General features: G+C 42.3%; 3 protein-coding genes across 7 annotated transcripts; all 3 read left to right on the top strand.

The window, feature by feature from the left end:
- Nucleotides 1-31,640: 31,640 nt before the first annotated feature.
- On the top strand, nt 31,641-40,755 carry LOC106585573 (neuropeptide Y receptor type 1-like). Of its 4 annotated transcripts, none has more exons than XM_014171946.3 (3): nt 31,641-32,141; nt 33,694-33,802; nt 35,457-40,755. In XM_014171946.3, the coding sequence occupies exon 3, from the start codon at nt 35,639-35,641 to the stop codon at nt 36,749-36,751; it is 1,113 nt and encodes a 370-aa protein (XP_014027421.1). In that variant the 5' UTR covers nt 31,641-32,141; nt 33,694-33,802; nt 35,457-35,638; the 3' UTR covers nt 36,752-40,755. The 4 variants fall into 4 exon arrangements, with proteins under 4 accessions (XP_014027421.1, XP_014027423.1, XP_014027422.1 ...); XM_014171947.3 differs by lacking the exon at nt 31,641-32,141 and adding an exon at nt 32,165-32,823; XM_014171948.3 differs by lacking the exon at nt 33,694-33,802.
- A 2,248-nt stretch (nt 40,756-43,003) lies between these two features.
- LOC106585571 (beta-centractin) lies at nt 43,004-62,801 on the top strand. The gene is made up of 11 exons (XM_014171943.3): nt 43,004-43,173; nt 45,817-45,881; nt 47,123-47,198; nt 47,382-47,507; nt 47,753-47,877; nt 48,088-48,304; nt 61,351-61,443; nt 61,572-61,746; nt 61,867-61,928; nt 62,086-62,126; nt 62,212-62,801. The coding sequence occupies exons 1-11, from the start codon at nt 43,015-43,017 to the stop codon at nt 62,312-62,314; spliced, it is 1,242 nt and encodes a 413-aa protein (XP_014027418.2). The 5' UTR covers nt 43,004-43,014; the 3' UTR covers nt 62,315-62,801.
- A 1,994-nt stretch (nt 62,802-64,795) lies between these two features.
- kctd9a (potassium channel tetramerization domain containing 9a) lies at nt 64,796-68,523 on the top strand. 2 transcript variants are annotated; one of them, XM_014171945.3, is made up of 12 exons: nt 64,796-64,957; nt 65,595-65,716; nt 65,819-65,862; nt 65,953-66,049; nt 66,185-66,240; nt 66,342-66,470; nt 66,622-66,689; nt 66,797-66,892; nt 66,993-67,142; nt 67,253-67,358; nt 67,460-67,593; nt 67,824-68,523. In XM_014171945.3, exons 1-12 carry the CDS (start codon nt 64,910-64,912, stop codon nt 67,938-67,940), a joined length of 1,167 nt encoding a protein of 388 aa, XP_014027420.1. In that variant the 5' UTR covers nt 64,796-64,909; the 3' UTR covers nt 67,941-68,523. The 2 variants fall into 2 exon arrangements, with proteins under 2 accessions (XP_014027420.1, XP_014027419.1); XM_014171944.3 differs by having other exon boundaries at nt 66,182-66,240.
- Nucleotides 68,524-72,089: the final 3,566 nt, after the last annotated feature.

Genomic DNA, 72,089 nt, shown 5'->3' with positions numbered 1-72,089 from the left:
GCTCCACCCGCCCCTCTGCACACACTGGCCACTGATTGCGCTAAGGGTCATAACAGTATGTCTCCCTCAGGTACGCCATTCCCCTGCCACCCACAAGTGACCTACATCTTGTAATCCAAGACTGCTCTGATGTGTGCATACACCTAGAGGAAAAACTACACTTGTATTCAAGGATAGGTTCGGCACAACATAAAAAATCTGGACAAATTATTAGATTATTCTAACAAATGGTGATCTGGTCCTACTTGTTGTTTATGTTGTTGTTTTATCTCAAAGGAAGGTTTCTCAGAAATCCACTCTTCTGCCATACCTCGATGGAGACTGACAAACAAATATCAGTGAATATCTAGCACCCTCTTGTGGACAATGAGAGTACATACTTAGAGAGGTTTTGATCTTTGACATTGTCTTTATGACATGATGATCTTGTGATCCTACCTCTTTCCTAAGGGGCCATAGCTGCTGGAAGTAGTTTGGGGGTGGGGGTGCTGCAGACTGCTTTATTGTTCTGCTAATACAGGAATATTAAAGGCTCAGTGCACTACCTTTGTGAATAATTTTTTTTTTACAAAAAATATATCATTAATACAAAAAACATACAGTACCAGTCAAGGGTTTGGACACAGCTACTCATTCAAATCAAATAAAAATAAATTGTCACAATCACCGAGTACAACACCTTAAAGTGAAATGCTTACTTACAAGCCCTTAACCAACAGTGCAGTATTAAGAAAATACAACAAAAAAAGTAAGAGATAAGAATAACAAAAAATTAAAGAGCAGCAGTAAATAACAATAGCGGGGCTATATACAGGGGATATCGGTAAAGAGTCAATGTGTGGGGCACCGGTGTCGAGGTAATTGAGGTAATATGTACATGTAGGTAGAGTTATTAAAGTGACTACGAAATAGATAATAACAGAGAGTAGCAGCAGCATTTCTTTCTTTATTTTGATTATTTTCTACATTGTAGAATAGTAGTGAAGACATCAAAGCTATGAAATAACATATATGGAATCATGTAATAAACAAAAAAGTCAAATAAATCAAAATCTATTTTATATTTTACAATCTTCAAAGTAGCCACCCTTTGCCTTGAAGACAGCTTTGCACACTCTTGGCATTCTCTCAACCACCTTCTCCTGGAATGCTTTTCCAACAGTCTTGAAGGAGTTCCCACATATGCTGAGCACTTGTTGGTTGCTTTTCCTTCACTCTGCGGTCCAACTCATCCCAAACCATCTCAATTGGGTTGAGGTCAGGTGATTGTTGAAGCCAGGTCATCTGATGCAGCACTCCATCACTCTCCGTCTTGGTCAAATAGCCCTTACACAGCTTGGAGGTTTGTTGGGTCATTGTCCTGTTGAAAAACAAACGATAGTCCCACCAAGCGCAAACCAGATGGGTTGGCGTATCGCTGCAGAATGCTGTGGTAGCCATGCTGGTTAAGTGTGCCTTGAATAAAAAAAAAATCACAGACTGTGTCACCAGCAAAGCACCATCACACCTCCTCCATGCTTCACGGTGGGAACTACACATGCGGACATCATCTGTTCAACTACAGTTGAAGTCGGAAGTTTACATACACTTAGGTTGGAGTCATTAAAACTCGTTTTTCAACCACTCCACAAATTTCACTCCACAAACTATAGTGTTGGCAAGTCGGTTAGGACATCTACTTTGTGCATAACACAAGTAATTTTTCCAACAACTGTTTACAGACTATTTACAGATTATTTCACTTATAATTCACTGTATCACAATTCCAGTGGGTCAGAAGTTTACATACACTAAGTTGACTGTGCCTTTAAACAGCTTGGAAAAATCCAGAAAATGATGGCATAGCTTTAGAAGCTTCTGATAGGTTAATTGACATCATTTGAGTCAATTGGAGGTGTACCTGTGGACATATTTCAAGGCCTACTTTCAAACTCAGTGCCTCTTTGCTTGACATCATGGGAAAATCAAAAGAAATCAGCCAAGACCTCAGAAAAAATATTGTAGACCTCCACAGGTCTGCTTCATCCTTGGGAGCAATTTCCAAACGCCTGAAGGTACCACATTTATCTGTACAAACAATAGTACGCAAGTATAAACACCATGGGACCACGCAGCCGTCATACCACTCAGGAAGGAGAGGCATTCTGTCTCCTAGAGATGAACGTACTTTGGTGCGAAAAGTGCAAATCAATGCCAGAACAACAGCAAAGGACTTTGTAAAGATGCTGGAGGAAACAAGTACAAAAGTATCTATGTCCACAGTAAAACAAGTCCTATATCGATATAACCTGAAAGGCCGCTCAGCAAGGAAGAAGCCACTGCTCCAAAACTGCCATAAAAAAGACACTGCACATGGGGACAAAAATCTTACTTTTTGGAGAAATGTCCTCTGGTCTGATGAAACAAAAGTAGAACTGTTTGGCCATAATGACCATCGTTATGTTTGGAGGAAAAAGGGGGATGCTTGCAAGCCGAAGAACACTATCCCAACCGTGAAGCACGGGGGTGGCAGCATCATGTTGTGGGGGTGTTTTGCTGCAGGAAGGACTGGTGCACTTCACAAAATAGATGGCATCGTGAGGAAGGGAAATTATGTCGATATGTTGAAGCAGCATCTCAAGACATCAGTCAGTAAGTTAAAGCTTGGTCGCAAATGGGTCTTCCAAATGGACAATGACCCCAAGCATACTTTCAAAGTTGTGGCAAAATGGCTTAAGGACAACAAAGTCAAGGTATTGGAGTGGCCATCACAATGCCCTGACCTCAATCCTATACAAAATTTGCGGGCAGAACTGAAAAAGCATGTGCGAGCAAGGAGGCCTACAAACCTGACTCAGTTATACCAGCTCTGTCAGCAGGAATGGGCCACAATTCACCCAACTTATTGTGGGAAGCTTGTGGTAGGCTACCCAAAACGTTTGACCCAAGCTAAACAATTAAAGGCAATGCTACCAAATACTAATTGAGTGTATGTAAACTTCTGACCCACTGGGAATGTGATGATAGAAATAAAATCTTAAATAAATCATCCTCTCTACTATTATTCTGACATTTTGTCACGAATCCCACCGAAGGTGCCTCCCTTGCCTCCTCAGGCGGCGCTCTGCGGTCGTCGTCGCCGGCGTACTAGCCGCCGCTGATCCCTTTTTCCTTTTCGTTTGGTATGTCTTATTGTTTGCACCTGTTCCTCATTTGGTTCTCTTGATTTATGGTTATTTAAGCCTGTGTAGCCCGCCCAGGTTTGTGCGGGATTATTTGCGTCAGAGTGTGTTTTTGTTATTGGATGTGCTGGCGATCGACTAGTGTTATTTTATGTGAGTGCTGTGTACCTGTTGTTCTGGGCACTTCGCATTTCACGCCGGTTGTGTTGGCGTCGACCGTTTTTGTGTTTTACGGAATAAACACATTATTTCCTTACCTCTGCTCTCTGCGCCTGACTCCTACCACCACTCCTAGCATTTACTGACAGAATCCCGCACCAGCTATGGAGTCAGCAGGAGCAGCATCCCCTCCTCTCCCATCGATGGAGGAAAGGGTCCTCCATCATACCACCATTCTCCACCGAATCGGCTCAGCGATGGATCAGATGATGGAGAGGATGGACCGATGGGAGAGGAGTGGCCTTCCTACCGCATCCCCAGCACCAACTCCCCCTCCACCAGCTACCCCTCCGCCAGCGTCCGGACCCGGAGCCCTACGCCTGGCTCTCCCCAGGGAGTACGATGGAGCGGCGGCTGGGTGCCAGAGGTTCCTGCTGCAGTTGGAGTTGTACCTGGCTACCGTTCGTCCGACTCCCTCGGGAGAGGAGAGTGTAAGCGTCCTCGTCTCCTGCTTAACGGGACGTGCCCTGGAGTGGGCCAACGCAGTGTGGTATGGCCCAGACTCGGCAAGGGATCACTACCCCGAGTTCACCCGCCGTTTCCGGGCCGTGTTCTACCACCCACCAGAGGGCCGGGCGGCGGGTGAACGGCTGTTCCACCTGCGGCAGGAGACGAGGAGCGCACAGGACTTTGCTCTGGAGTTCCGGACCTTGGCTGCTGGAGCGGGGTGGAACGACAGGGCCCTGATGGACCACTATCGGTGTAGCCTCCGGGAGGACGTCCGCCGGGAGCTAGCCTGTCGGGACACTACCCTCTCACTGGACGAACTAATAGACATGTCCATTCGTCTAGACAACCTGCTGGCTGCCCGCGGGCGTCCAGACCGGGCCCTGTTGGTTCCACCTCCAGGCCCTCCAGCTCCCATCCCTATGGAGCTAGGGGGGGCCGCGTCGAGGGGAACCGGAGGAGGAGGCTCCTCCTGTACCCAGTGTGGTCGGAGAGGACACACTGCCGACCGGTGCTGAGGGAGCTCCTCTGGGAATCGGGATGGCAGGCGGAGCACTCCTCGTCCACCTCAGGTGAGTAAGCACCAACCTCACCCAGAGCTCCCTGTTGGTCATATGTTCGTACTAGTAACCTTCCCCTTGTTTTCTCCCTCTTTCCAGCATAAGGCGCTAGTCGATTCAGGCGCAGCTGGAAACTTTATGGATCGTGGGCTCGCGTTAAGGCTAGGGATTCCCCTGGTGTCGTTGGACCAACCTTTCCCCGTGCACTCCTTAGATAGCCGACCATTAGGGTCAGGGCTGGTCAGGGAGGCCACGGTGCCACTGGACATGGTAACGCAGGGGGATCATGGGGAACGGATTAGTCTCTTCCTCATTGATTCACCTGCGTTTCCGGTGGTGCTGGGGATTCCCTGGCTGGCCAATCACAATCCTAATATTTCGTGGAGACAGGGGGCTCTCAGAGGGTGGTCAGAGGAGTGCTCAGGCAGGTGTAAGGGAGTTTCCATCGGTGCGACGACGGTGGAGAGTCCAGACCAGGTTTCCACTGTGCGCATTCCCTCAGAATATGCCGATTTGGCTATCGCTTTCTGTAAAAAGAGGGTGACCCGATTACCACCTCATCGACGAGGGGATTGCGTGATAAACCTCCAAGTAAACGCTACACTTCCCAGGAGTCACGTGTACCCATTGTCACAGGAGGAAACATTGGCTATGGAGACATATGTCACGGAATCTCTGAGACAGGGGTACATTCAGCCCTCCATGTCACCCGTCTCCTTCGAGTTTCTTTTTCGTGAAGAAAAAGGATGGAGGGCTGCGTCCGTGCATTGATTATCGAGGTCTAAATTCCATCACAGTAGGGTTTAGTTACCCGCTACCTCTCATCGCTACGGCGGTGGAATCATTTCACGGAGCGCGTTTTTTCACGAAACTGGACCTCAGGAGCGCATACAATCTGGTGCGTATCCGGGGAGGAGACGAGTGGAAAACCGCATTCAGTACCACATCGGGCCACTATGAGTACCTCGTCATGCCGTATGGGTTAAAGAATGCTCCAGCCGTCTTTCAATCCTTTGTTGACGAGTTTCTCAGGGACCTGCACTGGCAGGGGGTGGTGGTGTATATTGATGACATCCTGATCTATTCCGCCACCCGCGCCAAGCATGTCTCCCTGGTGCGCAAGGTGCTTGGGCGACTGCTGGAGAATGACCTGTACGTTAAGGCTGAGAAATGTGAGTTATTCAAACGAGCCGTTTCCTTCCCGGGGTATCGCATTTCCACCTCGGGGGTGGTGATGGAGGATGACCGTGTTAAAGCCGTGCGAAATTGGCCGACTCCGACCACGGTAAACGAGGTGCAGCGGTTTTTAGGGTTTGCCAATTACTACCGGAGGTTTATCCGGGGCTTTGGTCAAGTTGCTGCTCCCATTACCTCACTGCTGAAGGGGGTCCGGCGCGCTTGCGCTGGTCAGCAGAGGCGAACAGAGCGTTCAGTCGCCTGAAGGAACTGTTTACCGACACTCCCGTGCTGGCTCATCCGGACCCCTCTTTGGCATTCATAGTGGAGGTGGACGCGTCCGAGACTGGGGTGGGCGCCGTGCTATCACAGCGCTTGGGCACACCACTCAAATTCCGCCCGTGCGCTTTCTTTTCTAGGAAGCTCGGGACGGCGGAGCAGAACTATGATGTGGGGGACCGGGAGTTGTTAGCTGTGGTCAAGGCTCTGAAGGTGTGGAGACATTGGCTTGAGGGGGCTAAGCACCCTTTACTCATCTGGACTGACCACCGTAATCTCGAGTACATCCGGGCAGCTAGGAGACTGAATCCGCGTCAGGCCAGGTGGGCCATGTTCTTTACCCGTTTCCGTTTCACTATCTCTTATCGGCCAGGTTCACAGAACACGAAGGCCAACGCACTGTCCCGCCTATATGACACCGAGGAGAGGGCCATCGATCCAACTCCCATCCTCCCAGTGTCGTGCTTGGTAGCTCCGGTGGTATGGGAGTTGGACGCGGAGATCGAGCGGGCATTACGTTTGGAAACTGCACCATCGCAGTGTCCGGCAGGTGTTCAGTACGTGCCGCTTGGTATCCGTGATCGATTGATTCGATGGGCCCATAATCTCCCCTCTTCGGGTCACCCTGGGATCGAGAGGACAGTGCGGAACCTGAGGGGAAAGTACTGGTGGCCCACCTTGGGTAAGGACGTGCGGTTTTATGTTTCCTCCTACTCGGTGTGCGCTCAGAGCAAGGCTCCTCGACACCTGCCTAGAGGGAAATTACACCCCCTCCCCGTTCCACAGCGGCCGTGGTCGCACTTATCAGTGGACTTCCTCACTGACCTTCCCGTATCACAGGGGAACACCACAATCCTGGTCGTTGTGGATCGGTTCTCGAAGTCCTGCCGTCTCATCCCGTTGCCCGGTCTCCCTACGGCTCTACAGACTGCGGAGGCCCTGTTCACCCATGTCTTCCGGCACTACGGGGTGCCCGAGGACATCGTTTCTGATCAGGGTCCCCAGTTCACGTCCAGAGTTTGGAGGGCGTTCATGGAACGGTTGGGGGTCTCGGTCAGCCTGACCTCGGGTTTCCACCCCGAAAGTAATGGGCAGGTGGAGAGAGTGAACCAAGAGGTGGGTAGGTTTCTAAGGACGTATTGCCGGGACCGGCCCAGGGAATGGGCGAGATACGTCCCATGGGCAGAAATAGCCCAAAATTCCCTACGTCACTCATCGACCAATATGTCACCGTTTCAGTGCGTGTTGGGCTACCAGCCGGTCCTGGCTCCATGGCATCAGAGCCAGACCGAGGCTCCTGCGGTGGAGGATTGGGTGCAGCGCTCGAAGGACACTTGGAGAGCCGTCCAAGACGCACTCACTAAGGCGAGTGGACGGCAGAAGAAGAGCGCTGACCAGCACCGCAGTGAGACCCCTGTGTTTGCACCAGGGGATCGAGTCTGGCTCTCGGCGCGAAACCTGCCCCTCCGCTTGCCCTGCCGGAAACTGGGCCCGCAGTGTGTAGGGCCGTTTAAAGTCCTGAGGAGGATAAACGAGGTGTGTTACCGGTTACAACTTCCATCTTACTACCGTATTAACCCCTCGTTTCATGTGTCTCTCCTCAGGCCGGTGGTGGCTGGTCCCATGCAGGAAGGTGAGGTGCCGGAGGTTCCTCCACCCCCGCTGGACATTGGGGGGTCCCCGGCGTATAAGATAGGCGCCATTCTGGACTCCAGACTTCGGGGGGGGGGCCTGCAGTACCTCGTCGACTGGGAGGGGTACGGCGCGGAGGAGAGGTGCTGGGTACCTAGGAGGGACATTTTGGACCCCCCACTACTGAGGGAATTCCACCGCCTTCATGGGGATCGCCCTGCGCCTCGTCCTCCGGGTCGCCCTCGAGGCCGGTGGCGGCGCGCTGCGGGAGCCGCGCGTCAGGAGGGGGGTACTGTCACGAATCCCACCGAAGGTGGCTCCCCTGCCTGCTCGGGCGGCGCTCGGCGGTCGTCGTCGCCGGCCTACTAGCCACCTCTTTCCTTTTCGTTTGGTATGTCTTATTGTTTGCACCTGTTCCTCATTTGGTTCTCTTGATTTATGGTTATTTAAGCCTGTGTAGCCCGCCCAGGTTTGTGCAGGATTATTTGTGTCAGAGTGTGTTTTTGTTATTGGATGTGATGGCGATCGACTAGTGTTATTTTATGTGCGTGCTGTGTACCTGTTGTTCTGGGCACTTCGCATTTCACGCCGGTTGTGTTGGCGTCGACCGTTTTTTTGTGTTTTACGGAAATAACACATTATTTCCTTACCTCTGCTCTCTGCGCCTGACTCCTACCACCACTCCTAGCATTTACTGACACATTTCACATTCTTAAAATAAAGTGGTGATCCTAACTGACCTAAGACAGGGAATTTTTACTAGGTTTAAATGTCAGGAATTGTGCAAAACTGAGTTTAAATGTATTTGGCTAAGGTGTATGTAAACTTCCGACTTCAACTGTACTCAGCGGTTGGAACTAAAAATCTAAGATTTGGACTCGTCAGACCAAAGGACACATTTCCACCGGTCTAATGTCCATTGCTCGTGCTTCTTGGCCCAAGCAAGTCTCTTCTTCTTATTGGTGTCCTTTAGTAGTGGTTTCTTTGCAGCAATTAGATCATGAAGGCCTGATTCACACAGTCTCGTCTGAAGAGTTGATGTTGAGATGTGTCTGTTACTTGAACTCGGTGAAGCATTTATTTGGCCTGCGATTTCTGAGGCTGGAAACTCTAATGAACTTATCCTCTGCAGCAGAGGTAACTCTGGGTCTTACTTTCCTGTGGCGTTCCTCATGATAGCTTGTTTCATCATAGCGCTTGATGGTTTTTGCAACTGCACTTGAAGAAACTTTCAAAGTTCTCGAAATTTTTCAGATTGACTGACCTTCATGTCTTAAAGTAATGATGGACTGTTGCTTCTCTGTTCTTATTTGAGCCGTTCTTGCCATAATATGGACTTGGTCTTTACCAAAAAGGGATATCCTCTGTATACCACCCCTACCTTGTCACAACACAACAGATTGGCTCAAACGCATTAAGAAGAAAAGAAATTCCTCAAATTAACTTTTAACAAGGCACACCTGTTAATTGAAATGCATTCCAGGTGACTACCTCATGAAGCTGGTTGAGATAATGCCAAGAGTGTGTAAAGCTGTCATCAAGGCAAAGGGTGGCTACTTTGAAGAATCTCAAATATAAAATATATTTTGATTTGTTTAACACTTGGTTACTGTTATTTCATAGTTTTGATTTCTTCACTACTATTCTACAATGTAGATGTCACATCTGCTCCTGCAATGCCCTCTACTGCTCATCCTGTGTCTCCTTAACCTGCCGCCACTCCCCCAGTACTCTCTCCCTCTCTCTCTCTCTCTCTCTCTCTGTGTGCGATTGTGTGAGCGGAGACAGGTGTGCTGGAGTCAGAGCAGATCCCCACCAGCTGCAACCTGTTCCATAAACAAGACCTCTACAAATACTCAGCCCTGCCACTTCCACGCTACCAGATCGTAATCTCTGCCCAGTCAGTCTACGCTTCTAGCTATTTGTTACAATTCAGATCCTGTTACCCTGCTGTGCCTGTTTCCCTTCCTGACGCTGGTTCCCTCTCCGCTACAGTTCTTCCCGCTCTGACTCGTCCCTGTCTCCTGTCCCACGTCTCGTCATCCTGCTTCTCTGTCGTGGATTCCCCACACTAGTACTCCCTTGGATTCCCCCCCGACCTGCTTACCCTGTCTCAACCCCTCTCGCTCCAGTCTCAGCCTCTGCACCTGGTCTCCAGCAACCCGCCTGAGCTTCCCCTGACCTGCACTCCATCTTCCCCCTGTGTTCCAATAAATACCTTGTTTTCTTCATCCCCGTCTCCTCGTCTGAGTCTGCTCTTGGGTTCCCCTGTTCCACTCCGCATAACAGTAGAAAATAGTCAAAATAAAGAAAAACCCTGGAATGAGTAGGTGTGTCCAACCTTTGGACTGATACTGTACAGTGTAAAAAATTTACTGTAGAAATTACAGTAAATCAACGGCAAAAAAGTTGCCAGTAAAAGTACTGTAAAACATCAGTGATTTACTGTAAATTAGAATTACAACATGTTGCTGTAGATGTACTACAATAACTTACTGTTTATAAATAACAACAATTTGCTGTATTGTTATGTCACGACTTCTGCCGAAGTTGGTCCCTCTCCTTGTTTGGGTGGTGTTCGGCGGTCGACGTCACCGACCTTTTAGCCATCGCCGATCCACTTTTCATTTTCCATTGGTTTTGTCTTGTCTTCCATCACACCTGGTTCCAATTCCATCAATTACATGTTGTGTATTTAACCCTCTGTTTCCCCCCCATGTCCTTGTCCGTAATTGTTTGTTGTAGTGCTTGTGCATGGTATGCTGGTATTGACCGGGTTTTTGTTTGACCCATTTATTGTATTATTCTGTTGACGGTGGTTTATGGTTATTAAACACAACTGTTGTAAATCAGTTTTCCGCTCTCCTGCGCCTGACTTCTCTGCCGCCAGTAGCATCACATTACAGAATTACCGACCAATACTATGGAGTCAGCAGGAGCAGGTACCCCAGGTATAGGGGTGGAGGAGCGCGTCGGGGAGCACGCAGCATTGCTCCAATATCTTGGCATCGCCATGGACCGCGTTGTCCAGACAATGGACCGCTGCATTATGTGCAAGGACGTCTGTCAGGAGTTGGCCTGCAGAGACACCACCCTCACGTTTGACCAGCTGGTGGACCTGTCCATCCGGCTGGATAACCTGGATAACCTGGCTACCCACGGACGTTCAGATCGGGGTCTGGTGGTTCCACCCCCCCCCCCCCCCCCCCCCGCACTCCCTCTCCAATAATACCTATGGAGCTGGGGGGGGGCGGTGCGCAGGGAGACTGGAGGGGGTTCCAGCTCGTGCACCAACTGTGGCCGCAGAGGTCACACTGCCGGTCGGTGTCGGGTTGGTTCCTCTGGGGATCGAGGCAGCAGGCAGGGCACTCTGGCGTCAACCCAGGTGAGCCAGCACCATTCTCACCCAGAGCCCTTTGTTGCTCATATGTTTGTCTATGTCACTTTTTCTGAGTTTTCCCCGCATTCCCAGCATAAGGCGCTCGTCGATTCATGCGCGGCTGGGAACTTTATAGATAGATCGTTCGCCCATAGTTTAGGGATCCCCATTGTTCCCGTGGCTGTGCCCTTCCCCGTTCACGCCTTAGATAGTCGAATATTAGGATCAGGTTTGATCAGGGAGGCCACCGCTCCTCTGGGCATGGTGACGCAGGGGGGGCACAAGGAGAGAATTAGTCTCTTCCTTGTTGACTCTCCTGCGTTTCCCGTGGTGCTAGGCCTACCCTGGTTAGTTAGTCATGACCCCACTGTTTCTTGGCCACAGAAGGCTTTCATGGGGTTGTCGCGAGAGTGCTCGGGAGGTGTTTAGGGGTTTCTGTTGGTGCTACTCTGGTGGAAAGTCCAGACCAGGTCTCCACCGTGCGCATTCCCCCTGAATATGCCGTTTTGGCTCTCGCATTCTCTAAAAAGAAGGCGACTCAATTACCACCCCATCGACGGGGTGATTGTGCGATAAATCTCCTGGTAGATGCAGCACTTCCCAGGAGTCACGTGTATCCCCTCTCACAGGCGGAGACGGAGGCTATGGAAACATGTCTCCGAATCTCTGCATCAGGGGTACATTCGATCCTCCAATTCACCCGTCTCCTCCTTTTTTGTAAAGAAGAAGGAGGGAGGTCTGCGCCTGTGTACTGACTATCGGGGTCTGAACCAGATCACTGTGAGGTATAGTTACCCGCTACCACTCATAGCCACAGCGATTGAGTCAATGCACGGGGCGCGCTTCTTCACCAAACTTGATCTCAGGAGCGCTTACAACCTCGTGCGTATCCGAGAGGGAGACGAGTGGAAGACGGATTTCAGTACCACCCCAGGGCACTATGAGTACCTCGTCATGCCGTACGGGTTTATGACTGCGCCATCAGTCTTCCAAGCCTTTGTAGACAACATTTTCAGCGACCTGCACGGGCAGGGTGTAGTGGTGTATATTGATGACATTCTGATATACTCCGCTACACACACCGAGCATGTGTCCCTGGTGCGCAGGGTGCTTGGTCGCCTGTTGGAGCATGACCTGTACGTCAAGGCTGAGAAATGCTTGTTTTTCCAGCAATCTGTCTCCTTCCTAGGGTATCGCATTTCCACCTCAGGGGTGGAGATGGAGAGTGACCGCATTTCAGCCGTGCGTAATTGGCCGACTCCCACCACGGTAAAGGAGGTGCAGCGGTTCTTAGGGTTTGCCAACTACTACCAGAGGTTTATCCGAGGTTTTGGTCAGGTAGCGGCTCCCATTACCTCACTGCTGAAGGGGGGCCCGGTGAGTTTGCAGTGGTCGGCTGAGGCGGACAGGGCTTTTAGTCACCTGAGAGCTCTGTTTACCTCGGCTCCCGTGCTGGCCCATCCAGATCCCTCTTTGGCGTGCATAGTGGAGGTGGACGCGTCCAAGCCTGGGATAGGAGCGGTGCTCTCTCAGCGCTCGGGTACGCCACCGAAGCTCCGCCCCTGTGCCTTCTTCTCGAAGAAGCTCAGCCCGGCGGAGCGAAACTATGATGTGGGGGACCGGGAGCTGTTGGCTGTCATCAAGGCCTTGAAGACGTGGAGACATTGGCTTGAGGGGGCTAGACACCCTTTTCTCATCTGGACTGACCACCGCAATCTGGAGTACATCCGGGCAGAGAGGAGACTGAACCCTTGCCAGGCAAGGTGGGCCATGTTTTTCACCTGTTTTGTGTTTACCCTTTCCTACAGCCCAGGCTCCCAAAATGTGAAGGCAGACGCATTGTCTTGGCTGTATGACACAGAGGAGCGGCCCATGGATCCCACTCCCATACTCCCCGCCTCCTGCCTGGTGGCGCCGGTAGTGTGGGAGCTGGACACGGACATAGAGCAGGCGTTACGTGCAGAGCCCGCTCCCGTCCAGTGTCCCGCTGGACGTCTGTACGTCCCGTCTGCTGTTCGTGACCGGTTGATCTATTGGGCCCACACTTCACCCTCCTCTGGTCATCCTGGGATTGGTCGGATAGTGCGCTGTTTGAGTGGGAGGTACTGGTGGCCTACCTTGGCTAAGGACGTGAGGGTTTATGTTTCCCCCTGATCGGTGTGCGCCCAGTGTAAGGCTTCTAGGCACCTGCCCAGAGGTAAGCTACGCCCCTTACCCGTTCCACAGCGGCCTTGGTCGCACCTGTCGGTGGATTTTCTGACTGATCTTCCACTCTCACAGGGTAACACCGTGATCCTGGTCGTTGTGGATCGTTTCTGTAAGTCCTGTCGTCTCCTCCCTCTGCCCGGTCTCCCAACAGCCCTACAGACTGCGGAGGCCTTGTTTACTTACACACGTCTTCTTGTAGGCGTCCTTGTGCGCGTACATGTTCATGAGAGACTCACCTTTCCATAGAGGGGTCATATTAGTGATAGACAAAAGTTGGTAGATCGGCTGTACTGACTTCAGACAAGTCCCGTGACGCAACACAGACCACCACCGTGTTCGTGAGAGTCTCAACTTTCTATAAAGGGGTCATAATAGTTGGCCAAACTGTTCGTAAGCCACAGACCAGAATTTTCGGGATGTTTCATGGTCTGACAAACACCTCTGTAGATCTGCCACCTTTCACCCCAGATGCGGAAGGGCGATATCGGCGGATGTGGTGGATTGAGACGCAGCCCATTCAAAAAAAAAACTGAAATCTCTTAGCTTATCTATAGTTTTTGATTGGAATTGTTTTATTACGTCATGAGACTTCAGGAAACGCTAGCAAAGCAGACCAAGCAGGGGTTTGGTGTTAGAGAAGTCAATGAGTGAAGTGAAAAATGATTCCTTAGTTGTTCATTTTCTCGAAATCTAAAGGCACAAGCTAGATTCGAGCCAATGTCTTTAGTAGTTAAACATGTTATTACTCCAACCTCCTGAAAGTGACAAACTGACACATTTTCATTTTTGTCAAAAACGACTTTACGTTAAAGGCGTGCCTTTATTTGAACACATGCACATGCGCAGTTTTGCGCGTGACTACCATTAGACCCGATGATGTGATTCTGCGCATGAGCTTAGCTAGCCAAGGTCGCGGTGACATCGCCTGCAAGTGTGATCGGGGATTTCTATTGGGAGAAGCAGTTTCTGCCTATCTTCATACTGTACTGTCTTTAGTTAAATTATCATTCAAATGAAAGCCAACCCCTGTCTCTATTTAGAAACCGATGTGCGGTGGGGATATGTTGAAATTATCCAGTCAGAAAAGTGTTGCGTTTCGTTGTCAGTATTGACTATCTACCCAAGTCATTTTCTCACAGCCTAGAGACAGAATTTGATATATGGCTAAAACAGCTTGTCGTCTATCGACAAACACGTAGTTTACCGAAGTTATTTGATGTTTGTCTGTTAGAAGAGCGCAAACGGTACATGTCCCAGTACCATTGATTTCAATACAATATCGATGTGAGGGATTCATTTACGCAAATTATTGATTACAGTAGAACAAGCTAATCAATTCCAGTCTTGAGTGACCACTTGGTAAATATTGGTGCGTGTGCAAAATACAAGTAATCTGAATACAAGCGTGGCACGTGTATGTATTGATCTTCAAAATAGCACAACTTATTTCAGCATATTGATTATGAATTTGGACATCTAAAACCAGTGTTTTGACAGCCATAAATCAAAAAGCAATGACAACAGGAAGCAGGAACAGTATCATTTTCAACGTATGTGTAGTTTCTGCATTAAAATGACCAACATTGCCCTCTAGTGGCCTCATTGGTGGAACTTTATTAATATTGTTAATAATTCCATAATGAATATCTATTCTTGAAAAACAAAACAATCCAGTGTTTCTATGTCAAACGGTGTTGTTATATTTCAGTCTCCTGTGATGTATATAAAGTGTAATATTGGGATGCAAACTCAAAATGAAATACATTTCAACTCTATATCTGACATAGTACCTTCTTTTGTTTAAGCCCATAACCACGTGTGTGAGGTGTATACTTTTGTTTCAAAGTAGATTATTTTATCAAGAAAGACTACCAAGAAGCACTCTGTGTGACCCAGATTTAGCCCACTGTAGTAAAAGGTTAAAGACTACACTGTATTATGTACATATTTTTTCAACAGGATTCTACTTTAACATGCAAAAATGAGCTAATGAGCCCAAAAACGTGCTATGATTGATTGATTTAGATGATATTACAGAAATCGTGAAAATATGTTTGTCCTGGCTAATATCAGTCTGCATTTGCAAGTCGATTGAATAATAGCTAGATAGTTTTGCAACTGGCGTTTCACTTTCGATTTGCTGAAGCTGAAGTAATATTCCCACTTTAACAATGTTGTTAGATAAATAAGTAGCAACAAACAAATCAACAATATAGCTAGCTACCTAGCCAGCCATTTGCTTCAGTATTTATATAAGCCCATTTTGTGTGAGGTCATTAATGTGTACAATATTATTTCTGCGCGCGCTGTCAGTGCATGATAAAGCATGACCATCATAAATGTTTGTTTTATAGAACTTATGCATAGCCTGCCTATTGTGCTGGATTTCAGTGATTCGTGCTAATGCCGTGAAAGAAACTAAGGAGGGAAGACTGTCAGATGTGGACAGGGTATATTATGTTGTGGTGACTAGGCTTATCTAAAATGTAAATTAAGTGACACCATTTGTGGTAGTCTACAATTTTCTCTGGAATAAACTGTCAGGAAATGTACTTCTTGCAGGGAGTTGTATGCGCATGTGGCAGATGCGGAATAAATGTAACGTATCACCATTAGTTTACTGACCAGAAGAGGACGCTCTTTCCTCAAAAGTACTGACCATCAACCATTTTCATGGCAATGGCTCTCTATTTGAGAGAGATTCTCCCCATTTACAGGAAAATGTCAACAGAAAGACGAAAACAGAAAAATGTATATATATATAGTACCATTCAAAAGTTTGGACACACCTACTCTTTCAACATTTTTTTCTTAATTTTTTTCTATTTTCTACATTGTATAATAATAGTGAAGAAATCAAAACTATGAAATAGCACACATGTAGTAACCAAAAAAGTGTTAAACAAATCAAAATATATTTTAGATTGTTCAGTTGCCACCCTTTGCCTTGATGACAGCTTTGCACACTCTTGGCATTCTCTCAACCAGCTTTACCTGGAATGCTTTTCCAACAGTCTTGAAGGAATTCCCACAAATGCTGAGCACTTGTTGGCTGCTTTTCCTTCATTCTGCGGCCCAATTCATCTCAAAACATCTCAAGTGGGTTGAGGTCGGGTGATTGTAGAGACCAGGTCATCTGATGCAGCACTCCATCACTGTCCTTGGTCAAATAGCCCTTACACAGCATGGAGGTGTGTTGGGTCATTGTCCTGTTGAAAAACAAATAATAGTCCCACTAAGCGGAAACCAGATGGGATGGCTTATCGCTGCAGAATGCTGTGGTAGCCATGCTGGTTAAGTGTGCTTTGAATTCTAAATAAATCGCCAACAATGCACACCCACACCATCACACCTCCTCTTTCATGCTTCACGTGGGAACCACACATGCGGAGATCATCCGTTCACCTTCTCTGCGTCTCACAAAGACATGGCGGTTGGAACCAAAACTCTCAAATTGGGACTCATCAGACCAAAGGACAGATTCCCACCAGTCTGACTGTTCTTTGGACTGTAATCAACCTGGCAACTTTATATGTCAAATTATTTTCAGCTCCAGGTTTTATTGTGCTATAATACCAATGTTCCCAGCTATCCATTGGATTCAAGCCAGAAGTTACCTTTTCTATTTCACATCTTCATGGATCCAGGCTATATCCCTTGAGATCTCATCAAGTTCCCAAAGAGTTAAAGGTTCTGTCAATGTCAATACTGCATGTATTAATCATACTGTATGTTGGATCACAAATGGAAATAAATACCTTTAATTTCAGAAACATCTTCCCAAACTGTTTAGACATTATCAGTTGTTATGTCATAAAGAGTTTTTCTGAGGCTGCTTGTCCTGTTCTATCAAGGCCTCTATATTATTGCTTTGGTTTTACATTCTCATTCATCTTCTGGGGAAGCTTCCATTTGCATACATCATTTCTGACATGTGAGGCAGACATATTCCACTAAAACTGATATGCATTAAGCATTAACCATCATCACTTACTTCTAACCCTCAAACAAAGTCCTCATCTGGGATGTTTCTTTCTTCAGCACACATCCCTATGTTTACTTTATACTTAGTTTAAGCACATATCAATGTAATCACAGCTCCTATAAATTGGATTACTATTCTCTTCATGCTGTTTCCATGGTCTTGATTCTGACATTGCTTTACCAGACATTATTTATACTCCGTCCTAACCTTGTGTCAAGTACTTGGTGCTGTTAGAGAGAGTAAGTAGTACACTGGTAAAATTAAACAATTGTTTAATCAGGAACATAATCACCAATGACAGAAGGGTACAAAATATAACAAATGCTGTTTCACAAAGAGACATTATAATGTATTTTTCATACTGATGTATTTAATGTATTTTTATATAATGTATTTTTCATACTGATTGTGAAATGTTGGCTGATTATGTTCAGCCTCTGAATTCGCTCTATGGTTTACAAAGATAAGTGGCAATCCAAAGGTTTGCTTCATCAGAAAGCACAGATACTAATAAAGTGCATTCAGAAAGTATTCACACCCTTTGACTATTTTCACATTTTGTTGTGTTACAGCCTGAATTTAAAATGGATTACATTTAGACGATTTAATCACTGGCCTATACACAATATCCCATAATGTCAAAGTACAATTATGTTTTTAGACATTTTTATAAATTAATAAAAAACTTAAATGTCTTGAGTCAATAAGTATTCAAGCCCTTTGTTATGGCAAGCCTAAATAAGTCACATAAATTGCATGGACTCACTCTGTGTGCAAAAATAATGTTTAACATCATTTTTGAATGACTACCTCGTCTCTGTACTCCACACATACAATTATCTGAAGGTCCCTCAGCCAAGCAGTGAATTTCCAGCACAGATTAAACCACAAAGACAAGGAAGGTTTTCCAATGCCTCGCAAAGAAGGGTACCTATTGGTAGATGGGTAAAGATAAAAAAGCAGACATTGAATATTCCTTTGAGCATGGTGAAGTTATTAATTACACTTTGGATGGTGTATTAATACACCCAGTCACGACAAAAATACAGGCATCCTTCCTGATTCAGTTGCCTGAGAGGAAGGAAACCGCTCAGGGATTTCACCATGACGCCAATTGTGACTTTAAAACAGCTAAAGAGTTGAATGGCTGTGATAGGAGAAACTGAGGATGGATCAACAACATTGTAGTGACTCCACAATACTTACCTAAATGATAGAGTGAAAAGAAGGAAGAAAGACAATGAACACAATGGAGCTAAGCACAGGCAAAATCCTAGAGGAAAACCTGGTTCAGTCTGCTTTCCACCAGACACTGGGAGATTAATACACCTTTCAGCAGGACAATAACCTAAAACACAAGGCCAAATTTACACTGGAGTTGCTTACCAAGAAGACAGTGAATTTACCTGAGTGGGCGAGTTACAGTTTTTACTTAAATCTACTTGAAAATCTATGGCAAGACCTGAAAAGGGTTGTCTAACAATGATCAATTTGACAGAGCTTGAAGAATTTGAAAAGAATAATGGACAAAGTTGCACAATCCAGGTGTGAAAAGCTCTTAGAGACTTACCTAGAAAGACTCACAGCTGTAATTGCTGCAAAAGCTGCTTCTACAAAGTATTGACTCAGGGGTGTGAATACTTATGTATCCGATATATTTATGTATTTCATTTTCAATAAATGTGCAAAAATGTCTAAACATGTTTTCACTTTGTCATTATGGGTTATTGTGTGTAGATTGGTGAGGAAAAAAAACAAAGTAATCCATTCTAAATTCAGGCTGTAACACAACACATGTTGGAATAAGTCAAGGGTTATCAATACCTTCTGAAGGCACTGTATGTAAACAGTTATGATTATGATTAATAAGGACACCTGATTACATAAAAAAATCTAAGAAGGCTAGATATTATTTTTATTTGTATACTTTTGCAGTGCCTTACAACACCATACACATTGGTGAGCTTCAATTGTTGGTGGTCTTTAATCCTATCAGCACATTGGTTGGTTCTCTGTCTCATTTCATCTTTTTCCTTCTCACCTCTTGCCCTCTCACTGTAAAAGCTTGACACAGTGTTCTGCGTCACTGTCTATAGTTGCAGGAAGAGAGGCCAGAAGTAACAGAGGGCAAAGTATCCTGTCAACCCAAATTCCATCTAACAGACCCAAAGGCAATGTGGAAGATGTTGTTCCTATATTCTAGATGGCTTAAGCTGGCCCACAAAAACCCATGTCACATTAATAAATGATGTTACGCTGATTGCATTGAAACTGAAAGGTGAAGCTGATGCAGCTCCACTAGATATATCTGCCTTCCTCACAAGTGGTGATTGAATAATTCCTTTTGACATTGGTCCTGGCATGGTTGAATCAAACACTTGAGCAAAATAAAGTAATCAGACTACTAGACTGAGGAGGGCACTGTAATGTTATCACATCTTTTTTCTTCTCCCTCGTCTTGTTGTTTTATTTGACTTGTGAGAATGTGGATAGGTTGTTTGTTGTTGTTGGACCACATCATGCCTAGTAAAGTCATTCATGAGAGTAGTCCAAACACTAGTTTCCTGGACACAGATTAAGCCTAAACCAGGACTTAAAAGGATTTTCAATGGAGATTCTCTATTGAGCTTGCCTTTAACAGGACTAGGATTAATCTGTGTCTGAGAAACCGCACCGAAGAATTAATCTATTCATAATAAGCAACTACTGTCGGCATGCAAAGAACATTATCTATTAATTTGACACGATGATTGTCTGTCAAAATAGTAATGAATCGCTAAAATAAGGTCCTCAAGCCTTTATGAGTTCTGGAGAGAATAGTAGAGGAGTCTTCAGCATCAGCTGCCAGTTAGAACTACAATAGAAAGTAATGAGGTTTATCACTAAGGCTTGTTGAAAGGCGGGTGAACCAACCGTGCTCCCCTCTACAACATGGTGCTACTATACTTCAGTATATGACTGAGGTCTGCGGAACTTGCAACCCTGTGGACAATATAACTGATTAGCACAGGACAGGTGGGTACCAGCACTGCCATTCACACTCAAGTTACAGAAGATGGTTTCCATGTCAACTAGTCAGCCTTTTATACAGGAGCGCTAAGTGGCTCCCTGGGGCTAAGGACCCGGTATTACTGATTTTGGCAAATAGGCTTAGTCTAGTGATCATTTGTTTGGAATATTTTTTATTAGATCTGTTTCACAGAGTGGAATAATTGGAATGAATAAACAGATCCCAATATGCTTTACAATGAACCAACTTTGTTCTCTGTGGTGGGGTAAATCAGAGGAATGGTTGGGTAGAGACTGAAGTATGATCCTGGCAGCTGCCATTTTTCTGTGGCTGCTCAGTGATTGCGAATGTACAATCAATTCTCCTCCACAGCGAGATCCTATAATACAATAGCTCAAAGGGCCAGTGTTTGATGAAGCCTACTGTCAGTCTCAGCTGGCTTTCTTCGAGTGATATATAATTCTCTCTCTCCAAGTGATAAACAGTGGGTTTTTCCTCCACTTTTATTGGGTCGTATCAGTAATGATTTGAACAGATGCACTTGCTACATTTGTCATGGTCATAAATCATTCTGTGTAAAAACAACTTATGTTTATCACAGGGTATTCTTCTGGAAATAGCTAAGATATCTGTTTGAAAAATAACTTTGTCATATTACAGTTTTTTGTTACGTGTTTATAGTATTGGAATTACTTATCTCTTAAAACGAAATGTAAAAAAATACTAAGATCAGTCAGTTCAAGTAAATATTGCAAACATTACTATTCCAAATGTTTGACCTGAGAGTTTGTGACAAAAGCCAGCATACAGTATTATGGCAGCTCACAGGCTCCAAATGATAAAAATAACACAGCACTTTGGTTAACTTAGAGGTCAGTAGCAGATGCCAATGTAACCATGAACAATTATTCCCTGCTTTCAAGGCCAGGACATTTCAGAGCCATTGAATGCAAGAACGCACAAACATTTCCTCCAACAACATGGCACATGGTGAATATATTCACGATTGAGGAAGTTCGAGGGATAGGGTAGTAGTCAGTCCCCTCTTGAAATATTTTGAAAATCAGTTAGATTGTGAAGTGAAGAAGACAAGGTTTTGACATATTGTGCCATTAATGTGTCAGGGTATCTGATAACAGTGTAGCTGTTGTTTTTCTCTCGATGTTGTCCTTCTTTTCCCCTGTGCCGGGCTTCCATGGCTCCCTACCATTAACCTGCTCTGATTATAAATTGTTAGTTTATGTCTTCCCTTAGAGACAGGTGATGTAGTATGGGCTAGCTGATGAGTTCTCCTTTAGTGCATTTCTGCATGTAGGGCCCATGTGTGGTGGCAGAAAAATGACATTCCCCAGTGGAAGTGTTAAATGAATTACTGAGGGCTGCCTGCATGCAGCCAGCAACACTGCCCTGCTCTACAGTAACAGTCTGAAAGGGATTTGGACTCTGGCTCTGCATCTGTCTGCAGAGTAAAAGGTACAAAACGGGGTGGAGTCACTGTAAAGTCAATGTTTGCCGGTCCTGGTGGCCATTCTAAAGGCCTTCCATACTAAATGTACCTCCAAAACCCTTTCTGTCATGCTTTCTCGATTTGATTGTTTTATACAGCAATAATACCCCCAAACTCTATTTCAACTAATCTCTTCTTTTTCTGTTGCATGTTTCTGCTCATTGAGCATGTACAAAGCCATTCATTATTTTTGCACCAGTAATCTCATTGCCAACGTAACCATTAACAATTATTCCCTGCTTTCAAGCCCGCGCTCTGGTACAGACTAACAATGAGGCTTATGATGAAATTAGACAGATGACTTCTTTCAAATCATCAGGTGCTAAATTGAATAAGCTCTTAATTTGGCTATTACTGTGCCCAGGAACCTCAGCAACCTGCTGGTCTTATCTGCCATGTGTCAGTGGATATGGCCTGAAAATGAAACTAGGCTGCTGAGGATCACTATTAACTTGTCAATTTCTGCTCCATCATACTGGATGCTGCCATCTGCATCCTGCCAATCCTTTTCCCCAATAAGTGTTCTATTTTCAGACGTGAAAATCACCGCCTCAATTTGGTGTTGGTGGTGTTACTTTTTGCTGTAAACATCACCTATTAAAAGCATAAAATCTGTCTATTGAACATAAAGTAGACAATTATATTACAGATAGCCATTACATCCACTGAACTGCTAGGGGCTCCTGAGTGGCGCAGTGGTCTATGGCACTGCATCTCAGTGCTAGAGGTGTCACTACAGACCCTGATTCGATCCCATTGGGCGGTGCACAATTGGCCCAGCGTCGTCCGGGTGAAAGGAGGTTTTGGCCGGGGTAGGCCGTTATTGGAAAATAAGAATTTGTTCTTAACTGACTTGCTCAGTTAAATAAATAAAAATAACTGCAGATGAAGCCTATATGACCAACTACAAGGCCAGACGGTTTCCACTGATCCCCTTTCGAAGAAGAACAGGAAGGAGATTTGGAACATTAATATGAATTAGTTGTGTACAATCAGCAGATCTAATGCATGGTAGATGGATTATACCTTTAATTATGCTAACGTAATCGTTTTTTAATAAACCCTATTGCAGTTTGTGCTCTCTCTTTCTCTCCCTCTTTATCTCTCGCTCTATTTCCCTCTCTCTCTCCCCCTATCTCTCCCTCGCTCCCCTCAATACCATGGGCTCTGAACATTTGATTCAATTACAGCTAAACAAAATGTCAGCCTTAAAGGGCTCTATATTACACCAGTACAACTAAGCACTAAAAAACTGTTTACTATGCTAATATTTTGTGCTGCTTTTTCTTCTTTTCCCCTCACCTTTGTTTCTCATTGTGTTACTTTATATATACAGTAGGAGACACAATGATGCAAGGCTGCAAAACGACATTATTTGTGTATTTGTATTTGTGTTGTGATCAAAGGATTACTGCTCCATTACAATGAAAGCAACACTGTTAATTTGAATTTCATATCATACATTCGAATAATACTGTTGTTTACAGTAACTCCCCAGGCTATATATTGTAAAGATGCAGGGATCATGAGGAGTTCATGGAGGGTTGTCCAGATGCTTCAGGAAGATCATGACGGGTTGAGTTGTCCTGTTCTAAGCCACCTGGTCGTGGAAACACTGGGGTTTAGAGTGGGAAAGAAGGGTCTTAACTTGATATGAGACACTGGATGTCCAGCCCTGGCAGACTTGACTGTCTCCTGATTCTTCTAGCCAATACAGTTAGTTAGACCATCCAATGCTAAAATACATTTTATTCTTGTTTTTATTTCATGCTTATCATGAGGAGCAATTAGAAAAATACATCTCAGGTGTTCCATAAAGGCCGATTAGAACAAAGCAGCATCAGGGTGAGTTCAATGTCAGGCGTGATCTGTTGGATGGAAGGGGCTATTTGTCATCCCTGAGAGCCAGAGGTATTGTGGCCTCCATTCTAGGGCAGGGTAATTTACAGCCTCATGGGAGTTATAGGATTGTGTCCCAGTGTTGTTGTCAAGGATTATTTCAACTGTGGTTCATGTGTGGGACTGCTGTTTCAGGGGGATATTGAATACTGTGCTGATCATTCCTCAATATAAATAGTTTTGGGACATAATTGGCATGGGTGAGAGATGGAGTGAAGAATTAGACTAAGGACAGGGTTGTAGCAGTGGAGAATGCCTAGTACCTACCAATACCTCTAATATTCTTTCCACACTTGTCAACTTGCTATAGCTCAGAAAGCATTGATTTTAAGAGCATATTGATTCTGGGTGACACCCTGACTTTAAATGAGAGCAGTCTTTGGAGAACTGATGAATGAGAACTGAAGGGAATACAACATGTCTTTCGATCATGAATACCTAGGTGACAGACTGCTATTTGCTGTCTTGTAACAGATATGGGGAAATGTTCAAGCATAGTCAATTACTCCACATTCATATCTGTTACATGTATTGTAGCAAACAGCAGAGCAGCGAACCAGGGTCAATGGTGTGAAAGGCTAACACCCGATGCATCGGGCCAATACGATTAACCCACTTGTTGGGAATTGTAACATGGCTCAAATAGCAAGGATCGCTACACTGCCCCCTCCAAACAGGAAGCTTCCTAACACGTCCAGGCCTACTCAGCTTCCTCACACATCCAGGCAATGCATAGGGTGTTTGCCTTTCACGCCAGCATCCCAGGTTTTCTTCCCTGCCCTGCCGTTCGCTACACTGGTGTCAAAAGTGGGATGGCGGCTGTGAGGCGCAAACACAAACAAAGGCAAACACCCTATGCATTGCGCCAATAGGGTGAACCCACTTGGTGGAAATTATAACGTGGCTCACATAGCAAGGATCGCTACAGTATTTTTTAAGCAAACAATAAAGTGGTTCTTCCTTTAAAAGTTGCGGTGTACTGCAGCACAGCTTGCGGAGTGCCGCAAAATTCTATGGCACGTTATTTAAGTGTTAGCCATTGTTGCCAGAATGACGCAATTTACCACAATCTGCCACCATCTACCACAAACGGTCGCGGCATAAGCTCAAAACTTTTAAAGGAAGAACCACTGTACCAGTAATATCATCTAATGATAACCAAATAATTCAGCCCTTAAGGACAATGAGAGGTCTTGAAGATAAATAGCAGGGCAGATCTTCACAGTTTCAAGACAGATAAATCAAGGATAAACAAGCATACTGTGATATTACAGTACAGGGATCTGTCAGAAAGCAGCATGAATTATGGGTATCTTAGTGTTAAGCTAAGACGCAATTTACTGTCCATGGGGCAGAGATACTTATTGATTTACACTGCCAGTGACACATAATGAATCTCAACCATTTTCCCCACAAAAGACTATGTCCAACTACTTGTTTATGTAATAGGTGTCTCCCCCTAATATCACCTCATTCTTAGAGAGATTATTTGTTCTAGAACCGTTGGTTCTGTGTGCTAAGAAGATCTGAGCACATTTACGTAGTACCACTTTCAATACTTTATCAATGACAATCAGCATAAAGTTGATGATCAACTGGGCAGGTTGTTACATAGTGTCTACAGTGCCTTTCAGATAGTATTCAGACCCCTTGACTTTTTCCACATTTGTCACATTTGGTTACAGCCTTATTCTAAAATGGATTAAAGAAAAAAATGTCCTCATCAATCTACACACGACAAAGTGAAAACAGGTTTTTAGGATTTTTTGCAAATGTACATACTTTTTCAGGCGCTTTGCTGAGACTCGGAATTGAGCTCAGGTGCATCCTGTTTCCATTGATCATTCATGAGATGTTTCTACAACTTGATTGGAGTCCACCTGAGGCAAATTCAATTGATTGGACATGATTTGTAAAGGCACACACCTGTCTATATAAGGTCCCACAGTTGACAGTGCATGTCAGAGCAAAAACCAGGCCATGAGGTCGAAGGAATTGTCTGTCGAACAGATCTGGGGAAGGGTACTAAAACATTTCTGCAGCATTGAAGGTCCCCAAGAACACAGTGGCCTCCATCATTCTTAAATGGAAGAAGTTTGGAACCACCAAGACTCTTTCTAGAGCTGGCCGCCCGGCCAAACTGAGCAATCGGAGGAGAAGGGCCTTGGTCAGGGAGGTGACCAAAAACCCGATGGTCACTCTGACAGAGTTCCTCTGTGGAGATGGGAGAACCTTACAGAAGGACAACCATCTCTGCATTACTCCACCAATGTAAATATATTTCAGTTTTTATTTTAAATACATTTGCAAAAATTTCTATAAACCTGTTTTTGCTTTGTCATTATGGGATATCGTGTGTAGATTGATGAGGGAAAAAATTCATAATCAATTTTAGAATAAGGCTGTAACGTAACAAAATGTGGAAAAAGTCAAAGGGTCTGAACTGAATACTTTCCAAATGCACTGTATAACATAACCTTGTCTTTTTCATAGATATATGAATGTTTCTCTGTACAAAAACCTACTTGCAGTATTTGATCATTTCATGGTTTCAAATTACTCCCTTTTCTATGTTTCAGAATTTAAAAGAATATCCACCCTTCTCCTGTCCTTCCCTTTCTACCATTACAGAGGACGGAATACAATTGTCCTTATCTAATTGTCAGTATTATTAGCTATTCGGACATGCTGATACTGAGGCTGAGATTGTAATATGAAGGATACCATTCCCCCTTCCATTTCAGATCAGTTGATAACTGAGTTGAAAACAGACTGTATTTCCTTTGTCAACTTCTGCATGATAAATTCCAGATCTACCTTAGTCTTTTGTGGATTGTGTCCTAAAATCACCCTGAACATGAATCTTCAATGTGTCAATGTTCTCTTACCCTGTAAAGACGTGCTTCCGTTACCTTTTACAATCAAGCTCAGAGTAAATTTTAGAAAATGGTGCATATACAGTTGAAGTCAGAAGTTTACATACACTTAGGTTGGAGTCGTTAAAACTTGTTTTTCAACTACTCCACCAAATTTCTTGTTAACAAATTATAATTTTGGCAAATCGGTTAGGACATCTACTTTGTGCATGACAAGTTATTTTTCCAGCAATTGTTTACAGATTATTTCACCTATAATTCACTGTATCACAATTCCAATAGGTCAGAAGTGTACATACTCTAAGTTGACTGTGCCTTTTAAACAGCTTGGAAAATAATGCCATGGCTTTAGAAGCTTCTGATAGGCTAATTGACATCATTTGAGTCATTGAAGGTGTACCTGTGGATGTATTTCAAGGCCTACCTTCAAACTCAGTGCCTCTTTGCTTGACATCATGGGAAAATCAAAAGAAATCAGCCAAGACCTCAGAAAAAAAATTGTAGACCTCCACAAGTCTGGTTCATTCTTGGGCGCAATTTCCAAATGCCTGAAGGTACCACATTCATCTGTACAAACAATAGTACGCAAGTATAAACACCATGGGACCACGCAGCCGTCATAACACTCAGGAAGGAGACATGTTCTGTCTCCTAGAGATGAACGTACTTTGGTGCGAAAAGTGCAAATCAATCCCAGAACAAAAGCAATGGACCTTGTGAAGATGCTAGAGGAAACAGGTACAAAAGTATCTATATCCACAGTAAAAACGAGTCCTATACTCGACTATAACCTGAAAGGCCGCTCAGCAAGGAAGAAGCCACTGCTCCAAACCCGCCATAAAAAAGCCAGACTACGTTTTGCAACTGCACATGGGGACAAAGATCGTACATTTTGGAGAAATGTCCTCTAGTCTGATGAAGCAAAAATAGAACAGTTTGGCCATAATGACCATCATTATGTTTGGAGGAAAAAGGGGTAGGCTTGCAAGCCGAAGAATACCATCCCAACTGTGAAGCATGGGGGTGGCAGCATCATGTTGTGGGGGTGCTTTGCTGCAGGAGGGACTGGTGCACTTCACAATATAGATGGCATCATGAAGTAGGAAAATTATGTGGATATATTGAAGCAACATCTCAAGACATCAGTCAAGAAGTTAAAGCTTGGTCGCAAATGGGTCTTCCAAATGGACAATGACCCCAAGCATACTTCCAAAGTTATGGCAAAATGGCTTAAGGACAACAAAGTCAAGGTATTGGAGTGGCCATCAAAGTCCTGACCTCAATCCTGTAGAAAATCTGTGGTTAGAACTGAAAAAGCGTGTGCGAGCACGGAGGCCTACAAACCTGACTCAGTTACACCAGCTCTGTCAGGAGGAATGGGCCAAAATTCACCCAACTTATTGTGGGAAGCTTGTGGAAGGCTACCCGAAACGTTTGACTCAAGTTAAACAATTAAAGGCAATGCTACCAAATACTAATTGAGTGTATGTAAACTTCTGACCCACTGGGAATGTGATGAAAGAAATAAAAGCTAAAATAAATCATTCTCTCTACTATTATTCTGACATTTCACATTCTTAAAATAAAGTGGTGATCCTAACTGACCTAAAACAGGGACATTTTACTAGGATTAAATGTCAGGAATTGTGAACCTGAGTTTAAATGTATTTGTCTAAGGTGTATGTAAACTTCTGACTTCAACTGTAGTCACCATTTCAGACTATGACCTTAACCCAGAAAAACATACACTACCGTTCAAAAGTTTGGGGTCACTTAGAAATGTCTTTGTTTTTTAATGAACACCAGTCTCAACGTCAACAGTGAAGAGGCGACTCCAGGATGCTGGCCTTCTAGGCAGAGTTGCAAAGAAAAAGCCATATCTCAGACTGGCCAATAAAAATAAAAGATTAAGATGGTCAAGAGAACAGACACTGGACAGAGGAACTCTGTCTAGAAGGCCAGCATCCCAGAGTTGCCTTTTCACTGTTGACGATGAGACTGGTGTTTTGTGGGTACTATTTAATGAAGCTGCCGGTTGAGGACTTTGTTTCTCAAACTAGACACTCTAATGTACTTGTCCTCTTGCTCAGTTGTGCACTGGGGACTCCCACTCCTCTTTCTATTCCGGTTAGAGCCAGTTTGCGCTATTTTGTGAAGGGAGTAGTACACAGTGTTGTACGAGATCTTCAGTTTCTTGGCAATTTCTCGCGTGGAATAGCCTTCATTTCTCAGAACAAGAATAGACTGACGAGTTTCAGAAGAAAGTTTTTTTGTTTCTGGCCATTTTGAGTATGTAATCGAACCCACAAATGCTGATGCTCCAGATATTCAACTAGTCTAAAGAAGGCCAGTTTATTGTTTCTTTAATCAGGACAACATTTTTCAGCTGTGCTAACATAATTGCAAAAAGGTTTTCTAATGATCAATTAGCCATTTAAAATTATAAACTTGGATTAGCTAACACAACATGCCATTGGAACACAGGCGTGATGGTTGCTGATAATGGACCTCTGTACACCTATGTAGATATTCCATAAAAAATCTGCCGTTTCCAGCTACAATAGTCATTTACAACATTAACAATGTCTACACTGTACTTCAGATCAATTTGATGTTATTTTAATGGGAAAATGTTTTGCTTTTCTTTCAAAAACAAGGTCATTTCTAAGTGACCCCAAACTTTTCAACAGTAGTGTATATTTACATTTTAGTAATTTAGCAGATGCTCTTATCCAGAGCGACTTACAGTAGTGAATGCATACATTTCATGCATTTAAAAAAAAAATAAAATTTGGACTGGCCCCCTGTGGGAATCAAACCCACAACCCTGGCATTGCACACATCATGCTGGCGTTGCAAACACCATGCTCTACCAACTGAGCCATATTTGATTCATCCTGAAATAATGTTCCTTCATGTCTGTCTTTCCTCACAGCAAGGCCAGTTACAAATAGTGTGGATGTAGAGATGGTCATTTGAGTTACTGGTGTGAAGATTGTGCGGGGGAGAAGAGCTGTAGTCCTCTATACCACTGCAGTTCATTACTGGAGAGTATTGAATGCTTGTTCATTGGGACAAAATAGTCCCCAAGTGCCTCTGCTTTCTCTCAGCAAAGGAGCATGCATACTCACTCTCTTCCAAATGGTCAAAGAAAATAATCTGTTTATCCTGAGAACTCTGGTTTGGCCACTATATAATTTTGGTATCTTGTTTTGAATTTCTTGTACACTAAATATTTAAAATAATGTGCAGATTTTTTACTTTGTACCTGTGAAAACAGCAGTTCTAAAACAGGAACCTAAATGTGAGTGATGTGTGTATTACCTGATTGTTCAGGGAGATCAAACCTGCGTCCACGCTCCATACGAACACCATGCTGTGTGTTAATGTTAGATGTTCTGTCTGCGACTGACTGTGCTTGAAAACCAGACAAAAACCAGACAATCTGACTCATTCAGGTCTTCCTTCTCTTCACATCCCTCTCTAGAGGAAGTGTGTGGGGACAGTAAGAACCTGTCATCTTCTGGCTCACCAAGTGCAAAATCTCAATTAAATAGTTTTCTTTGTGAAAGCCTGTAGGATCTGTCATCATGTCTTGGGATGCTGTTTCAATTAGGAAGGATGTGAGACACACAGTTTGACACCGGTGGGCATGGTAGCTGTGATTCTCAAATTCTAACCTAGCCTCCAACATTTTTTGCATTGAGGAGGAATGCCAATCTGTTTAATTGACCTTTGGGAAAACACAGGGAAACTGGTCGTTTTGGGGGGATGGCAATAGTAAGCTATGCTATGGGAACAGAGAGGTCAGAATTCCTGCCTGCATGGGATGTGACTACTTTCACCAGTTGAGTGTGATGGCCTACACTTTTTTTCCCTAGCCTTTAACTTATTCACCATATATCCATGCTGTTGCTTAGCTTTGAATGAGAAGAGGAGACCAAAATGTTCATATGACACATCTCTACCCATCCATATTGATTGACATCAGGCAAATTACTTGATTAAAAAAAATATATTTCACCTTTATTTAACCAGGTAGGCTAGTTGAGAACAAGTTCTCATTTGCAACTGCGACCTGGCCAAGATAAAGCAAAGCAGTTCAACACATACAACAACACAGAGATACACATGGAATAAACAAATATACAATCAATAATACAGAATAAAAAAGTGTATATATACAGCATGTGCAAATGAGGTAGGATAAGAGAGGTAAGGCAATAAATAGGCCATGGTGGCGAAGTAATTACAATATAGTAATTAAATACTGGAATAGTAGAATGTGCAGAAGATGAAAGTGCAAGTAGAGACACTGGGGTGCAAAGGAGCAAGATAAATAAATAAATAAATGCAGTATGGGGATGAGGTAGCTTGGATGGGCTATTTACAGATGAGCTATGTGCAGTGATCTGTGAGCTGCTCTGACAGCTGGTGCTTAAAGCTAGTGAGGGAGGTAAGAGTCTCCAGCTTTAGTGATTTTTGCAGTTCGTTCCAGTCATTGGCAGCAGAGAACTGGAAGGAGAGGCGGTCAATCGAAGAATTGGCTTTGGGGGTGACCAGTGAGATACACCTGCTGGAGCGCGTGCTATGGGTGGGTGCTGCTAGATGCTTTCATTTTGTTGTGTATATACTGTATAATAGCCACATGGAAAAACAGCTCCAGACCATATATTTTCAGTGTCTGCTCCCAAAATATTTTTGTTTTTATTTTCATTGTTTTTATTCGTTTTTATGTGAAGCACATTGTGTTTGAAATGTGCTAAATAAATAAAGCTTGATTTAATTTTCAGTTTATTACGGTGTCTCAAGATGGACAAACTATTTCTCGTTTTTCAAGCGAAGGTTTTTTAAAGGAGTATGCTTTGCGGTCTCGTTCGGTTCACCTAAAAGAGATCAGCTAGGCGCCAGCCAAACCAAACCTTTTGGAAGGCTTATGTGCACAATTTTACATCTAACTAACTGGTGCAGTATTTCTCAAGTGAAAGAATGTGCATGAAAACTAGTCATCTATTGTTGAATGATGTCAAACACTTCATTGAAGAATCCAGTCTATATGCCGCGTTCATGTGCTAGTCGGAACTAGGAAACTCAGAAATTCCCAACTTGCTAATTGGTTAGGCTCCGGAGTGGCCCAGCGGTCTATGGCACTGTATCACAACCGGCCGTGATTGGGAGTCCTACATTGTAGGGCGGCGCACAATTGGCCCAGCGTCGTCCGGTTTAGGATTTGGCCAGGGTAGGCTGTCATTGTAAATACGAATTTGTTCTTAACTGGCTTCTCTAGTTCAATAAAAACGCGGCAGGTGTATAAATACAACCTATTAGCAAGTCGTACATTTCCGAGTTTCCTAGTTCTACTAGGAGAAGTTCTGTTGAGCAATCATCGACCAAGTGGCATATGCCGAGTTCACTTGCTAGTCGAAACTAGGAAACTGGGACATTTTCGATTGTAGTTAATCAGCTGGCTCATTCAACGATTTAGCAAATCAGAAAAGTCAGTTTACTAGTTCCGACTAGCATTTGAACGCAGCAATAGACTTCGGCTGCAGAACTTTGACTGACTTCAAGAAAACGAAGAAAACTAACAAAAACGTCATAACATGTTGTTATATGAGAGAACTGTTTCGAGAGGGAAGCATGCTACAGGCTTTATGCTTGATGCCGACAAGCCACCTCCTACCTTCCTGTTGGAAGTGCATGCTTGATAAGATCTCTTCTGTGGAGATTTTGTTCCAAATATTGATTCCTCCAGCAGACCTGACCTTTAGTGTGAAGTTCGGAAAAGGGGGAGAAAATAACGGTAAACGTAGAATATAGGCAATGCATTATACATTTATTTTCATAGCATTGTAATTGTGTAATAATGAATCATTTAAACGAAGGGGTGGGCAAAGTAAGGGATATTTATTTGGGGTTTCAAATGGTATTCTCCAGCTGTGGGCAGCAGATGTGTAGTTGAAGGAATAAGCGCATTTATCATGGGATAGGCTACGCTAAGCTATTATAGGCTATATGATGTTGAAGCCCTTTGTTGCATTTAATTGGTTGCTAAATTAGGCAATAGCCAATTTCTTTTTTCCCCTATTCAGATTCCACTTGTATTGGTATGATGATTTATTATACTGTCACTGTTTGTTGCTTCAATGTTCAAAACGGGAACTTGTTGATGTCCATAAGTTGTGGCTTAATAATGAATTTAATGTCCGGAGTAGGCTACTAGAGAGGAAATGTTGTTTTAGCCTCCTTACCCGTGTGGTTGTTCGCTTGAACGGAAGACCTGTATGAGCGCCGGATAGGCTATAGCCTATTAGACCACCGCGGCTCCAACTACCGGCGGGAGTCGCTCATCGTTTCAGGCAGGGGAAGAGCGTTCCTCGTGCGTCCGCAGCATTTGGTAGATGAGACGGAACCTTAGCTCTCGAATAGTCAATGGGGGGCAAGGAAAAACTCAGTGATATGTAGAAAAACGTTGAGCGAAGCGGGTAAGAATCCGTCTTTTCTTTTATTCTCACATTCGGTCTAATTATTAGGTATAATAATAAACTATATGCTAAGGCTATACAGACAGGATTTTAATAATTGTTTTGCCATAATGCCATTTTGAATATAGCCTATTATATTTGTTGGGCTATATTACATTAGGAAACATTGTGACAAAGATCATTAATTTCTGAACTACTGCTTTTTAACTAATGTTTCAAAAACAATATTCACTATTGATGTTCAATGAGAGGATAAACTCTGTATATTTAGGCTAACTCACTCTGCATACCTGTTAAGATAGACTTAATTTGCATCATGACACCCCTCATTACCCCTTGTCTATATTTGCTTTAGTTCAATGAGATCTCTTTGGGTACCTATATCCAGGATATAATAACAGAGTTGAGAATGCCAATTTCAAGCTTCAAAACACATTTAAGGGACTGTATGTATGGCTTCATGTGGTGGCAAATTCAATACATTGTTGCTGGAAGTGTCTCAATATGTCCATATAATACAGTTTATTGTCTCTTAACTGTCATGAATATTGGCAATTGCTTAACGTTTTGGAAGCCTTGTGTTTCACATACTAAAGAGGACTAAGTAGGCTAATAAGTAGTTAATGATGTAGATAAACATGTGTGAAACAGTTAAGTTGTTTTGTACAGTATAGACCTAATGGGTTTAAATCTGATTCTGGGGCATTAACTGCATGTTATGTAATAGTCTAGCACATCATTGAATTGATTCCAGTCATATTGATTCTTGTAGCACATTTTGTGCCCAGATGTACTGTATGCCTAACTTTTATTAGCCCATTCAATTGCATTGTCTGTTTAATTGTTTATTTGATAAACTGTTCCCTCTAGATCACAAGCTCTACATTAGACCATCTGCACCATTGATGTAATGAGCCTTGGGGTTTTTCACATACATTTCAGACACATAAAGAATCCTACATGAACCACCATCCATTTGGTAATTATGTTTTGGTTAGGGCTTTATCATCACAGAATCTGCAGTGTGACTGTCAACATAATCATTAGTAAGAACCCTGGTTAAGCCCCAGGCAGAAGTGGTTTATTCAAGTTTGATAATAATCATCCTAAGAACCTGGAGGCTACTTCATTTAGAAGAAAAGATCACTTCATTACTCACTGAATATAAATCTGTTGTGGTCCATCAAAGGTAGATGCAAAAACATGAGAAATATTGAATTTATCATCTCAAAGGTGCATTTATGCACAGTGGGTGAATGGGAAATTACACCTTGTAACAATAGTGTCAGTGATGATGGTGATAATAATAATGACCAAATGTTATTTCATCTCAACTCAAGAGTTTGCTCTGCTTTGACTGTGAAATTGATATTGTTGCAGTTGAATAACATGGCTTGTCTTTGGAATGGAATGCTGATCTTATCCTGAATTGCTAGTTTCCAAGACATTAATTTAATCCTATCCAAATGCTCTCAGGAGCGATGTTGTAGCCTTGGGCCAAACATCCTGGTAATCAGTGCTGCTTCCTTCTCTTGACCTCCACCCCCCCCCCCCTTCCTATTTCCTGCACCTCAAGTCTTTCTTCATCCTTGGAATTGGAGTCCAGTCGTATTGCACATCACATATTAGTCAGAAGGTGGCAGTGGGTTAAATACATATGTCAATGGATACTGTACCAGTACCCTTTGTGATAGTTTTGAGGAGTCATCTGTCAATCTTTGTGGTACGCTTGAGGTCATAGTCAGACACAGAGTAAAGAAGGGGAGTAATTTTCCGCACAGGAGACATCTAGCTCTTGGATTGTGAGAGAGGAAGAAATATATCCATTGTGTATGCTACCCAGTTGAGGCGGCCCAGCAGGATTCTGTCCTTGACATATAGTACCTTCTCATGTTTCATTCTATGGCATGTCATTGACATTATTGTCATGGAAATATGCTGGAACGGGTTGTCTTTGTTATGGGGAGTCGAAATGATATCATGAGGCCTTTTTATGGTAACACATTTCAGCGTTCATCCATGCTGTTTGCTTGATGATATGGTGTTAATACATCGTTAGTTATGAATGCTAGTACTCAAGTAGACAGGCGGATACATTTGCATGTTTTTCAGTCACCGCCTCTTGAAGCTCTCTCATCATTCATTCTCCTCTGGTTTGCAATAGTCTACTCTAATAAATCGAATTTCAGTGCTTACACAAGCGTCTCAAGATCCTAAACAAAGATTAATGAATACTGCGGTGATAGCCAAGGCTAAGTTTTGTTTTGACCAATTTAAAATGTATAGGCAGATCTAGTCACTTACTATCTTATTTTTCAATTTATTTCAGAGTATATTGTGTGTGCACCAAAGTGGAACCCATTGAACCAATGTTATAGAAAGCAAAGATTACATTACATTTCAAGATTGTTTTACATCAAAAAACACATTGATTGTTTTACTTCAAACACACTACCTAAAGTGGATCCTGAAGTAGAGTATTTTCCGGCTTCCAGCTATTTTCAGAGCAGCAGTTAACATGGTTGCAAAGACAAGTCCTTTATTTATCCTGGGTTTATTAAATAACTGCATTCACATTTGGGAAATCAGCTCATTGAAATAAGATGAAATCTAAGTGTTGTTTTCTCTTTCAGACGGCAAACAAAGACTGCAATCAATGTTCCAGCCATTAATAAGAATACTGGTATGATGAAAACACCAGCAAACTCAAACATACAATAAAGACACATTAGATAGTATATCATATTGAAGTGGAGGGAAACACCATACTAATACTTCTGGATCCCAGTCTACAAAATAAGTTCTGACTTCTAGCATGGAGGTGTCCCATGTGAACAATAGTAGTCATCACGCCTGGTGGAAAGAGATGCCATGGGGCGACACAGATGAGTGCCCCACCTCCATGAGTGGCACAACCTTCCTGATAGTTGCCTACAGCGCACTGATCGGGGTGGGCCTTATTGGTAACATCTGCCTGGTGTTTGTCATCACACGGCAGAAGGAGATGAGGAATGTCACCAACATATTCATCGCCAACCTGTCAATTTCTGACATCCTCATGTGCATCGTGTGCCTGCCGGTCACCATCATCTACACCCTAATGGATCGCTGGATCTTGGGGGAGGCACTCTGTAAGGTCACACCCTTTGTCCAGTGCATCTCTGTCACAGTCTCTGTCTTCTCCCTGGTCCTCATAGCCATGGAGCGCCACCAACTCATCATCCACCCCACTGGATGGAAGCCTATGGTGGGCCACTCCTACCTGGCTGTAGCCATCACCTGGATGATGGCCTGCTTCATCTCTCTGCCTTTCCTCTCCTTCAACGTTCTCACCAACAGTCCTTTCCAGAACATTAGCCTCCCCTTCAATCCCTTCACTGACCACTTCATCTGTATGGAGCGGTGGCCCTCAGAGCACAAACGACTGGCCTACACCACCTCCCTGCTGCTCTTCCAGTACTGCCTTCCCCTCATCCTCATCCTGGTCTGCTACTTGCGTATCTTCCTGCGTCTCCGACGGAGAAAATACATGGTGGAGCGAACCAGGGACAACCGCCAGAAGAAGGCCAAGGGGTCAAAGAGGATCAATGCCATGTTGGCCTCAATTGTGGCAGTGTTTGCCCTCTGCTGGCTCCCACTCAACATCTTCAACACCGTGTTTGACTGGAATCACCAGGCCATCCCATCCTGCCAGCATGACATCATCTTCTCTGCCTGCCACCTCACAGCCATGGCCTCTACTTGTGTCAACCCCATCATCTATGGCTTTCTCAACAGTAACTTCCAGAAAGAGCTCAAATCTACCCTATACCGCTGCCGCTGCTGGGGGGCACCAGAGAGTTATGAGAGCTTCCCTCTCTCTATTGTCAGCACAGAGGTCACTAAGGGGTCGATCTTGAGCAAAGGATCGATCAGCATGAATGTATAGTCCCGACCCATTCAGATAGGGAGAGAGAAAGTATAGAACTTGTCATTGTCTTGACCATGCATTGAAGTTTGTCTTGCTGAGCTTTATGCTGGAGCAAGGGTTGACAGGGGTTGTTCAAATTATTCACGTCAATGTTTTGTTTCTTAGCAATCAATGGTTGACCTCTTCAGTGGGAATGGAGAGAAACGTGAAAGTAAGAGAACACTGTGCCCCAAGAGGCATTTTACAGTGTTCTCAATTAGGTATGTGTTTTTACACCTTAGAGGAAGTCGATAATTTTATGACAGTGCAAAGGTCTTCTTCACTGCAAGCACTGTGGAGTAAAAGGTGTACTTTACACCATCATGATATTTCAATGTATTATTTGGGTCTCTACAGAGCAGTAACATTCAAAGTAGGGGTGGGGTCGTGGGATTTAAAAAATAAAAATGCAACAAATTGTAAAATGAATTTATAGGACAAAATGTATGCACGCATGAATGTAAGTCGCTTTGAATAAAAGCGCCTGCTAAATGGAATTTATTATTATTATATTTCAATATTTTTGTTGTTGAGAAAGATAATTTGAAAAATAATATTGAATTGAGTTAATGTATTTATTGATTCTCTTAATTTTGATAAGAGAGATGGAAATTAATTTAAAGTTATTTGTTGATGAAAAACTAGAAATGTACAGATTTTAATGCTGTCATTAGATTTGGGGTGGGGTCGCCAGAAATTCTGGACAAAAAGAGGGTCCCTGCTTGAAAGGTTTGAGTACCACTGCTATAGAGTGTAGCCAAATGTGTTGTCGTGATAGTCAAACTTGCATGGCAGCACAAAAGTCTTTAAAATCGACTATAATTGAAGGACTTTTAAATTGACCTTCGACTCCTCTTGGGTTCCACTCACAAAGTCATGTTTGAATAATGTGAGATTTTCAGATTGTCCTTTTCTCACATTTTACTCCTGTTAATCCTAGATCATGGATAGCTACTGCTATAACTGTGTTTTTATAGAATTCGCTATACTTTCAACCCTCCTTTGTGCAATTCCTTCCCTCATGCAGAGACTCATGGAATATGCATGTTAAGGGATGCCAAGTGCCAACCACTTCCAATGGTTCATTCATGATATTGATGTGGGTTTAAAGGGATAGTTCTCCAAAAGCATGTGTTAATGATTTCCTTCATAGATAGGAATCATGTGATCTTTACACTGGCAAATGACTTGGCTAAGATCACACCATGTCAATAAAATCCTCATAACTGGTTTGTTTGTAAACAGACCAATGACAGAATAAAGTTCTGGAATTTGTATTGAAACAAAACTTTGACAAGGACTGACATTGAAAACTAGTGATTTAAAGCACAGTACCTGTCACAGACATGTTTTGTACCCACCAATGTTTACTGCCAAATATATTACTGTGCTAGTGGCTGACTTTGATAATAAAATGTGTCATGCAGCAACCATGCATCTAGGGCCATATAACAAAAGAAAAGGGGCAGTAAATGAATACACTCTGTACTCTATGACAGCAGCACATGGAATAATATCCTACTGTATATCCTTGCTCTCTCACTGAGGTCCACTGAGTCTTTGTATGTACAGTAATATATCTGGTGTGTTTAGCCCTGCGTGGTATGTATGGTACCTGATATGCCTCTTGTATTGCAATGTGGGAAAATTGGTTTATAATATAAATGGGAATAAATCATTCACCATTTCCATCTGTTTACCCTCTAATCTACTCTTGTAAACACATTTTCAGCCATTCCATTTGGGCAGTTACAAGAATGATTATCCAATATGACCAAACTGTAACTCATGAATGTGTGCAATATTTCCTTATTATTCTTTGTTTTGCAGGGTAAAATAAAGTTCAGTATGCCATATACAGTAAGTATTTACAAATATCATGCCATGTTTTCTCTAAACATTTGTAAGCTGGCTGCCTTTCTAAAAATATCTAATTCTCAGAACATTTCTAGGACGTTTTCATAATGTGAGGTCATAACTTTGGATAATTCAAATTTTGTCAGATACATATATTTAAATGTATGGCTCTGCTTAATTTTTATCCAATGTCTGAAGAACGTTCTCTGTTTACTGGGTAGTTAGTGATGAGCTTTTATAAGCCAGAAAGTTTTGTACATTCTATGTATTCCTTTCTGCAGGGTTAATCTTTATCAACAAAAAAGTTAGAATGCCAAAAGATGTTACAGTAGCTATACAGAAGATAAATAAAAAAGTTGTATTTTATTGCATTTCATGTTTTTTTTTCTTCTTTTCTGTAGGTGCCCTTAGATATATCAAAGCAATGTCTGTCAGCATTTTCTCCTTTTCCCAATCTATTTCATTATGATTTAGAGTGTGAATCTTTCACAAAATAATACATTTGATTTGGTGGTGCACTAACATTTTCTACTACCTTAAATTCCATCCCTGGTTTTACAGCAGTCTAGTAAATGCTATCCACACCCCACAGGGAAAGTGTTTATGTTCTTAAACATGAGCAGACAATGTTGAAGTAAGACTGTGTGACCCATACCTGTAAATCAATATCACTACCAATGGGAAATGGTTGAGATCTGTATGTGAAAATATTTATATTTAAGGTTGACTCTAATGAAATTGAAAGATCCACCCAACCTTATTGTTTTCACTTTTTGCAGGGTGCTATAGATAAGTGTCTTCCAAATAGATGAAAATAAACATATAGGGTGTTAATGACCATTTGTAGCCAAGCAGTAAAACTGTCACAAAACTATATACTGTATCCATTTCTATTTTGTTTATCGATTCTTATTTGGTACCTTTTTCTATCCTGTTTCCACTCCGTGTCACTCACTCACTCACTCACTCACTCACCAAACACACAAATACAGTCAAGAATAAAAATGTCAGATTCTCAAGCATTCTATTCCTCCCCCTTACTCCTCTCACTATTAATCCCTCACCTATACGATACTTATGAGACAACATATGCTGTAAAAAAGCTAATTAATAAGTTATTCATTATTCACAGATGAGAAAGCGATCACATTCTGTGTTCTTCAGTGAGATATGATTACAGAGTTGAGTTTGACATTCTTTTTCAAGAGTCACATATTTTCTCCCAGAAACAGAAATCTGTATCAATTCATGGGTTTACTTTTCTTATCACTTATCCTGTTGAGGCCAATATAGATACTTCCAAATAAGCTGAATCTGCATTTGCCCTGTAAACAGTTTGCTCAGATGACGATGTTTCCTGTGGACTGTCAAGAATAGTATGTTAAATTATAGGGTTATGTGGGTATTTTGAAACCAAGTAAAGTGATGAAACAAAACCACACTGTCCGTTTTACAGATTGGAGCAGGTACACAACATATTCGTAAACACATGAGGAATGGGATGTAGGAAGTCTGCACTAGTCCACCCATCCTTCAGTCTGAAACAGCAGGGATCACCCAGTCAAATGCCATTGGTTCAAATGTTAATGAATTCCCACTAATACCTCCTGTGGTCACAGAACAAAGTCACATTGGCCTGTGTGTAACCTCACTTCTGTGGAAGAAAAATAGAGGGATTTGAAGTGTATTCTTTTTTTGTTCTTGGCAGTTGAATAGGTCATATAAAGCAGCTCTGCCTCTTGAATTCTAACCCTGGTATTAGACATGCAAGAACGTGTGACTGCATTGAAACAGTCACCTGGGGGTCATACTCACATATTGGCTCAGTCCATATTTACCAGTTCCTCCATGTTGCTTTTGAATTGTCTTAATGCCATATATTTTTATTCGGCATTTCCTGATGCCCTTATGCCCTGGTTGCTCTGATAGCTTTCGTTGCTTGGGGAAAGTGTGGCCAATAGATCTGTTATGACTAATGGAACACAAGGACATTTGTAGGCTAACCTTTGCCACAGAAATATTTTTCAGAGATTATCACACTCATCTCAAGATTATGCTATAGCAGAACGACTCATCTGTGTCTTTGTAAACACAATATCTTAATAAACCTCATATTTTAGTTAAAATTGTCTTGTCTCTTTGTGCTGTGTATTAGGGGTAATGACAGTTGAAAGCAGCTGCCACTTGATGAGTCTCATTTCCCCACAGGGGTGGCATTTGACTGTGCGGGTCTTGGCCTTCATTTACGTATCTTGGATGGATCCCTACCCCCCTGTAACTGATCAGGATAAAACTAGAACATGAAATTACAGAAATCACAACCTGATTGCCAACCATTGTGCCAGAGCACCTCACCACTCTCTGTCTATACAACGCTTTATTTTCTCATCTTTATTATATTTTCTCAGTTTCCCATGCAGAGTAAACCATGCATGAATTTACATTTTTTTCCCCCCCAAGAGTTCCTAAAAAAATGTAAAAGCCCTGCAACCCTGCTGATTAATTTACGTGGTGCTGCTGTCTATTGGTGATGTTTCCAACTCCTCTAGAAGGTCTGCTGGTAACGACGCTGGGTACCACCAGTGCTTTCAACACAAACACTTTTGTATACTGATGTTTCCATCTACATGGTAAAGAAAGGTCTCAGTCACCATAATGAGAAATAATGCACAAAGCGAGTAAATAAAATAAACAGGTGAATTACAACAACTTTTGTCGTAATGTTATCTAATCTTATTGGTAAAGTGCATTGTCAATGTTTGCCTTTATATTTAATCTGTGGCCTCTCCATCTGACCTTTCCCTCTCTTTAATCATGAGAGTAGGACTGAGAGCTAGACCTTGAAATGCTGCTGTGGTTGCCTAGTTATTGCTTCCACAGGGCTTCCAGTGGGTTGCCTTGTTGCGGAAGAGCACTGTCTATCTCCTCTCTCATTGGACCCTCTATGACAGAGAAGCCAGTCCAAGCTGCTGCACTTTTAAGATCAACTGGCTCCAGTGATGACAGTGATCTTCATACCTCTACTGTTCTCCCACATATCTCTCTGTTGAGCTTGAAGACTTGACAAAGGTATCAGAGGACAGAAGATCATCCTCCTGTAATGTTATCAATTTGTAGGATAAACCATTTACAAGATAGCATGTTTTACTAGTGATTAATTAAAAGTTGTTAGATCTGGGCACCGGTGCCCTTTCATAAATCATTAGGGGCATGCCACCTCTAACGGTGGGTGGTAAGTCAAATTGTGGTTGGTAAGTCAAATTGTTACAAAGCGTTCTGGGGAAAAACAATTATCTCTAGGCCAAGGTTAATTTACACACTGTTGGTAGTGTCATCGAGACGAGGTTACATTCTCCCACTGTAGATGGTGTTAAAACACCATAACGTGAAGAAAGAAGTTTCAGACAAGGACATTTCTGTCTGTGTGAAAGTCTTGAGATTGGTTTAGCAGACATCTCATTAGTGATACGGTGCCCATCAAAGGATACAGATACTCTCTCTTACTGTACTCTGGTGGCTGGCTGTATAATCCCAGAGAAAATTAGATCCATCTCATTACTTTTTACATGAAGTGGCTGAAAGGAAAAGCAGGTCGAGTGCATTGGTCCATGCAAAATGTGGAGAGTAGAAATAATAACTTATGTAAAGTAAATTGAATCTGTCAGTCAGACTAAAAGAGCATAATCAATGCCATTTGGACTCTTAATATAGCCTGTTTTAGCGAATGTTTCTTACAGTTCTAAATACTCTCCTCTAAATTCTCAAAGTAGGCTTATATTGTTTGACAACATAATGGCCTGAATGATACATCTGCAAGTCAGAAAAGTGAAACATCCCGTTTGTAGTCTTGCTTATGTTGTAAGAAGAAAGAATGGCACTCTACAGTAACTGTGGGAAGACACTATCCTAATTGTAAAGTCCCACATTCCACGTTATTTCAGTGCCATCTGGTGGTGCTGCAGCCTAATCGAAACATAGATTTTTGCAGATTCTTTTCAATTTGTATAGAGATATCAGATAAAATAAAATCAAAATGTTATTGTGTCAGTCATAACTGGTAATTGCATGATTTGAACATATTTACATTTTGAGTTAGGCCTAACTAATCTATTGACATAAATTCTAGTAACATGATGTACAAAGAGCTGACCTTCCTTTAATATTTTGAAGTGTAAAATAATTAGAACGTCTGGTCACAGTCTATCTAAAATAAGTTACTCAGACCAAAATGTTTTTCAACGTTTTGCAACGTTGTGGTCGTACGTTCCGTTGTAGTGTCAACGTCAACGTTTCACTTCCAATGGCTTGCGATTGGCTTGTGGGGCTGTACGTCAACTTCGACTGTACGTTGATTAGCTGTTATAGTTGAGAAGCTCTATACGCACATGTTCTTTCTTCAGCGTTGCGCTTTTCCACCGTTGAACACCAACAGACGAAATTACGTTCTAGCTAGGAAAACAGGATTCATAAAAGAGTGGATAGCTCGTTGTATCACTATGGAGTCCTACGATATAATAGCAAATCAGCCTGTGGTGATTGATAATGTAAGTGGTTAACGTTAGTTAGCTCGCAAACATAATTTGTAAATATAGCTAGCTGATGTTAGTAAAAAATAAATGCATCACTCGCTAACGTTAGTCTGCGGTTCAATGTGGTCGATGTCTTGTTTATACCCGTTAACTAGCTAGCTAACACTAGGTTGCTAGCAAGCTGTTTAACGTAGACTAGCTAACGTTACATTGACATTTTAGTAATTTAGCAGACGCTCTTATCAAATGGCTAACTATATTATCCGTGCTCTTAATCCAGAACGATGTAGCCACCGCTACAATTAGTTCATTCATTAGATAACTAACGTTAGCCAGGTGGGTTTTAGTGGATGGGTGGGACAACCACATATTTCAGTCATATAGCTACTGTAGTACTATAATTTAGCTAAGTAGCTACATTTACCTCAACTTGCTAGCTAACGTTAGTATCAGCAAAGTCAGTGTTAGTAGGGGAAAAACGGTTATCTTTTGCAAACAATTTCATTTGCTAGTTACAAAAATATAAACGTAACATGCAACAATTTCAAAGATTTTACTGACGTAGTTCATATAAGGAAATCAGTCAATTGAAATAAATTCATTAGACCCTAATCTATGGATTTCACATGACTTGGAATACAGATGGCATCTGTTAGTCACAGATACCATAAACAAACAAACAAAGTAGGGGAGTGGATTAGAATACCTGTCAGTATCTGGTGTGACCACGTTTGCCTAAGCGACACATCTCCTTCGCAGAGTTGATCTGGCTTGATTGTGGCCTATGGAATGTTGTTCCACTCCTATTCAATGGCTGAATGAAGTGTCTGGATATTGGCGAGAACTGGAGCAAGCTGTTGTACATATCGATCCAGAGCATGCCAAACTTGCTCAATGGGTGACATGTTTGGTGAGTATGCAGGCCATGGAGGAACTGGGACATTTTCAGTTTCCAGCAATTGTGTACAGATCCTTGCGACATGGGGCCAAGCATTATCAGGCTGAAACATGAGGTAATGGCGGCAGATGAATGGCACAACAATGGGCCTCAGGATCTCGTCACGGTATTGCTGTCGAGAAAATGCAATCGTGTTCGTTGTCCGTAGCTTATGTCTGCCCATACATAAACCCAATGCCACCATGGGGCACTCTCTAAACAACGTTGACATCAGCAAACCGCTCGCCCACACGACGCCATACACTGCCATCTGCCCGGTACAGTTGAAACCACAATTCATCCGCGAAGAGCACACTTCTCCAGCGTGGCAGTCGAAGGTGAGCTTTTGCCCACCGAAGTCGGTCACAACGCCGAACTGCATTCAGGTCAAGACTCTTGTGAGGATGATGATCTTCCCTTAGGTTGTGCAATTCTAAGGTTGTGCAAACCCACAGTTTCATCAGCTGTCCGGGCGGCTGGTCTCAGATGATCCCGCAGTTTAAGAAGCTGGATGTGGAGCCCCTGGGCTGGCGTGGTTACACATGGTTGTGAGGCCGGTTGGACGTACTGAAAAATTCTCTAAAACGACGTTAGAGGAAGCTTGTGGTAGAGAAATTCTCTGGCAACAGCTCTGGTGGACATTCCTGCAGTCAGCATGCCAATTGCATCCTCACTCAAAACTTGAAACATTTGTAACATTGTGTTGTGTCACTACTCTACATTTTAGTGGCCTTTTATTGTCCCCAGCACAAGGTGCACCTACATATGTAATGATCATTCTGTTTAATCAGCTTCTTGATATGCCACATGTCAGGTGGATGAATTATCTTGGCGAATTAGAAATTCTCACCGACAGGGATGTAAACAAATTTGTTGCAATTTTTTTAGCAAAATTAGTTTTTTGTGCTTATGGAACATTTCTGGGGTCTTTTATTTCAGCTCATGAAACATGGGACCAACAATTGTTGCATTTATTTTTGTTCTGTGTAGATGAGGTAAATTAGCTAAAGCCAGAGAGAGAAATATTTGCTGACGCCTCAGACTAGTTTTGTTCATCAGTCAGTCAGTAATTTAGTCTCGCTAGCTAGCTAGCTAAAATCTACCATAGCAGTTGGGAATGTGGGTGGTAACCAAGCTAACCTATAACTAACAGTTAGCTAACGGACGATTGCATCCCCGACCCATCCTCATCCCTATGCTGACTAGGGAAAGCTCACAGTCTAAAACATTAGCTATTATCTTGCTTGTCAGGGTGAGCTATCTAGCTATCTAGCCAGCTATAATTAAGACGTGAGCAATGAATGAAAGGACATGAATGAGGAAATTAGTTAATCTTCGGTGGATAATTAGCTCATCTAGGTTAGATTATTATCAGTTTCCGCTTCAGGCTACTTGAAATCAGCATTATTGGGAAATTAAAGAAAGCGTAATTTACTTATGCATCATTGTGTTACTGACCGTAGTAAAGCATTAGAGTACAATAATTGTGATGAACAACAAGGAAAATTATATTTTTTACTTCTGCTATTGGGGTCTGATACAGTAGTTTATAGGATGCCTGCATGTTGGTGTTTTCCCCTCGGCACTGTCTCATGACATCACTATACAAACAAGATGAACAGATGGTGTCAGAGCCACCCTCAGCCTCTATAATAAATTAGTTAATTTATGTAGCTAGCTTGCAAGGGGCCACATTTGGATTTTCTTACTTTCTCTTTCAGGGCTCTGGTGTTGTTAAAGCTGGTTTTGCAGGAGACCAGATCCCCAAATACTGCTTTCCAAACTAGTAAGATCACACACATTCAGCCATCTCAACGCTATAATATTAAATACCTACAGTGCCTTCAGAAAGTATTCACATCCTTGACTTTTTCCACATTTTGTTACAGCCTGAATTTGAAATTGATTAAATGTAGATGTCTTTGTCATGGGCTTACATACAATAAATTCACCCTAATGTCAAAGTGGAATTATGTTTTTAGACATTTTTACAAATTAATTTTAAAATGAAAAGCTGAAATGTCAAGTCAATAAGTATTCAATCCCTTTGTTATGGCAAGCCTAAGTAAGTTCAGGAGTAAAATTGTTTTAGCAAGTCCCATAATACACGAAGTTGCATGGACTCTGTGTGCAAAAATAGTGTTTAACATGATTTTTGAATGACTACCTCATCTCTGTACCACACATACAATTAACTGTAAGGTCTCTCAGTCGAGTAGTGAATTTCAAACACAGATTCAACCGCAAAGACCAGGGAGGTTTCCCTGTGCCTCGCAAAGAAGGCCACCTATTGGTAAAATTGAAATAAAACAGACGTTGAATGTCTTTGAGCATGGTGAAGTTATAAATTACACTTTGGATGGTGTATCAGTACACCCAGTCACCTACAAAGATACAGGCGTCCTTCCTAACTCAGTTGCCAGAGATCTCACCATGAGGCCAATGGTGACTTTTTAAAACAGTTTCATAGCTGTGGTAGGAGAACTGAAGATGGCTCAACAACATTGTAATTAGTCCACAAAACTAACCTAATTGGAAAAGAAGGAAGCCTGTACAGAATAAAAATAGTTAAAAACATGCATCCTGTTTGCAACGAGGCACTAAAGTATTACTGCAAAGAATGTGGCAGTGTGTTATGTTTGGGGCAAATCCAATACAACATTTTCAAGCATAGTGGTGGCTGTGTCATATTATGGTTATGCTTGTAATCGTTAAGGACTGGGGAGTTTTTCACGATAAATTAACGGAATGCCAAAATCCTAGAGGAAAACCTGGTTGTCTGCTTTCCACCAGACACTAGGAGATGAATTCACAGTACAGCAGCACAATAACCTCAAACACAAGGCCACATCCCCACTGGAGTTGCTTACCAAGAAGACAGTGAATTAAATCTGTTTGAAAATCTATGTCAAGACTTGAGAATAAGTCAATGGCTATTCATATTTTCTCAAGGCCCTGTAATGTATTTTACTGAAATACTTTTATTTAATCAAAGCATGTAATATAATCCATGTCTTTACCTTTTAGTGTGGGTCGTCCAAAGCATGTTCGGGTGATGGCAGGTGCGCTGGAGGGAGATCTCTTCATTGGCCCAAAAGCAGAGGTATGTACAGTGGTTTACTAAGACCGATGGCCATGGCCCTATTGTGTAACTCATAATGTAGGCTAATGGGCTTCATGGTGTATGCTTATATTTAGGCCATTATGACACTGAAGCGGTATTTTTAAACAATAATATAGTTATGGCCATTATTCCCAACACCTGTTGATCTCCATGTGGTTGTAGGAACACAGGGGACTCCTGTCTGTGCGGTACCCTATGGAGCATGGTATTGTGAAGGACTGGAATGACATGGAGCGCATCTGGCAATATGTGTACTCTAAGGAGCAACTACAGACCTTCTCTGAAGAGGTATTTTTCTCTGGTTTCTGTGACACACATTCTGGGTACTTTTAATTAGATCATGAGACGTTGTAAGTAAGCGTTTCACTGTATGGTCTACACCTGTTGTATTTGGCGCATGTGACAAATAACATTTGATTTTAGATGTTTTTTTTCTCTCAGGGTTTCTTGAAAGGTGAATATGAATGTGGGGTTTTGTTTTTAACTGTTTAACTGCATTAACTTTCTTTTCCATCTCTCCTAATGTTCTTTAGCATCCTGTGCTTTTAACAGAGGCCCCTTTAAACCCAAGTAAAAACCGTGAGCGTGCAGCAGAGGTGTTCTTTGAGACCTTTAATGTACCAGCGCTCTTCATCTCCATGCAGGCAGTATTAAGCTTGTAAGTTTGTCTGTCCTCTGTAGCCAGCTATCTTGTCTCTTGTTTGCCAGGGTAATGTTGGACATACCAGAACAGTACAAAATTTATTCTCCAGAGGAGGAAAATCCATGCTAATATGGCATGGATAATGCATTAGTAACTGTAGAGATATGAAAATGATGTAATAATCATTAGGATGAACAGTTTTGAATATCTCTTTGGATATTGCAGATATGCCACAGGGCGGACAACAGGAGTGGTGCTGGATGCTGGTGATGGGGTAACCCATGCTGTGCCCATCTATGAAGGCTTTGCCATCCCTCACTCTATCATGCGGGTGGACATTGCTGGGCGGGATGTCTCACGCTACCTACGCCTGCTACTGCGCAAGGAAGGCTATGACTTCCACACTTCAGCTGAGTTTGAGGTTGTGCGGACTATCAAAGAGGTATGGATGGGGAGATTGTGTTACGCTTTTGATGGGGTCAAATGGGACAATTCTAGTCAAATAGTTTTAATCTTCTGGGGCTGTCAAAGTTAATGTGTTAATAACGCTTGACATGTTTATCGGCGTACATTTTTTTTTATTCCATTCATCGCCAGTCCATTTCTTCACCACGCTAAACCTTTTAAGTGCACCTGTTTCCACACAGATCTTTTTAAGCGGAACAAGGCTACAGCAAAGATGGTACAGTCGATGCTTGCGCCTTTATGTCGCTATGTCTCTAACCAAAATCATGTGAGTGTTATTCCCAATATTACCGCCGCAATTTTTTTTATTTCTGCCACGGATTCGTGTGCATATCATGGGCCGTTTTAAACTACTCCTGAGCTGCTATTTTTTTGGTTTGATAACAAACATTGTTTAGCTAGCTAGTCATGTTACCTTGCTAGCTAGCAACCTGATTACTTGACCAATGCACATATGTGGATGGCACAGGAAGAACTGAAGAGGAATAGGCTACTCAAAAAGATGCTTCAAAGGTAGGCTGCATATGCAAGAGTTGTGTGAGAGAAAGAGGGCTGAATCTCAAACCGAACACTTGGCCCTTGACCCCTTTATCGAGAACCACTTGCTGTTGTGTTCGATAGTCAACACTCGAGTCTGCAAGTGTTTTGGCCAAAATGAGCATGGAGACAATGTGCACTCGACGTCCCAACTGCCACTTGTCAATATTTAAAATCTATTTCCAAGCATCGTCTCCCACGACCTGTCTTGTAGTATGACTCACTTGCTATGAAACACGGACCTGGGGCAAACAGACACTCCCTCCTGTTCACCCATGTCTGCGTGGCCACGCTCGTCTCCTACTCAATGATCAACTCGACGACACAACAGTGGTAGGCCTGATTACCAACAATGACGGTGGAGTTGTGCCAGGAAATAACCTCTCCCTCAACGTCAATGAAACGAAGGAGCTGATTGTGGACGACAGGAAACAGCAGAGAGGGCACGCCCCCATCCACATTGCAGCCCAGTCAATGGAGAAGGTCAAAAGCTTCAAGTTTCTCGGCGTGCACACAACCTCAAATGGTCCCTTGAGATCAGCACCTTTTCAATCTCAGGAGGCTGAAGAAATTTGGCCTGACCTTCAAGACCCTCAAACTTCTATAGCTGCACCATTGAGGGCATCCTGTCGGGCTGTATCACGGCCTGGTACTGCAATTGCACCGTCCTCAACCACAGGGCTCTCCAGAGGGTGGTGTAGTCAGCCCAACTCATCACTGGGGGCACACTGCCTGCCCTTCAGGACATCTACAGCTCCCGGTGTCACAGGAAGATCAAGGACCTCACCCACCTAAGCAACGGCCCGCTACCATCTAGACCAGGGTTCCCTAACTGCCGGCTGAATTTGGCCCTCGGGTGGTTTTATTTGGACCCCCAAGTTTTCTGAGCAAAATATGTATACTATATACACCACCGGTCAAACGTTTTAGTACACCTACTCATTCCAGGGTTTTTCTTTATTTTTTACTATTTTCTACATTGTAGAATAATAGTCAAGACATCAAAACTATGAAATAACACATATGGAATCATGTAGTAACCAAAAAAGTGTTAAACAAATCAAAATATATTTAAGATTGTTCCAATAGCCACCCTTTGCCTTGATGACAGCTTTGCACACTCTTGGCATTCTCTCATCCAGCTTCATGAGGTAATCACCTGGAATGCATTTCAATTAACAGGTGTGCCTTGTTAAAAGTGAAATAGTGGAATTTCTTTCCTTAACCTCTATGGGCTAGGTGGGACGCTAGCGTGCCACCCGTGGTGCACTCCATCAACAGCAGGTGCATTTCAAGAGCGGCAAATTTGAATCCAAATAAATGTCAAAATTCAAATTTTTCAAACATACAACTATTTTACACCCTTTGAAAGATAAACATCTCCTTAATCTAACCACGTTTTACGATTTCAAAAAGGTTTTACGGCGAAAGCATAAATTTAGAGTATGTTAGGACAGTACATTTACAAGAGTTGTGTGTAATGTTTTGTCAATTCAAAGACAGGGTCACTAAAACCAGCTAAAATGATGCACTAACCTTTTACAATCTCCATCAGATGACACTCCTAGGACATTATGTTAGACAATGCATGCATTTTTAGTTCTATCAAGTTCATATTTATATCCAAAAACAGCGTTTTACTATGGCATTGATGTTGAGGAAATCGTTTCCCTCCAATAACCGGCAGTCAAGTCAGCACCACTAATTAAATAATTAAAATTAGAAAACATTGGTAAAATATTATTGTCATTTAAAGAATTATAGATTTACATCTCTTGAACGCAATCAACTTGCCAGATTTAAAAATAACCTTACTGGGAAATCACACTTTGCAATAATCTGAGCACTGCGCCCAGAAAAATACGCGTTGCGATACAGACTAGACGTCATGTTGGGGAGATCTAAAATCGAAAATACTATGTAAATAATCCATTACCTTTGATTCTCTTCATCAGATGTCACTTCCAGGTATCACAGGTCCATAACGAATGTAGTTTTGTTCAAAAAAGCTCATCATTTATGTCCAAAAATCTCCGTCTTGTTAGCACATGATCTAAGCCAGCCGGACTTCTCGTCATGAACGAGGGGAAAAAATATATTTACGTTCGTTCAAACATGTCAAACGTTGTATAGCATAAATCATTAGGGCCTTTTTTAACCAGAACATGAATAATATTCAAGGTGGACGAATGCATACTCTTTTATAACGTATTGGAACGAGGATACCCAACATGAACTCGCGCGCCAGGTGTCTAATGGGCCATCATCGTTCCATGGCTCTTGTTCGGTCAGATCTCCCTCCAGAAGACTCAAAACACTTTGTAAAGGCTGGTGACATCTAGTGGAAGCAATAGGAAGTCCCAAAATATTCCTCAGCCCCTGTGTTTTTCAATGGGATAGGTTTAAAGGTAATACAACACATCAGGTATCCACTTCCTGTCAGAAAATGTCTCAGGGTTTTGCCTGCCAAATGAGTTCTGTTATACTCACAGACACCATTCAAACAGTTTTAGAAAATTTAGGGTGTTTTCTATCCATATGTAATAAGTATATGCATATTCTAGTTACTGGGTAGGAGTGGTAACCAGATTAAATCGGGTATGTTTTTTTATCCAGCCGTGTCAATACTGCCCCCTAGCCCTAACAGGTTAATGCGTTTGAGCCAATCAGTTGTGTTGTGACAAGGTAGGGGTGGTATACAGAAGATAGCGCTATTTGGTAAAAGACCAAGTCCATATTATGGCAAGAACACCTCAAATAACCAAAGAGAAATGACAGTCCATTACATTAAGACATGAAGGTCAGTCAATATGGAAAATTTCAAGAACATTGAAAGTTTCTTCAAGTGCAGTCGCAAAAACCATCAAGCGCTATGATGAAACTGGCTCTCATGAGGACCGCCACATGAATGGAAGGCCTAGAGTTACTTCTGCTGCAGAGGATAAGTTCATTAGTTACCAGCCTCAGAAATTGCAGCTCAAATAAATGCTTCACAAAGTTCAAGTAACAGACACATCTCAACATCAACTGTTCAGAGGAGACTACGTGAATCAGGTCTTCATGGTCGAAATTCTGCAAAGAAACCACTACTACTAAAGGACACTAATAAGAAGAGACTTACTTGGGCCAAGAAACATGAGCAATGAGCATTAGACCGGTGGAAATCTGTCCTTTTGGTCTGAATCCAAATTTGTGATTTTTGGTTCAAACCGCCATGTATTTGTGAGATGCAGAGTAGGCGAACGGATGATTTCTGCATGTGTGGTTTCCACCGTGAAGCATGGAAGAGGATGTGTGATGGTGTGGGGGTGCTTTTGCTGGTGACACTGTCTGTGATTTATTTAGAATTCAAGGCACACTTAACCAGCATGGCTACCACAGCATTCACCATCCCATCTGGTTTGGGCTTAGTGGGACTATCATTTGTTTTTCCACAGGACAATGACCCGACACACCTCCAGGCTGTGTAAGGGCTATTTGACCAAGGAGAGTGATGGAGTGCTGCATCAGATGACCTGGCCTCCAATCACCTGACCTTAACCCAATTGAGATGGTTTGGGATGAGTTGGACCGCATAGTGAAGGAAAAGCAGCCAACAAGTGATCAGCATATGTTGAAACTCCTTCAAGACTGTTGGAAAAGCATTCCAGGTGAAGCTGGTTGAGAGAATGCCAAGAGTGTGCAAAGCTGTCTTCAAGGCAAAGGGTGGCTACTTTTTAGAATCTAAAATATATTTTGATATGTTTTTTTGGTTACTACATGATTCCATATGTGTTTTGATGACTTCACTATTATCCTACAATGTAGAAAATAGTAAAAATAAAGAAACCCTTGAATACTTAGTTGTATCCCAACTTTTGACTGGTACTGTACATGTAGGTAGAGGTAAAGAGACTATGCATAGATAATAAACAGAGTAGCAGCTGTAAAAATGAGGGGGGGGGTCAATACAAATAATCCGGGTAGCCATTTGATTTGCTGTTCAGGAGTCTTATGGCTTGGGGGTAGAAGCTGTTAAGAAGCCTTTTGGACCTAGACTTTGCTTCGGTACCGCCTGTCGTGCGGTAGCAGAGAAGGATAGTCTATGACTTGGGTGGCTGGAGTCTTTTTGGCCATTTTTGGGGGCCTTTCTGACACCGCCTGGTATATAGGTTCTGGATAGCAGGAAGCTTGGCCCCAGTGATGTACAAGGACGTACGCACTACCCTCTGTAGTTCCTTGTGGTCGGAAGCTGAGCAGTTATCATACCAGGCGGTGAGGCAACCATTCAGGATGCCCTCAATGGTGCAGCTGTAAACCTTTTTGAGGATCTAATCTCCTGACGGGAAATAGGTGTTGTCGTGCCCTCTTCATGACTGTCTTGGTATGTTTGGACCATGATAGTTCATTGGTGATGTGGACTCCAAGGAACTTGAGGCTCTCAACCTGTTCAACTAAGGCCCCGTCGATGAGGATGAGGGCGTGCTCTGCCCTCCTTTTCCTGTAGTCCACGATCATCTCCTTTGTCTTGATCACGTTGAGGGAGAGGTTGTTTTCCTGACACCACACTGCCAGGTCTGACTTCCTCCCTATAGGCTGTCTCATCGTTATCGGTGATCAGGCCTACCACTGTTGTGTCATCGGCAAACTTAATGATGGTGTTGGAGTTGTGCTTGGCCAAGCAGTTATAGGTGAACTGAGAGTACAGGAGGGGACTGAGCAAGCACCCCTGAGGCCCCTGTGTCGAGGATCAGTGTGGCGGATGTGTTGTTACCTACCCTTACCACCTGGGTGCGACCTGTCAGGAATTCCAGGATCCAGTTGCAGAGGGAGATGCTTATTCCCAGGGTCCCTAGCTTAGTGATGAGCTTTGAGGACACTACGGTGTTGAACGCTAAGCTGTAGTCAATTAATAGCATTCTCATGTAGGTGTTCCTTTTGTCCAGGTGGGAAAGGGCAGTGTGGAGTGCAATAGAGATTGCATCATCTCAGGATCTGTTGTGGCGGTATGCAAATTGGAGAGGGTCTAGGGTTTCTGGGATAATGGTGTTGTGAGCCATGACAAGCCTTTCAAAGCACTTCATGGCTACAGACGTGAGTGCTACGTGTCGGTAGTCATTTAGGCAAGTTACCTTAGTGTTCTTGGGCACAGGGTCTATGGTGGTCTGCTTGAAACATTTTTGGTGTTAGACTCGGATAGGGAGAGGTTGAAAATGTCAGTGAAGACACTTGCCCAGCGCATGCTCGGAGTACACATCCTGGTAATCCGTCTGGCCATGCGGCCTTGTGGATGTCGACCTGTTTTAAAGGTCTTACTCACGTTGGCTACGGAGAGCATGATCACACTGTCGTCTGGAAAATCTGGTGCTCGCATGCGTGGTTTTGTGTTACTTGCCTCGACGCGAGCATAGAAATAATTTAGCTCGTGTCACTGGGCAGCTCACGGCTGTGCTTTCCTTTGTAGTCCGTAATAGTTTGCAAGCCCTGCCACATCCGACAAGCGTCTGAGCCGGTGTAGTACGATTCAATCTTAGTCCTGTATTGATGCTTTGCCTGTTTTGATGGTTCGTCAGAGGGCGTAGCAGGATTTCTTATAAACGTCCGGGTTAGAGTCCCTCTCCTTGAAAGCGGCAGCTCTACCCTTTAGCTCAGTGCAGCTGTTGCCTGTGATCAATTGCTTCTGGTTGGGGTATGTTCGTATGGTCACTGACGATGTCATCGATGCACTTATTGATGTGGTGTACTCCTCAATGCCATCTGAAGAATGCACAAGGTGCGCCTTTGTAATGATCATGCTGTTTACTCAGCTTGTTGATATGCCACACCTGTCAGGTGGATGGATTGTCTTGGCAAAAGAGAAATTCTCACTAACAGAGAAGTTAACATTTGTTCACAATATTTTTGAGAAATAAGCTTTTTGTGTGTTCAATTTATTGGATCATATTTCAGATCATGGGACCAACACTTTCCATGTTCCACTTATATATTTTTGCTCTGTGTATATTTATATTCCTGACTCTAACATTTCTTAATTTTTTTGGTTGTTTTGTATTGCTAGGTACAAAACAATTACTGTACTTTTGGAGCTAGAAACACAAGTATTTCGCTGCACCTGTTATAACATCTGTGTATGTGACCAATAAACTTGATTTTATTTGATAGCGAATGCCTGAAGTTTTAACAGTTCTTAAAGGTGTGTGAGGCGGTCGGTGCAGTTGAAGATGAGGGAGGACAATATATTATTTTTTTCTCGTAACCATGGCCTTATTTCTATTACAGCATATTGGATGATTGCCATTCATATTCCATTTACCCAGTTCAATTGAACATTTATAGGTTTAGGCTACTACATGATACTGTCATTTTTCCTATACACATCATGAGGTTGCTACAACCTAGCCTATGAATGAAAGTTTACAACTTAATTGCACACAGGTCGAGAGAAATTTGAGGTGACACATGGACAGACGGTGACACATTCAATACCGCCTTCTACACTCTTGCCTGCATCTAGCTGATCTAGGGTGTAATGATTAGTCCAACATTTGCAAACGAGTTTCTATTGGACAAATCCATTTATGTTTATCCTGGTTTCGTTTCGTTTGCTTCTGTTGAAAAAAGTTTTACAACAGAATCGGCGGAACACCCCTGATCACACGTAAACACAGTTCACTTTCATAGCTGCCACGTTGTATTCCTTCTCGCATCTATGCACTCTCCTCCTCTCACCTTTTCCCTTTGCTTGTGAACTTCAATGCACAACACATCAGCTGTATGTGACCAGGCAAAAAAAAACTTTACAAGTCAAACCATATCATAACCGCTACACATGCCTAAATATTAGCGAAAGTAAAATCATAGTCAACATAGATAATATAAGTAACGTGTTAGTAAACCCGCTACAATCATGCAGTTACGTTAGTGTACAGTCAGTATGCAGTTCAATAAGCAGTTTAACAGTTGCACCAGCAGGCACCGATGGCAATAAATTAGTAAAACCAAAAGCTTACCTTGACTTGGAGGAGTTCCAGTGTGGTGTTGTGTAGTCATAGCCAGCTAGCTAACATAGCATCACTCTTTTTGAGCTGGGTGTTTTAGTAGGGTAAACCAGCTAGCTAGCTGCATTTGCTAAGTAAGTGAAAGTGAAAAAAAAATGTACGAAACAGCTCTCTTCTCACTCTCTTTTGCTTTATTTTTGAATAAATTAATTTGTTCAAAACTGTTCAGCTATTGCCTATCTCTCTGAGTCAACTACTCACCACATTTTATGTTCTGCAGTGCTAGCTAGCTGCTGCTCATGCTTTCAGTACTTTCATTGGGTGGACAACATGTCAGTTTATGCTGCAAGAGCTCTGATAGGTTGGAGGACGTTCTTCCGGAAGTTGTCATTATTACTGTGTAAGTCTATGGAAGGTGGTGAGAACCATGAGCCTCCTGTGTTTTGTATTGAAGTCCATGTACCCAGAGGAGGATGGAAGCTAGCTGTCCTTTGGCTACACGATGGTGCTACCCTACAGAGTGCTGTTGAGGCTACTGTAGACATTCATTGCAAAACAGTAAGCTTAAATCAATTAATTGGTAGCGTGAATATATGTATTATAGTTTTATCTAAAAAGGATAACTTTTTTTAATGTTTTACCATTTAAATTGTTATGAAATTCACTGAGGATGGTCATCCCCTTCCTCCTATGAGGAGTGTGTGTGCCGTGCGCAAGTGTTAAACTTCAATAACATTGATAAGAGGGAGTAGGCCTACTTAAACATTGAGAGCATTAATAGCTGTATGTTAGTGAATGTTGTGTTTATGGTGGAAATGCTATTAATACATTGATGTACATCATGTTGTTTCTGTCCCTTACAGGCATACTATGCTATGACTGTAACTGAATGCACTGCTTTTTAAATAAAGAAATTAGAGGCTGGCTGATTTTTATGATTTTTCAACGCCGATACCGATTTATTGGAGGACCAAATTTTTATATATATATATCTCTATACTGCTCAAAAAAATAAAGGGAACAGTTAAACAACACAATGTAACTCCAAGTCAATCACACTTCTGTGAAATCAAACAGTCCAATTAGGAAGCGACACTGATTGACAATAAATTTCACATGCTGTTGTGCAAATGGAATAGACCACAGGTGGAAATTATAGGCAATAAGCAAGACCCCCAATAAAGGAGTGGTTCTGCAGGTGGAGACCACAGACCACTTCTCAGTTCCTATGCTTCCTGGCTGATGTTTTGGTCACTTTTGAATGCTGGCGGCACTTTCATTCTAGTGGTAGCATGAGACGGAGTCTACACCCCACACATGTGGCTCAGGTAGTGCAGCTCATCCAGGATGGCACATCAATGCGAGCTGTGGCAAGAAGGTTTGCTGTGTCTGTCAGCGTAGTGTCCAGAGCATGAAGGCGCTACCAGGAGACAGGCCAGTACATCAGGAGACGGGGAGGAGGCCGTAGGAGGGCAACAACCCAGCAGCAGGACCGCTACCTCCGCCTTTGTGCAAGGAGGAGCACTGCCAGAGCCCTGCAAAATGACCTCCAGCAGGCCACAAATGTGCATGTGTCTGCTCAAACGGTCAGAAACAGACTCCATGAGGGTGGTATGAGGGCCCGACGTCCACAGGTGGGGGTTGTGCTTACAGCCCAACACCGTGCAGGACGTTTGGCATTTGCCAGAGAACACCAAGATTGGCAAATTCGCCACTGGCGCCCTGTGCTCTTCACAGATGAAAGCAGGTTCACACTGAGCACGTGACAGACGTGACAGAGTCTGGAGACGCCGTGGAGAACGTTCTGCTGCCTGCAACATCCTCCAGCATGACCGGTTTGGCGGTGGGTCAGTCATGGTGTGGGGTGGCATTTCTTTGGGGGGCCGCACAGCCCTCCATGTGCTCGCCAGAGGTAGCCTGACTGCCATTAGGTACCGAGATGAGATCCTCAGACCCCTTGTGAGACCATATGCTGGTGCGGTTGGCCCTGGGTTCCTCCTAATGCAAGACAATGCTAGACCTCATGTGGCTGGAGTGTGTCAGCAGTTCCTGCAAGAGGAAGGCATTGATGCTATGGACCGGCCCGCCCGTTCCCCAGACCTGAATCCAATTGAGGACATCTGGGACATCATGTCTCGCTCCATCCACCAACGCCACGTTGCACCACAGACTGTCCAGGAGTTGGCGGATGCTTTAGTCCAGGTCTGGGAGGAGATCCCTAAGGAGACCATCCGCCACCTCAGCATGAGCATGCCCAGGCGTTGTAGGGAGGTCATACAGGCACGTGGAGGCCACACACACTACTGAGCCTCATTTTGACTTGTTTTAAGGACATTACCTCAAAGTAGGATCAGCCTGTAGTGTGGTTTTCCACTTTAATTTTGAGTGTGACTCCAAATCCAGACCTCCATGGGTTGATAAATTGGATTTCCATTGATTTATTTTTGTGTGATTTTTGTCAGCACATTCAACTATGTAAAGAAAAAACTATTTAATAAGATTATTTCTTTCATTTCGATCTAGGATGTGTTGTTTAAGTGTTCCCTTTATTTTTTGGAGCAATATATATGTATATATATATGTGTATATATATATGTGTGTGTGTGTGTGTGTATATTATTTGTATATATAATATACCCGTGTATATGTATTTTTTTGTTATATATGTATACACACGTGTGTGTGTGTGTGTGTGTGTGTATAGTGTTTTTATATATATCACACACACAGAGTGAGGGGGGGGTATTTGATCCCCTGCCGATTTTGTGCGTTATTTGAACAGTGAGACAGAATAACAAAAATCCAGAAAAACACATGAAAAATGTTATAAATTGATTTGCATTTTAATGAGGGAAATAAGTATTTGACCCCTCTGCAAAACATGACTTAGTACTTGGTGGCAAAACCCATGTTGGCAATCACAGAGGTCAGACGTTTCTTGTAGTTGGCCACTAGGTTTTCACACATCTCAGGAGGGATTTTGTCCCACATCCTCTTTGCAGATCTTCTCCAAGTCATTAAGGTTTCGAGGCTGACATTTAGCAACTCATACCTTCAGCTCCCTCCACAGATTTTCTATGGGATTAAGGTCTGGAGACTGTCTAGGTTACTCCAGGACCTTAATGTGCTTCTTCTTGATCCACTCCCTTGTTGCCTTGGCCGTGTGTTTTGGGTCATTGTCATGCTGGAATACCCATTTTCAATGCCCTGGCTGAGGGAAGGAGGTTCTCACCCAAGATTTGACGGTGCATGGTCCCGTCCATCGTCCCTTTGATGCAGTGAAGTTGTCCTGTCCCCTTAGCAGAAAAACACCCCCAAAGCATAATGTTTCCACCTCCATGTTTGACGGTGGGGATGGTGTTCTTGGGGTCATAGGCAGCATTCCTCCTCCTCCAAACACGGCGAGTTGAGTTGATGCCAAAGAGCTCCATTTTGGTCTCATCTGACCACAACACTTTCACCCAGTTGTCCTCTGAATCATTCAGATGTTCATTGGCAAACTTCAGATGGGCATGTATATGTGCTTTCTTGAGCAGGAGGACCTTGCGGGTGCTGCAGGATTTCAGTCCTTCACGGCGTAGTGTGTTACCAATTGTTTACTTGGTGACTGGTCCCAGCTGCCTTGAGATCATTGACAAGATCCTCCCGTGTAGTTCTGGGCTGATTCCTCACCGTTCTCATGATCATTGCAACTCCACGAGGTGAGATCTTGCATTGGAGCCCCAGGCCGAGGGAGATCGACAGTTCTTTTGTGTTTCTTCCATTTGCGAATAATCGCACCAACTGTTGTCACCTTCTCACCAAGCTGCTTGGCGACGGTCTTGTAGCCCATTCCAGCCTTGTGTAGGTCTACAATCTTGTCCCTGACATCCTTGGAGAGCTCTTTGGTCTTGGCCATGGTGGAGAGTTTGGAATCTGATTGATTGCTTCTGTGGACAGGTCTTTTATACAGGTAACAAACTGAGATTAGGAATCACTCCTTAAGATTGTGCTCCTAATCTCAGCTCGTTACCTGTATAAAAGACACCTGGGAGCCAGAAATCTTTCTGATTGAGAGGGGGTCAAATACTTATTTCCCTCATTAAAATGCAAATCAATTTATAAAATTTGACGTTTTTTCTGGATTTTTTTGTTATTCTATCTCTCACTGTTCAAATAAACCTACCATTCAAATTATAGACTGATCATTTCTTTGTCAGTGAGCAAATGTACAAATTCAGCAGGGGATCAAATACTTTTTTCCCTCACTGTGTATATATTTAAAATTGTGTGTGTAATAATGACAACTACAACAATACTCAATGAATCCTTTTATTTGAACTTAATACATAAAATCTATGTAGTCTAAAATAAATAATGAAACCTGTTCAATTTGGTTTAAATAATGCAAAAACATTGTTGGAGAGAAGTAAAAGTGCAGTATGTGCCATGTAAAAAAAGCTAACATTTTAAATTCCTGGCTCAGAACATGAGAACATATGAAAGCTGGTGGTTCAATATTCCCAGTTAAGAAGTTGTAGTTATTATAGGAATTATGACAAGTCAACCATTTCTCTCTACCATTTGTATTTCATATTCCTTTGACTATTGGATGTTCTTATAGGCACTTTAGTATTGCCAGCCTAATCTTGGGAGTTGATAGGCTTGAAGTCATAAACAGCGATGTGCCTCAAGCATTGCTAAGAGCTGCTGGCCAAGGCAGTAAAGTGCTGTTTGAATGAATGCTTACGAGCCTGCTGCTGCTTACCACCGCTCAGTCAGACTGCTCTATCAAATCATAGACTAAAATATAATATAATAAACACAGAGATACGAGCCTTTAGTCATTAATATGGTCAAATCCGGAAACTATCATTTCGAAAACAAAACATTTATTCTTTCAGTGAAATACGGAACCGTATTTTATCGAACGGGTGGCAACCCTAAGTCTAAATAGTGCTTTTACATTGCACAACCTTCAATGTTATGTCATAATTATGTAAAATTCTGGCAAATTAGTTCACAGTTCGCAACGAGCCAGGCGGCCCAAACTGTTGCATATACCCTGATTCTGCTTGCACTGAACGCAAGAGGACAAGCTAGTTAACCTAGTAATATCAACCATGTGTAGTTAACTAGTGATTATGTAAGGATTGATTTGTTTTTTATAAGTTTAATGTTAGCTAGCAACTTTCCTTGCAGCCACAAGGTCCTTTTGACGCTGCACTCACATAACAGGTGGTCAGCTTGCCACGCAGTTTCCTCGTGGATTGCAATGTAATCAGCGTCCAAAAAGGCTGATTACCGATTTGTTATGAAAACTTGAAATCGGCCCTAATTAATCTGCCATGTCGATTAATTAATCGGTCGACCTCTAGAAATCTTTCATTAGGGCCAAATTCAAAAATTGTGATGAACTTGTTTGACAACATCTACAATCTTCACAAGACACTCTGTCAGTCCTGTTATTTAGATTTTTGATTCAGCCTTTGTCCTTGACATCTGTCACTTATCTTATTTACTTCTGCAGAGAGCATGCTACCTATCTCTGAACCCACAAAAAGATGAGACCTTGGAGACGGAGAAGGCACAGTACACTCTTCCTGATGGCAGCACATTGGATGTGAGTCATTTTAGATGCATTCGCAACATGTATTGTTCTGAAAGTTGTTCAATATTACTATTTTGACATTATCACGTAAACTTTTGTATTTATACCGAATTATTGACAGCTTGTTATACCCTGTGTAGATTGGCCCTGCTCGATTCCGAGCCCCAGAGCTTCTTTTCCGTCCAGACCTGATAGGGGACGAGAGTGAAGGAATCCACGAGGTTCTGGCTTTTGCCATTCAGAAGTCAGACATGGACCTGCGACGTACACTCTTTTCCAACATTGTCCTCTCTGGGGGCTCCACTCTCCTCAAAGGTATTCATTAGAATTCTTTCCCACCAATTACATATTGAGGACTGGCAAACAACAAACGTTTCACTCCACTCCTTAAGCATTGGCTTATTGTCCTTGTTTTACATGTTTTCTTTCCCAAAGGTTTTGGTGATCGATTGTTAAGTGAAGTGAAAAAGTTGGCACCCAAAGATGTGAAAATAAAGGTATTTGCTACCTTAACCTTGGGGAATCGTTTACATATGTATGAGCAGCATTTTCAATGTACTAAATGTTTAATGTTGGTTCAACAATTATCATCCATTTCTGAACTAGTTGTGCTGTGTCACAGTCCATTTATTTCCCTGATTTACTCTTTGTTAGATCTCTGCACCCCAAGAACGACTCTACTCCACGTGGATAGGGTAAGTAACATCATGTGATCAGCCACAGACTAAACAGATTAGTCTCTGTTTGCAGAGTTATGATCCTCTTGTTGCATGCTTGAAGGGGCTCCATCCTTGCGTCACTGGACACCTTCAAGAAGATGTGGGTGTCAAAGAAGGAGTATGAGGAAGACCGAGCACGTGCCATCCATCGGAAGACCTTCTGAAGAGGTGGGCGGTGCTCCTATTATGCCCAAAAACCTCTGGTTCAAGTCCACCAACTACTCCACTACACCCCCTTCCCCATTACCCCTATGATATGGAGAGTTCATGGCTCCCTATGGCATGCCTTCTACAGACTCCCCTACACACGCCAAATGACGGGGACACTGGCCAGCACTGGCAAAGTGTTGGGCAGCCATTACCAGACAGACCCAGAACCTGTCCCAATGACAAGGCTTGCATCTCTTCATATTGTGGACTTTCCTTATTTTTAACATTTAAGGCAAACCTGCATTACAGGATGCAAATTCTGTATTCTACGATTTGTTGTGCCCCATATGAAATGGATCATAAAATCCTTAACTTAAATGGCAATGAAGGGGAACGTTCTGCTTTACTTTGATGTATAGATTCAATTAAGAAATGTGTTTTTACCTTTTGGGTTTTGTTACTGTGGCACATTAAACATAGTGTGCGAAGACACCTTAAGAACTTCTTGTTATAAAGTTATTTCTTTATTTCCCACAGTCTGAATATCCATCAGCGTCTTCAACTTTCAAACCCAAGTTGATGTAAATTGTATTGAAAATATTTGATGATCGGTTTATCACCTGGTGCCATTTTAACTCAATGTTGTTAGGGAATTAAACATTAAATCTTGAGTGGACCACATGAGTTAAAAGCACTTTCAGTGTTGTGCTGATGGAGAATATTCTGACGGAATTCATATGTTCCAAACCTGTATGGTTTGCTAAACTTTTAAACTGGACCGACAGTGACATGACAATGGGTTGGTTGTCATGCTTTTTCTGCCAGATGTTTGCAAGCTAAACAGAATTGGTTTTAGTGACTTCATTTTAGATCAAAATATGTATTGTGTTAGTTTCAAGGGTAACAGTTTGACCATATCCTGCTGGCATAATAACTCTTATAGGCAAATACTAACAACAGTATTGCTGAAATATTATTTTTTAATCGAGTTGTACATTGGAGTGTTGCTTGCACTTTAATTTTGTAAATTTAGTTACAATAAATGAGTGCACTCTGCTGGGATGTGATTATTTTTGTTATGCTGAATACATTAGCAATGCTGACACAATGTAAGATTTTGATATAATATACATTTGATTATTTTATCAGTTTCTTTGGTGTGGAAAAGTGGGATCCTTGGGGTGTCCAACTCTGACATGCCCCATTGAGGTTGAAATTTAAAATGGGTTTAAAAAGGGTTAAGTGTAATGATGTCCCAAGGATTCCAATTATCACCCACCATGGGTGTGTTCCACCAAAGATAATGACAAGCCACGTCTCTCCGCCCTAACAATTGGAGTCATTGTCCACAAAGTGGCACGATGGGTTGTCTAGTTCCCGCTTATCCTCTGGATTGGTGGATACATCTCATTATTGCAATCCTTTTTTAAACACAAACTATATTTAAATCGCAACTAGTTCTATAGCAGATTAGTAAAAATTGCCTTTTTCCCTTCAGATTACAACCTTACTTTCAGTTATTTTAAAATTAAATCTCTAAAATATCACTTTTTAAAACAAGCCATAGAAATCTGTTTGCAATTTCAGTTTTATCCACCAGAAAAGAATAAACAAAACTATTTTGGTTAAACTCAAATTTACTAATAGATGTTTTATTTTTAATGGTATGATATAAATAGATCTGGTGGAGTTGTCACACGCAGTTAACAAAATGATATGAAAATGTCTGCTCTAGAGACGGTATGGAACTTGTCTGTCAGCCCTGCAATACCAAAAATGTATGCTAGTTTAATTTAAGGACAACATTTTTTACAGCTGCACCATAGAGGTTTCAAAATAGTTGGAATGAGATTTTCGATTAACAAAACGCCAGAAAAAAACGTGTTTTTTTAAAATTTAAATTATACAAAATTCTTGCAACCAATAGAATGTTATATATATGAGAGAGACAACCATCCCAGCGCTGCAGATTTTCCTGCGAAGAGATCATTAGATCACTAAAAGCAAATATCATAGTTTGAATATTCGATGAGGGTTGTTTCCAATGTGGATGCTACGCTACTAGCATAATTGTATGAATATGCATAGCCACCTCGTGACAACTCCGATATAAAGTGTTTTATCTCAAAGTTCCGGGGATGTCACGTGTCCTAATATCAGTACACTCTTAACAACTTTAGCATTACGAAAGTTCTATTTGATCAAATAAACCTCACATAGCAAATATGTGAGGTGAGCGAAACATCGAAAAACCGCCACCTGCTGGGACACTTCCTCTACGTCTCTGGTACCCCTGAGCGGGTGTGGATCGGGCTATACAAGAACGGTGTGACATAAATACTTAACCATATTCAAGAATGATGGCACGCACCGGCTTGTAAAACGAGTACACCCAATGTTGGCCCTTGATTGGCTCACCTAATTTCTGATTCAAAATCTGATTGGTTGGTTTGTGAACCCCTAAGAAATGTGTCCATTCCATTGGTAGACTGGAGTTCAACGTTTTCTTCTTGCGTTTCGTCCCACTGTCAAATCTGCTAGCTAGCTGCTCTGGAACGTCCTGCTGTGGCTCATTGTTCTAGGATTAGTATTTATACGTGTTACAAAGAATGAGAAGAGTTACTCTTTTTGTGAACGGGACGTCCAAAAATGGCAAGGTGCGTACAGTTAGTTAGCTTAGCTATTGGGCTAACGATAGCTAATTGTACGGTAAAACTGTCTATGTAATGTAACGTTAATGCGGCCCTTCGCTTCGATGCAACTAAGCGAGTTTGTAACAGCCAAATGTCCCAACAAACTCGCTTAGTTGCATCGAAGCTATGCGGCCCATATAATTTGTGTAACTAGTGTACATAGTTCGACAACGCTAACTAGTTCATCTGAGGTTGTTTGGCATTGGGAACACGAACAAACGTAGCTATCGACTAATTTCCTAGTTAGCCATCTGGCTACATTACAGGTAGACTCAGCAATATGACATGATCATTCAAAATGGGTCCATTTCCTTCTTACAGAAGTCAACAACAGTTTTTTCAAACAAACAACATTTAAACCTGCCACCCACCATTGCCTCTTCACAATGTTGGTATGTTTCAAGGGAGGGGCACATTTGGAAGAACTGGTGCCAGTCTTGGTGGATTTTAACTTTGCTGTTGACATCTGTATATAAGCAGTCGTCCAGCTGTGTATCGTCATGTTATATTGTTGAGCCTACCTTTTAGTTTTCTAGCAAGAGAGAATGGGTTTGCCCAAATAAGTATGTTTTGTGACAATAACTCAGTTTTCCTTAATTAGGTTGTAGCTGTGTATGGGACCTTGGCCGACCTGTTATCTGTAGCAAGCAATAAGTTGGGAATCAAAGCCTGTAATTTATACAATGGAAAAGGTGGTCTTATAGATGACATAGCGCTCATCAGGTAGTGTACATTTCCTTCAACACTTTGTAGTTTCATGTCTTTGGAATGTCCTTACTCCAGCCAATATTACATATTAATTTCTCTACTATTCCTTTATTATAGGGATGATGATGTTTTGTATGTCTCAGAGGGGGACCCCTTTGTTGGTGAGTTTGTCCTTTAATTCTTTCCTAGTCTTTTCAAACCATTTGGTTCTGAAGAATGTGGTGAGTTAACCCTCTGAATAATGTTCTTAGACCCACAGAATGATATCAGGACTACAGACGGCCTGCCTAGGGCACACACAGATTGGCTGACCCTTAATATTGGGGGGCGTCTCTTCACCACCACACGGTATGCAATGGAGGAGTTGTTTCAATGGTCTATGAATATTGAAAGTCACACAGGAATATCTCTGTAAATATTATTGCCATCTACTTTCTTTGGTCACTTTTTTCCCCTCACAAACTATGGTCCTTTTTACAGCAGCACCTTGGTCAGCAAGGAGCCAGAGAGCATGCTTGCTCACATGTTCCGTGAGAAGGGTAAACAATAATGAAGTTTGTCACATCTAACACTGCTGACCTTGTACATGACCTTTTCTGTTGTGATTTACCCATAATTATGGCTTATCTTTGCTCTGCAGATGTATGGGGTAACAAACAGGATGAACGTGGGGCTTACCTGATTGACCGCAGCCCAGAATACTTTGAGCCTATTCTTAATTACCTGCGACATGGCCAGCTCATTATCAATGAAGGTATCAATTTACTTGGTAAGTATGGCATTTACAGGTGATGCTTTCATTATCTTTATTCAATGATAAAGCTCACAGATGGATGATCACTTCAGTTGTGCATGTTGACTACAGCATGAAATCTTGACAACATATTTGCTCTGATTAGTAAATCTAATCTGTTTTTCAGGGGTTTTGGAGGAGGCTCGATTCTTTGGAATTGAGCAGCTGGCTGATCAGTTGGAAGTAGCAATAAAGGTGATGAACTCATGGCCTTGTGGATGCCAAGCAAGCTCCATATTTCAAATGATTTATTTAATTTTGTCACAGTATATTGATCCATGTAACCACATGCTTTTCTCCAGAATAACCAGCCCCCTGAGGACCACTCTCCCATCTCTCGCAAGGAGTTTGTTCGGTTTCTGCTGGCTACACCCACCAAATCAGAGCTCCGCTGTCAGGTAAAACCACATTTTCTAAAAGGACAACGCACTGCTGAACAGTCGATGCAGTGTACCTAACATGTGACCATGACAAATAATACCTCTCTCCATCCAAAAGGGACTTAATTTCAGTGGTGCTGATCTCTCTCGCCTCGACTTGCGCTACATCAACTTCAAGATGGCCAACCTGAGTCGCTGCAACCTGACACATGCCAACCTATGCTGTTCAAACCTGGAGCGGGCTGACCTCTCTGGGGCCAACCTCGATGTAAACCCATTAGCTCCTTCATTAGCTTATGAAACCTACCTGTTACTGCGTGTCAACATTTGAGAAATTAACAGTATTTTGAGGGGACTAATTTTGTCTTTCTGTTTTAGGGTGCTAACTTGCAGGGTGTAAAAATGCTCTGTTCAAATGCTGAGGGGGCATCTCTCAAAGGATGTAATTTTGAAGACCCGTCTGGTCTAAAGGCCAACTTGGAGGGTAAACGTGAATTTATTTGTATTATAAGAAGAATGAGAAATATGGAACTGGTAACACTTGTATAACCTCTGGTGTTGAATGTCTAATGTATGTCTTATTAGGTGCCAATCTAAAAGGTGTTGACATGGAGGGAAGTCAGATGACTGGAATTAATCTGCGTGTGGCCACTCTAAAAAATGCTAAACTGAAGAACTGTAACCTACGGGGTGCCACTTTGGCAGGAACTGATCTTGAGGTAAGCAGAAGGCATTTAAGTGGATTAAATTTGAGACTAAAAGATCAAGTAAATCTGAAACAAATGGAATCAGACAGCTCTTATAATTGTTTAAGTTTTCAGATACCGTAAAGTAGCATCTATCTTAAGAACAGTATTACAGTTTTATTACTGTGACATCTAAGGTTATTGCAAATAATACTGACTGTGGTTAGTACCAAGAATACTGAGTTTTGTTTTACTCATCACAGAATTGTGATCTGTCTGGCTGTGACCTACAAGAGGCCAACTTGAGAGGGTCCAATGTGAAGGGGGCCATTTTCGAAGAGATGCTGACTGCATTGCACATGTCTCAGAGTGTCAGATGACTCCCCTGCACATTCCACCTGGATTCAGACTGGTTAATCTCATGAATGCCTGGCAACAATGTTATTATGCCAGCAAATCCAACCCACCCCTACTATCAAGCTTCCTGGACCCTTATGCAATACATGCATTTTATGCACATCCCTGGCATCCTACATCCCTTCCACCTGATATACTAGCTTTAAATCTCTTGCACTAGAGCACATCCAGGGTTATCTGTTTCTGTTATGTAGTGGAAGATTTTAAATGTCTGACTGCCTTTTCTTAATTTTTTTCCCCCAAAACCAAAATATTGAATGTTCTTTATGTATGTTTACTATTATCTGGATTCAATCCTAACTTATTATTTTTATGATTTCTAGGTGTGTGTTTTCTTGATTATTTAATGTCTGTAAATCAAAGATTATCAAACTATAAGTGCATGAAAGTAAAAAAGGGCCTCCATCAAGACTGTGGTAAAGTATAAATGGGAGATGACATTGTGTGACTAAGTACATTGATAAGAATGTACAAAGTGCCAGATATGCTTTATGATTAAGATGTTTATTTTTTAAGTCAAAGCCATACCGTAGCATGGTGAAAATGGCAAAAATAATTTGCTGTTATTGTGCCACACAATTATGCTGTGGAATTCATTTTTCATAGACTGGGTGTTGAACTGTATTCAACAGAATTTCAAGTATGCAATGTACTCTTTTTCCTTGCTGCCAGTTGTTTTTGGTGTTCTCTGTGAATCTACCTCCTTATTTTCTACCCCTGTCTGATATCTAGTCTAGTTGCATGCATTTCACAAGTTTTTGGCTCTTGTTGTATGAAATCCATTATTCATCATATCCAAATATAAGTAAATTATCAAAGTGAATGTGTTTTAATTGTTACTGTCATGTTCAAGCTTGTGTAGCACTTAGTTGTATAACACTCCCCTCAAGGAGACAACAACCAATGAACAGGGCATATCGTTCAGTCATGTCTTGAAATTTTGCTTTGCACAAATGTCTAAATGGTATGTTTTGGTCAATAACTTCTGTTTTACTCACTCATAGGACACCAACAAGTTAAATGTGCTTGTAACATAATGTATTTCAAATCTAGTGCTTCCAAAATGTTATTAGGATATCAGAATGTTATCACTGCTGGACTGTGATTGTAACAATCTCACATCAGTTCTTTTAGAACAATGTCTGCATGTTTAAAGACTGCATTTTCTTTGGCTGTAGCTGAAATATTTTGAGATGCCATATTCTCTCATACTCTATTTCATAGTAGGTAGGTACTCATCTGTCATGATAATGAAGGCAATCATAAAGAATATTGCTCCTTGAGTGTGGAGATCGTCAATATCAGAACCTTAACAATGGTTATTTATTTTGGTATAACATTGTATTCAAGAAATATTGGATGAAAGTTCTTTAAATATCGGGTGTGTTTCTCTTCTTCCCCTGTCTATAATTATTGCACTCAACCACAATGTAATTCAATAAATTACTGTGATGAATTGTTTAAGTATCTGTGTAATTAATTACTTGTGCAAGTGAAATAATTATCTTTTCACTAACTTTCCAAAATAACTCTATGCCCTGTGCCTAATTAATTTCATTGTTGCTGCTGTAAAATGCACAATCATACCCAAAGTATTTTAGGCTTTTAAAAGGCTCTTTGGGTTCCTGAAGTGGAGATGCTTAGTGCTGCTCTGCAATATATTTTTGAGTGGATGCTTTTTTTCTTTAATTCCACTTTTTTTGTGACCTCTGGTGAAGTGATGGGACTAGGGCCAATAAAACCTCAGACACATTAACTGCTCAGATAGAGTAAGGTTGACTATTTGTAGAAAAGAAGACAAACGTCCTGTTGCTGCTGCTCTTGGTGGTGGAACTACTGTCACAGGGTTGCTGTCAACATTGGTCCTATGACAGTCTGGCAGCCTGTCTGAAACCATGGGAAATGTAAGTATTTTACCTATTCATAATGTAGAAGTGGAAGTAGGTCTATTCACTAAAGGTTGTGATGGTGCTTATCCAATGATGGGAGGGATGTTCCTATATTTGCATAGTAAGTTCTAGCTAAATGACAATTCTACAGATGGCTGAAGATGGAGTTTGTTTGGCTGTGATGTCTCACCTCATGCCAAAATGTACAGGCTAAGGGAATTTGTGAGTGACATTTACAATTTTGCAAATAGGGTAGTTTCCCTTCAAGAAGCTACCCAGAAGTTGAAAATAAATGGAAATTGTGTTGGTTGTTACTTTTTTCACTGATGTGTTTTTTTTTCTCAAGGTTTTATCCAAATTGTAAACGATATTTTTAATTTAGTTTTTTGTAGGCAACCCTCGCTGACAGAAAGTGGACTCAAAAATATATTGCAAATGTATGCTAACACTAAAAATTGCAGTGTCATCACTGTTTTGTGGTGGTCTTTTTTGGTGGTTTACATATTACGGAGTGTGGCTTTAAAATAGTGGAAAAACACCCATTCAAACTTCTGTAGAGCACGATGTCAAAACAAAAGTGCCAACCAATGATTGCGAGTATGAGTTACGTTGACAACTCTTGTAGCAAACCTTGATTTAGAAAATGTCGACAGAATGGCTTTTATGGCATTTGTTCATTATGTTGTGTTTGTTAAAGACCAGTATCTTCAAGTATAGAATTGACAAGTAATTAGCAAGCTAAATAGCTAAACTCAAGCAGTTACTTTGAGGAGCACGTTAACGTTTGCAGACAAGCGTCCTGTTTGGCTAACAGCTGTTTAGTTGTAGCTAACAACATTAGCTAGCTAGCAACACTGTATATACAAAAGTATGTGGACACCCCTTCAAATTAGTGGATTTGGCTATGACAGCCACACCCGTTGCTGACAGGTGTATAAAATCGAGCACACAGCCATGCAATCTCCGTAGAGAAACATTTGCAGTAGAATGGCCTTACTGAAGAGCTAAGTGACTTTCAACGTGGCACCGTCATAGGATTCCACCTTTCTGCCCTGCTAGAGATGCCCAGGGCACTTTAAGTGTTGTTATTGTGAAGTGGAAACATCTAGGAGCAACAATAGCTCAGCCGCAAAGTGGTAGGCCACACAAGCTCACAGAATGGGACCAGTAGCGCGTAAAAATCTGACCTCGGTTGCAACACTCACCCCTGAGTTCCAAACTGCATCTGGAAGCAATGTCAGTACAAGAACTGTTGGGAGCTTGAAATGGGTTTACATGTCCGAGCAGCCGCACACAAGTCTAAAATCACTATGCGCAATGCCAAGCGTCGGCTGGAGTGGTGTAAAGCTATTGGACTCTAGACCAGCAGAAAAGTGTTCTCTGGAGTGATGAATCATGCTTCACCATCTGGCAGTCCGACGGACAAATCTGGGTTTGGCGGATGCCAGGAGAACACTACCTGCCCCAATGCAAAGTGCCAACTGTGAAGTTTGGTGGAGGAGGAATAATGGCCTGGGGCTGTTTTTCATGGTTCGGGCTAGGCCCCTTAATTCAAGTGAAGGGACATCTTAATTCTACAGCATGCAATAACATTCTTCAACTTTGTGGCAACAGTTTGGAGAAGGCCCTTAACTGTTTCAGCATGACAATTCCCCCGTGCACAAAGGGAGGTCCATACAGAAATGGTTTGTCGAGATCTGTGTAGGAGAACTTGACTGGCCTGCACAGAGCTCTGACCTCAACCCCATCAAACACCTTTGGGATGAATTGAAACGCTGAATGCGAGCCAGGCCTAATCACACAAAACATCAGTGCCCGACCTCACTAATGCTCTTGTGGCTGAATGGAAGCAAGTCCCCGCTGCAATGTTCTAACATCTAATGGAAAGCCTTCCCAGAAGAGTGAAGGCTGTAATAAGAGCAAAGGGGGGACCAACTCTATATTAATGCCCATGACTTTGGAATGAGATGTTCACATAGTTTTTTTGTCAATGTAGTGTAGCTAACCTACACTAGTTACCTAGGGACAGTAAGCAATGGGTCTTGGAAGCCTGCTGAGTGAGTGCAATGTTTTCCTCTAGCTTCATGCAAGCATTACAAACTTTGGCAGACATCGAGATATGTGAAATAAGAAATACCACAATTGTTTTTCAAATGCGTTGTTTTCTTTGACAAGAACATAAACAACTGCACTGCAATGTCATCTGGAGGCCATCAATGTGGG

The sequence above is a fragment of the Salmo salar genome, chromosome 24 (assembly GCF_965601325.2).
Source record: "Salmo salar chromosome 24, fSalSal1, whole genome shotgun sequence".
Lineage (NCBI taxonomy): Eukaryota > Metazoa > Chordata > Actinopteri > Salmoniformes > Salmonidae > Salmo > Salmo salar.
Note: the sequence above shows the minus strand (reverse complement) of the source record. Positions and strands in the feature narration are given on the sequence as shown.

What these genes read in the sequence shown, in the direction of transcription:
- kctd9a (XM_014171944.3), top strand. Translation starts at nt 64,910, where the DNA reads ATGAGAAGAGTTACTCTTTTTGTGAACGGGACGTCCAAAAATGGCAAG. An exon ending in GATGACATAGCGCTCATCAG is followed by an intron (nt 65,717 to 65,818) that starts GTAGTGTACATT and finishes CCTTTATTATAG; the next exon opens with GGATGATGATGTTTTGTATG. An exon ending in AATCAGAGCTCCGCTGTCAG is followed by an intron (nt 66,893 to 66,992) that starts GTAAAACCACAT and finishes TCCATCCAAAAG; the next exon opens with GGACTTAATTTCAGTGGTGC.
- LOC106585571 (XM_014171943.3), top strand. Translation starts at nt 43,015, where the DNA reads ATGTTCTTTCTTCAGCGTTGCGCTTTTCCACCGTTGAACACCAACAGA. An exon ending in CTGATGGCAGCACATTGGAT is followed by an intron (nt 61,444 to 61,571) that starts GTGAGTCATTTT and finishes TACCCTGTGTAG; the next exon opens with ATTGGCCCTGCTCGATTCCG. An exon ending in CCAAAGATGTGAAAATAAAG is followed by an intron (nt 61,929 to 62,085) that starts GTATTTGCTACC and finishes ACTCTTTGTTAG; the next exon opens with ATCTCTGCACCCCAAGAACG.
- LOC106585573 (XM_014171948.3), top strand. Translation starts at nt 35,639, where the DNA reads ATGGAGGTGTCCCATGTGAACAATAGTAGTCATCACGCCTGGTGGAAA.